This window comes from Parasteatoda tepidariorum, chromosome 6 (genome assembly GCF_043381705.1).
Source record: "Parasteatoda tepidariorum isolate YZ-2023 chromosome 6, CAS_Ptep_4.0, whole genome shotgun sequence".
NCBI classification, from domain to species: Eukaryota; Metazoa; Arthropoda; class Arachnida; order Araneae; family Theridiidae; genus Parasteatoda; species Parasteatoda tepidariorum.
Genome location: NC_092209.1, coordinates 82546667 through 82618755, shown reverse-complemented (window position 1 = coordinate 82618755; position 72089 = coordinate 82546667). Strand labels below are relative to the sequence as shown.

The window sequence follows — 72089 nt, the reverse complement described above, 5'->3', positions numbered from 1 at the left end:
AAATCAGTTTGAATTCTCACATCGAGGTGATGGTTACTTATGTTGGTTACCATCAAATCGAATTATTGACGGTTACCATCAAGACTATGTTGGTCCATCAATGGAAAACTATCAAAAATTTTGACTTGGGCATATTTAGTCGCCTTGCGGCGGCTGTTAGTTTTGCCCTATACAAAGAAAGATTAAAAAACAAAAAATAAATTTACCCTGTTGTAGATGATACTCCTGGCCGAGAGCTGAAGGATCTTGAAGCGACATTGGAGGTTTATTTACATTCGGGCAAATTTTGGCATAATGAATAAGGGGGTACAAAACTGAAAACATAAATTATAATGAAGAATGTATTGACAAAAAATAAAACCAGAACCAATATAAATTCGAAGCCTTACTACATGGAATCAATGAAATATCTCCGCATGGAATGATGTTTACCATTTTACTTTAATATGGTCCCGCAGTGCACTGATCGTAAAGACACGGTTCCCAATAGAATACCGAAGTCAAGCATCACTGGCTACAGTCAGGAAGCGGGTGGGTGGCCACTTTGATCAGTCTACGCAGGGACCGAGGGAAAGCGATATCGGTTTTCGTTAAACTGTTCTACCGTGAAATACTCGACTTTGCGCTCAGGTTACCCGGTTACCAGAGCAAGGGAGCCATCTCCTTAGTAGAGGATCAAAATTGTGATGTTCAACTGTGAAATTGTTCAACTGTGTAGCCAACCCAGAAGACAGGGGAACTCTTAGATCGTGACAAACCAACACCTCCTGCAAGAGAGAAAACCGCACGGGTTAAAACAACGAGAAATCTGATCCTTTAGTAGCCCGAGCGTAGAGACACCTTTCTTATCTGTCCCTCACTGCACAGTTTATGTTCGTTACTTCGGACTGCGGAAGCCTTCTCTCTTCTAGGAGGTATAGTTTGTCTACGGTAAGAACTCCCGCCGCCCCAACGTCTGAGGTAGTCTGCTGTTATGGAAACAAGAATAGCGCTTTTCACGGAGGGCAGCTTCTCTTCACTCTATGGCTAACACAATAGACCGAAGAATATGATTCGACCCGAGACAAAATCTGTCCTAAACAATAACCCCACACCCCTACTTGAAATAGTTATACCTCGTTGCAATAGTCACCACCACGGGTCCAGACGAATGGATAGGGGAGTTCTTACTATAAACAAAAAATATTTGTCCAAGTAGCCTTTATAGAGGACATTTTTATGGAATTAAGCCTCGCTTCCGTTACATGAGAAGAAAAAACATGAAATTCTCCCACGGTTTGCCAGTCAACTAGAAGATTCTGACCCGTTATCTTGACACCACTGAGTAAATTTTACGTCTACATTGCGGAAGAATTTATAACGACACCGGGATTCGAGCCAGGTTACCTAGTTGGGAGGCGACCGCTCTGTTTCCTGAGTAGCCGCAGCACCGGCGTGTAAGTCATATTAGCGTCCTTTTTTTCTGGAGAATTCATATCTGGAAGGAAAAAAAATTGGGATTCTTATTAAAAGCTTTAAAGTTTTCCTCCCCTCAACCCCTTAAAGGAGTGAGTTTGGTATCACTGAATGCATCGATTGAAAATATTTCACCAGTATACTTTGAGATTTTCAGTCCTGCAGTGGACTGATCGTTAAGACACGGTTCCCAGCAGATCACCGTAGTCAAGCATCACTGGCTGCGGTCAGTGTGCGGGTGGGTGACCACTTGGATCAGTCTGCGTAGGGACCAAGGGTGTGCGGTATTGATCCTCGTTAAACTGTTCTACCGTAAAGTGCTCGACTTCGCGTGCAGGTCGTCGGGCTACCGAAGCTGGGTGCCATCCCCTCTGCCGAGGATCAAAATTGTGATGGCATGTCTTCGGATCATCCTCAGGGATGTTTCCAGACCGTCGCCAATAGCCCATTGTGCAGTTCTAGTGTGACTTAAAAGAACAAATCAATCAATCAATTGAGATTTTCAGTGAGATGCATATTTTTCGAGATATTTCACAGTTCCCATACTTTTCAGACATGAGAATTCTTATAACACAAGAATAACTATACGGCTATAATAATTATTTTAATTTAGTATACTTATCGGACCATGCATAATATCACTTGGAATAATTATCGTTCAGCTTAATATTCGCGATATTACCATTATGGTACGTTATGTTATTGACAATGATCAAGATATTATCGCAGTCGGTAATTAAAGTTATCAATAATGATCATAGCACTATCGTTTTCGATATTCATTGTTGTTGTTAATGATCACGATATTATCCTATTAGATACACCTCTGATGTGTATTATCGGTGATTTGTGTATACCAGAAATGTGCCTATAACCGATAAGTACTAACGATCCTGTGCCACATATAATCTGGAATAGTTTTATCTGTGTCACATATTATCTGGAATAATTTTACTATCCGATCACAAGGCAAAAATTTTAGCACTTTTCTCTCCGGGAAGCCTGGTTTTAACGAGAAATTTAACTAACTTCTTTTGTATGATACAGAAATAAAATATAAAATTGGTATGCTCTATACTCCAAAGAAAGTAAAATATGCTTTCATTAGAAAGCCGTTTTTTAAGAGCACTCGGTTGTAACGAGCACCTATTGAGATCCCTTCGCGCTGCTTATAAGCGACTGTGTATCATTTTATACATTACTAAGAAACACTCGGTTGTAACGAGCACCTATTGAGATCCCTTAGCGCTCCTTATAAGCGACTGTATATCATTTTATATATTACTAAGAAACACTCGGTTGTAACGAGCACCCATTGAGGTGCTCGTCCAATCCATTTTTTTAAACAAAAAATCCAATAATGTGGAAGGGAGCAGGTTTATTTTATTGATAAACTGTGTAAAAATCTACAATTTCGAACGATGGTGGGCAACGTTAAAATAAATAATGAAAAATAAAGTAAGAGTGACCTCCTTTTTCCATAGTGTCCAGTAGATCTCCTTCTTCGAACCATTTGTGCCTCTGAAGAGCTTTTATGAGGGATCTCTTATGGTGATGCCGAGTAGATGGGGTGATGAAAGAAAATATGACGTTTCTTCCTCCTTCACTCATAGCTTACTGTTATATGAAAAAATAATAATAAATAAATAAAAAAAATTAGGCAGTGTAATCACTGTGTTGAAATTTCTTTCCACTACCCTACAATAATGGAAGAGACAATTCCAGCTTTGGACATTTTTTTTTAAATTTTACAAGAGGACTATTTCATAACTTAATAAGGGTTAGCGCTTTCGGAGGTTTGAGGGATTGACAGTAAATTACGGAAGAAAACAAGTATTTTAGAAAATCAAGCAATAAACTAGTTTAAGTAGCGTCACTCTTTTCCTTGCGACCTTCTTACCTCTTTCGATATTAATTGGCTGTCGTCGGTCACATGGTTAAAGAGTCGCCATTTTGTTGACTAGTTTGAACACTGACGCAGTAGCACTCGATATGTTATATGAATTGCAGTCACCAAGATGGAGGCGTGTCGCTACTTATTCTATCCAGGGCTTCAGTATCAATTACTTTGGTTAATATTTGCAATAACTGCATAGAATTTCGTAAATCTAGCTTTAATATTTCTGGTGATATAGACATTTTTATAAGAAATTCATTTTTTTGCTAATACAGTAAAACTTGTGTAAGTAGACCAGTTGTGGTGCATTGCTTTAGTGGTCAACTTAGACAAGTGGGCAACTTATAGAGGGGGTGGGTCATTGTTCTCTTTTTCGATTCCTATATCATGTTGCTCTACATTTAAGAAATTTTAAAAAACTGGAAGAGGAACTTTTCAACTAACACACCTGTTTTCAATGAATGAATGAAAGAAATGGTCAAAAGCTGACCCCCTACAGTTTCCCCAGATGGTCAACTCACAAAAGGGTTTAGATTAGCTTTTTACACTGTTTCACCAAACAAGTGAAATTTTAACAAATACTGCAAAAGACAGAACATTTTTTGAATTTTTTTTCCTGGTCAACTTAGAATAGAATTTCATAATACTCCTAGACAAAATTGACTTATTTCAGTGGTCAACATACAAGATAGACAGGTGGTCAAGTTAGCTTCTTTATATAGAAAAAATTCCGTTCTTGATAATTGAGGTCAACTTATGCAGATATCCAATTTACAAGGGTGGTCAACTTAGCAGGTTTCACAGTGCATTAAAACTTTCAATAAAATTTTGCGATATTTTTGGGGGAAATTTAAAATTATTCACAAATTAAAATTTTAAAACAATTCATTAAGAACTGCGCAAGATGTGAATTTTTTAAGAAGCTCTTTTTTACTCCGCATGTGCAAAAAAAAAAAGAAAAAAAAAAAAAAAAAAAAAAAAAAGAAAAAAAAAATAAATAAAACACATAAATAATTTTTTTTCTCCGAAATTTTGTAGTGAATCTTATTTGGCAACTAATAAAAAAAAATGAAATTTGAATATCTTGCAAATTTAAAAAGTTTCAAGCTATTTTCTATGTACTTTTTGAAAAAAGCGAAAAACGATTAGGGTTTTTTCACAAATTATATTTTGTATAATTAAACAAGATTGATTAGATTGACCCTGGTAATGCGGGGGGGGGGGATCTTCCCCCATAAATGTGTGTTTTCGTTCACAGATTTTCTTTCCTTATACAGCACATTTGCGTGTACGGATGATTATTATTTATTAAATTTTATCTCATAATACAATTTGTGTAAAACCCCTTATCAATTAAAGCTTTCTTTTAAAAAGTACAAAAACTACTTAGAAAATTGCTTGAAACTTTTTTAATTTCTTAGGATATTCAAATCAGACATTTTTCTTTAATTGTCATATACGATACACTTTCTTTTTTATCTTTCCTAAATTTTCACGGGTATGCGCAGTGTAAAAAAAAACTAGCTTAAATATTCTTATCGAGCAACAGCTTTAAAAAAGATTTTTTTTTTAAATTTTAAAATAATAATTTTTTCAATAATTTTAAATTACTCCAACAATATTGTTAAATTTTACTGAATATTTTTAAACTTATAGTAATAAAGCATAAGACGAAAAAATTAGTTTTTTTATAAAAATGTCTATATCTACATAAATATTTAAACTATATTTACGAACTTTCATGCACTTATTGAAAATGACAACCAAAGTAATTGATACAAGTTACAAGCTTATTGCTCGATTTTTTGGCATAGGGTGTTTAAAAATACTTGCTTCATATCGTAATTTATTATCGATCCCTCAAATCTCTGAAAGTTTTACATTTTATTGCTCAGTAAGAAAACTTGCATGAACTAAATACCTGAAAAAATACAAAATAATCTAAGTATATCTTGAGAAATTTATGAAAAAGTTTGAAAATTTATGAAAAGTTAAAAATTGAAAGTGCCTCTTCCATTATTTTAGGGTAGTGTGAAGCAGAAGGTAACGTAAATTATCCAACACGGCAGAGGGATCATCATATCATATATATGTCATATGTATCATTTATACGTGTCATAGTATTTATGCCATATACATATGTCAGCATATCATCGACAGATTATTTACCACCTCAAATTTTTTAAAAACAACAATCAACGGAGAAAAAAATTGCCAGCAGAAAAAAAAATCAAGAACAAGTAAAAACCAACAATAAAACGAAAAATTAAAACATTTGCTTTTTTCTCCAAATTTTCCGGGAAAAAAAGACGCTGAATAACATTTTCTATTTTTCTGGTTATTGTTTTATCTACCTGCAAAAATACCTATGATGGTATGGTAATGAATTTCATTTGAAAAAACTTAAAACGTACACCAAACAGATCACCATAAATTAAAGTTCTGTTAATTTATTTCATTTAACCCTTTTGAAGGCCGTGGTAAGTATAATTACCACCACGTTTTACCACTTTTAATTTAGGTCTCCATTTTTCAATAACTTCAGCTTTCTTGAAGTGAGTTTGAATAAAATTGGTAACCATTTGTCACTTTTAAAAAACGTATAAAAGAAAATACATAATTCCTTTTGAAGTTTGTAGCATTTAAGGAATTTATTTTATAAATAAAGAAAAATAAAAGTCAGTAAGTTCCTAATAGGCCATGTTAAATATATTTACCACCAAAAAAATGGCATTTTTATAAACTAAATGAGTTTTTTTTTCTTAATATCAATTACAGTTCGTAAAACAATTTCAATTCCAAAAATACTTTAATTTACCTTTACTAGAAATAAAGGGCCCATTAAAGGGTTAACGAAAACGATTTTATTTTAATGTTATCCATTTGCAAGTTAAATTTTTCTTACTTTATTGGACTTAGTAACAAATTTTTTTTCCCCTTTCGAGCGAAAGTTAAAGCATGATTGTTTAAAATTCAAATTAAATTATAAACAATATAATGCTTCTGAAATAATCTTCGACACACACCAAGGGGGTGGGGCAAAACTGAGTAAGTAGTACCCGAACCCTAACCCGAACCCGAGAAGTACCCGAACCCAGAGATTTTCGAAACGTAACAGAATAGGGCAATTATTAAACTAAATTCTTTCTGCTTTTTAAAGTATCAATTTTCTTAAACGTATAATAAGATGGACAAAAAACAATTTTTGAAACTGTATTGACCAATGAATAAGGCTAGTTAAAAAAACAAACGAACATTAGAGCATTAACTTAGCAAAACAAACTTATCTACACGAAATCCGTGAATAATCAACAACACGCCAAAATGGTCGGTCCTTCTTGACAAGCAAAGAGTATTTCATAGTTTCTGCTAAAAAACAGAAATAATTTCAACACAATTGAGGTATCCAGTTTTTACCGCCCGTTGATTATAAATATCGAATAACTGTAGAAAATTATTATTTTTGTATAGTTATTCGATATTTATAGTCAACGTGCAATTGCTATATTATGTTGTACAAACATACTAAATATGTCCAAATACATTTTGATTCACTTAAATACTTATATGGAACCATATTTTTTAGGTTTTATTTTAAGGTTCAAAAATTCGAATCGTCAAAGGAGGGAAAAAAATTCTGTTTATTCAACGAAAATTTGTTTTCACAACTTAAAATAACGTAAGCACGTAATGGGTGAGGGATAATGCTTACTTACGATATTAAAATCCTCATATTTTCTTAATTTTCCTAATAAAATAATACACATGGAAAAATTTCAAATATGGATTAAAAATTTAATTCGGAGGTAAAAATTTTTAAAATTCAAGAGTTTTTAACAAGAAAAGCAAACACAAAAGATTGCTGAGGAATATTCTTTTGAAAGTTTTATGAAGTTAAATTAAAAGTAAATTTTATTTTTCACAAAGTTACTTCTTTTGTTAGAGTTTATTCGCGAAATGTGATTGCAAAAGTAAAAGCAAAAATCAGGAAAGGTAAGGACTGTAATCATGGGAAATGTTAGTGATTTGCTTAATTTTGCTAATAAAAAAAATGAAAAAACATGCTTAATATTTGAACAGCCACTTACGACAAATGTTTCATATTATAGCTGCTTTGGACCGAAATGAGAAATCTATACATCGCTCAAACGATAGTATTATAACTATTTTTGTTCATCATTGGAAAAAAAATGTCACTGTTTTGACAATATTTTTCTATGGAAACATTTTAATTATACGCCAGTCGTCATGTTTATTGAATGTCAACAAATGATGAAATAGCAAGCATTGTAAATGCGAGCTCTTAATTCCATATCCGACAGTGGAAGCGTGATTTATTGCCGAGATTATCCTTGAATTTTATGCACGCCATAGCATCGTTACTATTTGCTTGTTTGTTTAGGCATGTTATGCTTCTTAGTAACTATGTTCTGAATTTATAATAAAAGCGTCTTGTACAAAAAGAAAGAAAAAAGTCCCTCTTGTTTGCACATCTTACAACGTTTTTATCCCCTTTCGTGTCTAAAAGCACTATAGTGGGATCTAGCAATCGAAATTTCGTCTAGCACTAGAAGCACTAAAACATCGACTGAAACTAATGGCAATGCAGGTTTCATCTATTTCCTAATCACTGCAAGAATTTTTATTGGCAAATAAAATTTATCTTAAATTCAACCATTTTTCAACGGGCTTGAGTGCTCAGTTTTCAACCACTCTGTTTAATTGCAATTTTTTTTAAATGATGTAATCAGAATTTTTGTCAATTTTACTAACCAATCGAATTTGAGAACAGCCGCCGGCATGGATTAACAGACATGAAATTAAAAAATATATATATATATTTATATATTATAATAAATAAATAAAAAACAAAATCGAATAAAAAATCCACTTTCATAAAAAATAAAAATCACCAAAGTTTCTAAGCCAGAATAACACACAGATAAAATTATCTGCATTAACAGGTTTAATTTTGATTACGATTACAAATATCAAAAGAATTGCTTTGTGAATATATTTCTCAACAGGTCATATAAGAAATAATTTCATGATTATATTAGATAAAATCTGCATTAAGAAACAAGTTTACCGAATTAACTAAGAGATATTTTGAATATTCATATTAAACAGCCTTTTATTATGAAAATTAGTATTCATTTCGTGTATGCAACAAGCGATTTTTAGTTTTGATTATCGTTTTATGATTCGTTAATTCATAAAATGTGATTGTGATATTTTTCGAAATAACTAGATTGAAATTATAAACTGTTTAAAAATAATTTGATATTTTTTCTTTAAAATTAGTTTCTTCCACTTCGGTCTTCCGTTCTTAGACAGTTGAGGTGCATTATCAAATTTATCGTTTTATTATTTTAAATATTTTATGTTTGACAAGATTCTCCCACCTTCCTAAACTTGCGACAGAAAATAATATAATGAATGTTTAGAAGAGAACACTTAACCTAAACTGACTAAATAACGATCGCAGCATTAAATGGCGCCCTAGAATATTTGGAAACATTCCAAGTGTTCCGGCATTACAAAATGTTTCTTTCAAAAAAAAAAAAAAATGACTTGCATATTGAATCGATCGTTTAAAGAATTTTGGAATAGTTTCAAAAGAATGCTGGAGATAAATGTTAGTGGAAGAAATAGTATACTATTTCATCCACTAACAATGAACAATTCTCAATATTCAGCTGCATTATTTTTTTATATTTGTAGCACATTGAGAAGCTAAATAATACTTTTATCTCTGTTTTAGAGTAATATTTTACGTTCGGACCTACTAGTTGGAGTCCCCTTGCCGTCAGGCTAACCGTGGAAAGTTTTCGTGGTTTTCTTCTCCATGTAACACAAATACGGGTTAGTTCCATCAAAAAGCCCTCCACGAAGGCAAAATTTCTTCCAATACTTGATCCAGGAGTTCCCTTGTCTTCTGGATTGGGGTCGAAATTACAAGGCTACAGAGTTGAACATTGGTAGTCATAAACTCAAAAAACTGGGTCGGCTGTTCAACGACGTTATAAAATAAAATAAAATATATATAGTTGTTATCAAATATGACCATATCGTGAATATTATACAAAGGTATAATTATTGAATACGATAATGTTATACATCTTATTTAGGTAACAAAAATATTGCTACAAATTTAAAGGTAATACAAATTAGCTTAGCTGGGAGAAAATATCGCCATATAATTTTGACAATGCGACGATATAATTTTGAAAATTTGTACTCATGGATATTAATGTTTGTGTGGGTGCAAAAGTCGCCAACAAACTGCTCTTATAACCGATAGGTAGAAGATGAGCTGATAGATGTGTACGTATGTTGTGGCTTGAACAAGTGTTAAAGATAATAATTAATTCCATGTTTATTTTAATTACTCTTGTGTTGCGGTTTGCCTTGTAGTGCAGTAATTGTTAAGAGACTCTACCAAAAAGTGCAATATTCTGTCGTTCTCTACTGAAAAATACTACTTAACTAAAATAAAATAAATTTTTTAAATTTTTTTTTATTTATTTATTTTTAGATGATGAAAACAGTAAGAAAAAGTTGTTATTGTGACTAAGAAAAAAATATACCATTGCAATTGCTAGTGAAACAAAATCTGCGTCTTTAAGTTGCAATGTATTATTTAAATTCAACCCAACTTAAGTAAATACGAAGTGATCTCAGTCAGATAAGAAGCCAATGCGTACATACATTATATATTTGAATACACATATTTAAGATTTAAATCAGTTAAGTCTCAATTCCTGGGTTTCAATATTAAGGAAAAAAAAGTTTTTAATAGCAAAAAATCTTTCGTCTAGGTTTAAAAAATTTAAAAAAGAAAGAAAAAAAAAAAAGACTGATTTCAAGCGAAAATCCATTTTAATTACCAACTGTAATTTTAACGTAAATACTCATTTACTTGGTTATGCTGTTTTTAGCTCTTGAACAGCGTAAAGTAATTCAGCCATTAAGCAAAGTAATTTTTTTAAGGCTTATTTTTTGCTTTAAAATGTATTGTTTACTGCTTTAGATCAACGTATTCTTCGAACTTTTAAGAATTTTATGACAGTTAAATTTCGTCAACTGCTAAAAAATACAATAAAACGCATAAAATTATAAGAAAATTCACTCTATCTCTTTGGGGCACCATTTCAAGAAAATAACTTTAAATGCTAATAGCATTCTATAGGTTGAAGAAAAACAAAAGATTAAAGCTCGATGCTTTGCATTTTTAGGAATCATTTGAAGCTAATGGCATGTTTCATAAGTTAGATTCGTAAGGCTAATACGTTTTTTTAAAAATTTTATTAATATTATGATTAATTTCATAGTTTCACTTTTTTAGGACATATAGTTTTCGAATTTTAGGACATTTAATATTCAGAAATAGTTGGAAAAAATCATCAATGACATCATTTTGTTTTCAATAAAACTTTAAACACGTCTCATATTAGCCCTAATTGACAATAATACATCCTTTAATATCAAATAAATTCTAACAAATTAATTTAAAATGATATAAAATTGATAGAAATAGTTTATTAAAAAAAAAAATTGAAAAGACGAGTAGTCATCAACAATTGTTCATTTTGAAGATCATGAGTGTGATAAGCGTTATATTTTACAAAAGTTTTATGTTTTAAAATAGTGATAAAATAAACCCTTTAACCACTTGCGCAGAAGATTAATTTTTGTTAGTTTCTTCTTAAGTTAACGAGATTTTACATTCTAATTTCCAAATACATAAATGTAACATTGCAAACGATAAAAAGATTTGCATTAAAGAGTGCAAGTATAAAATGAAAGAAGCATAATGAATAATGCTTAAGAATAAAGTGCACATTAAATTAGCGAGATCATACCGAGAAGCACTGTTCCCTCCTCCAGCTTATTCCAAGATTCACTAAATGTTCTTTTTATTCCAATGAGCCTCCGTCTCTTCTTGGAATAATTAATTCATAGTGGATCATTCCAAGTCTTTCGAGACGTCATCGTTACGTCATTTCTTCGGCAGCCAATGCGAGTCTGCTGCTCCTTCATTTTTACGCAATTGCTGCCACTCAGTTTATGCAAGTGGACGTTCTTAGTTTTTGTTTCGTCGTTTGCTCACGAAGGCATTCTCTTAAAGATCACACACTCCACCCGTCCCGCAGTGGACTGATCGTTAAGACACGGTTCCCAACAGATCACCGAAGTCAAGCATCACTGGCTGCGGTCAGTGTGCGGGTGGGTGACCACTTGGATCAGCCTGCGTAGGGACCGAGGGTGAGCGGTATTGGTCCTCGTTAAACTGTGCTACCGTAAAGTGCTCGACTTCGCGCGCAGGTCGTCGGGCTACCGAAGCGGGGGTGCCATCCCCTCCGCAGAGGATCAAAATTGTGATGGCATGTCTTCGGTTCATCCTCCGGGATGTATCCCAGACCGTCGCCAATAGCCCATTGTGCAGCTCTAGTGCGACGTAAATGAACAAATCAATCAATCAATCACACACTCCACCCACCTACAGTTCAATATCCTTGAAAGATATTTAAATTTTTAAAAGCTTTATCCCTGCAGTTGAAACAAACTAAGAGTGTTGTCAAACTAAGAGTCAATTTTTTTATTCATATTTTTCGAAGATTTTTAACTGCTTGAGTGCAATTAATTTGTATAAAAATCGATTTTACAAACGGGTAGTAAAACGGAGCATTTTAATAACTCTTCAACTAATGAACATATTTTCACGACCTTTAATAAAAACAATAATAGTGCAGATACTACTTTAAAAATACAAAATCGAAATCGGCTAGACAGGAATCTTTTCTTCCCCCATCCGCATTCGAACTTTAATTTTTTAATGAAGGAGAGCTTGCAGAAGTCTGAAAAAAGAATTCATTCCAATAATTTAATTGGCAAAGAGGTCGAAAGTTTGAACCCTTTATTCTTGAATTGCGCATCAATAAATTTATCATATACTTGAAAAGGGACCTAGTCAGAGAATTAATCCAATTTACAAAAACAGAAAAAGTAAATTAACAATTAGAACATTAAATCAAAATGGAAAAGAGCCTAAAGCAGTTAAAACCAAATTTGCTTTATTTTAATTTAGATATTCAAACAAACATTTAAAGCAGGAAAAAGTAATAAAATGAAAGATATGTGTGTTTGTAAGACAGCACTTCTTCAGGGGACACACTACCTAGGAACACACAGGAGCCTTTCTGTTGTCAGTGGAAAAACCAAAACTGTTTTGATTTGGTTAATCTAACTGTAACTATATTTATATTTCTAAGCAGGCGTTTCATTTTTAAGTAGTGTTTGCTGGTTCATTATTTCTCTGTGTTTTTCAATTCTTGTAATGTATTTCGCTTATTTGTCTATCCATAATGGGGCCTTGGGGCACTCTCAGTTTTGGTTTTTCCACTGACAACGGAAAGGTTCCTGCGTGTTTGCAGGCAGTGTGTCACCTGAAGAAGTGCTGTCTTACAAACACACGTCTTTTATTTTATTGCTCTTTATTACTTTTTTCTGCTTTAAATGTTTGTTTGAATACCTTAATTGAAAAGGGACTTATCAACTGTGTTCCTTTAGTCAAAATGCGTCCTTTAGACTAATGAGCAATGGCGGATCCAGCGGGGGGGGCACGACCCCTATGACCCCCACCCCAAATCGAAAAAAAAAAATTTTTTTTAACAGTTTACAAAAGAAATAAAATATTTTAAAAATTATTTAAGGTAGCATATACATCTAGGTAGGTCCGAAAAATCGTCTTTTTTTTCTTTCCAAAGCCAAGATTTGTCAAAGCGCATTACATTTATTATTTAAAGATGTTGAATACTTGAATTATTTATGTAATGTTCATTATGAAAAAAATAAATGAGAAGACTAGCATTAAAAACCCCAATTTTTTTTTCGAAAAAAATAATTAAATATTTGTTTTTTTTTTTTTATAAAAAAACATTTATTGTGGGGGGTGATCAGAGTTTATGACTCCCCCCCAAGGAAAAATTTCTGGATCCGCCCTTGCTTATGAGCGCACTAATAGCTTCAAACGTTGCCATTCTCAGGGCTCGCTAGACGGTAATGAGTCTTAACGTGAATTTTTGAGTGCTCAAAACTAGTCGACTTTCATTTACATTTTCATATTTTTTTTGAACACATAATGTACGTATTTCGTGCATTGAATACGTTTGCACTTATGTACCATGTAGATATGTATTTATGTGCGCACATTCAATACACATGCCTGTGTACAGTGTGCCAAAAATTTTTTTTAAATATACATCTTTTCTAAAATTTAATTTCTCAAAATTTGATTATTCGACCGAATTCGCACAAATTTTGTACTTTCCGATGCAAAATTACATATTTTAAAATTAAGTAAAAAATTGTGTACCTTACAATTCAAAAAATTTTTCTCAACTATTCTTAAAAAAAGTAACTAAAATTGATTTTTTGCATAGGAATTATCGTTGGTTAAACGAATTTAATAATAACGTGTATTTTTTTAAAAATTTGCTGAAAAAGTTCTCGAAATATGGCGAAATACGCAAAAAGCAAAATTAATCTTATGGAGTACAAACTTAATTTTAATGATCAGAAATCCGAATCTGTTGAAAAAAATATGTTTATTCAGGAAACTATGTTTTTGCGTTAACACTAATTAATTAGCATACTTGAGGTCACCTCCTCGAACCATTAAGTTTGAGTCCTAGGACGTGAAGTTTTTTTCTTCTTTTTTTGTGCATTGTACGCAAAAGTTTCCTTTTGTTTTTCAGAGAAAGGAGTCTGTCAAGGAGGTAATTTATTTGAAGATAGCTTCGCTAATTTATTCACGTTATATGTTTTGCAGCATTTACTAACTGTCATTTGGCAGAATGCTACATGTTCTAAGTTATCATCTTGAAATATATCTTCTATCAAAGATAAAATTTGGAATTTCAAGATTAAAAATTAAACCTTTAATAAATATTTAAATTAAAATACCAGGATTATTCGATACACTAATGAAGTATGGAATAATTACTACAAACAAATCATTTTTTGAAACATTTTTTTGCTCTATTGAAAATGAAACTATATTGAAAAATTAGTAAAGTAAACTTATATATTTGATCAAATTCTAGAAAAGTAATTAATTAATTGTTAAATGTATGTTAACTTTGAATAAAAAGTTATGTAAATCATAATACACAGAAACAAAGAGGGCATGAATGTAAAAAAAAAGAAAAGAAAAAAAAGATAAGAAAATAAAAAGGAATGGGATTGTGGTATTTGTATTTTTATTTTTTAAATCACTTCTTACGTATTAGATTACTACCGCTATTTAAAACTTTTAAATAATTATTATAAATGGGGTACCTTTGTGGAGGTAAGGTAAATGTTTGACACACATCATTTCTGAGTTTTCTAATTTGTTACTTTTTCAAACGTTTTTTAAAAACTAAAAGTATTCTTAGGGAAGAATAAAATAATTATTTAGCGAAGAAAAAAAGCATTTTGTCAAATAATCAAACACATGATTTTACAATCAACAGAAATAAAAATTAAAAAGAAAGCTTAAAATTTAAAAATAAATCAATACAATATTTTAATATGAAGCTTCTTGCATGAGGAAATTATTATTTATACAAAAATTACTTCTATCAAAAGTTTCTTTAATTTTTATTTTCAATGCCCACCTATGTTAACATTTCGTCAATTCAGGCATTTACAGGGCAGATTTGTTGGCCACTCTTTCAGGGGCACCATATTAGGTGGGCCAACGTTGCTCCCTCAGTAAGGACAGATAGTACAGAAAATGAAAGAACATCCATGCCTTGACCGGAATTCGAACCCAGAACCTTTCTGATGCAAGGTCAGTTCCCTGATCCCAACACAGTTTGGTCGGCTCTATCGAAAGTTATCAAACTTTGAATGGAACAGATTAAAATAAGTTTTAATTTTACTAGTTTAGAACGAATAAATACTTTTCACAGAATATTTAACTAGAAAATAGTTAACTGCACTTACCGCCACTAAAATGATGTGCAGGTTACTGTTATGGTACATCAACTGCATTGAGATGGCCATCTCATCATATAAAGTATTTTTAATGCTCAAATTTAAAAAGAAATGTTATATTTGCACACTAAAACTGCTCTGTTTTCATCGATGAAATTTTTGTCTGGTCATCCTCTCCATCTCCGTTGTTGCCATGATTATTTACATTTGTATTTACTATTTTCAATTTATTATTTACATCATCACAAAGAAAGAAAGAATCGATCTGATTGGTCCAAGTGTGTGTTGCCCTTAATTATAGGCAATTTTTTCTCAATGGTGAGTAGCAGTTGCTGATATTTCAGGTCACTTTGATTCCTATATCACACGAGAAAATATTCCAAATTCTTTTGAGCAATCGTTTGTGAAAGTTGAGGATACGATTGCGCTTACAATTGACTTGCCAGTTTCATTGTGATAATTTTCATTGTGTGATATCCCTATAATGATTATTATACCCATAATATTGTTGAATTTTATATATTGACAAATCACCTAATTCAATTATGGTATATCTGCTTTATAACATTTACTAAGGGATATTATAAATATGAAATTATTTGTTATATATTAGCAAAATGCATATCTTTCCAGACTAATGATAGAAAGTAATATTTGATTAGCAAGTTCCTCTCTCAAACTTTCAGGATTGCTTCTCATTCATTATTGTTTTGATTCCTTAAAACTTAATATTTGTCACAAAAACAAATTGTTATTGAAATATATAATACAATGCTGTATTCAATTTCTACCCCCTCTCCCAAATGAGTAGTAGCAACAGGGCTCAATTTTATATCTGACAAGTGCAACAATTTTCAATAAGAATTTCAAAATTTACATCACCTATTTTATTTCAATAAAATTAATTTTCAAAATTAAAAACATGAATATTATCCAACAAATTAACAGTTTTATTATTGACTACCATTTTATAAATAAAGCATTGTTCATCTTGCTGACAGAGTGGTATTGGGTGTATAACATTTGCTTCACTTTTTCGGGATTATCCTCTTCTAGCCACTCTTTGTACAGATATGGAATCAGTCTGTTTCTTTCATCCAGAGGAGATATGGAGGAAAGGGAATGATAAAGTTGCTCCATCCTCACAACCAAATCTTTTTTGGTTTCTTCTCCAGTTGCTTGTATTTGTGCTCCTCCATTAATACAACCTAAATTTAATAGTTTATTTCATAACTTATTACAAATATAGTTGAACTAATTTATAACAAGCACAAAAACACTACAGGGTGCGTAGCCAAATCTTTCAACAAAAAATAAGCACCTTTTAAGTACTTTTTAAGAACTTAAAAATATTTTTAAGCACTATATACATTAACAAAGTGCAAAATAATTTTCAAAAATTTTACATGATCATGATAAAATAACTAGTTTTTGACAAAGAACTCTTTTCTTGATTATATTAGCTACCATAAAATGATCAAGAGATTTTTCGGTTCAATATCAGAGGGTGGAAAATAAAGCCTGAAATTGAGAATACATTGCAAAATGCAGCAGAATTGCACACGAGAGTACAAGAATAATTCCCACTGAATCCAGCTCAGTATATGCACATGCGGAATCACAAGCATTTCATCAAACATGTAAAATGATTGGCGCTTTCCCATACTATGGAAAGACGAAATGCATTATGTTTCAATGATTTGTGAAAACGTTGAATAGTACAACGTGAAAACCACGCTTTTGCATAAAACATGACGAAAATCAATATGGTATAGAAAAAATAGTCTCATTTTCAAAAAGGGAAAATTAAGCACTTTTTGAAAACAACCAATAAAAATAGCACATTTAAGAGCTTTTAAAAAACGAAAATTGAAAATAAGCACCTTTAAGCACTTTTTAAAAATGCTAGGCACCCTGTATTATGTATGCTACGTTTAAATTTGTACTCATAAAAAACAGGTTTGTGAAAAATTATAGAAGTTCATAAATACTTATAAAAATAATAAAAATAGTACTTATTTACTTTTTATTTCTGAACAGTAAAAAAAACTAGTTAATTTGCTTTGATATTGACTTATTATCTATGTATTGTGCTGTTATTTTTCAAATAAAACTCATAGCCCAAAAAACATTGCCATTAAATCCAAAAAATTTGAAAAAACTTTCCAAAAAATTTGAAAGTTTACTGCCGTATGCTGAGGTGATCCAGCTTGGAATTCTACACAACCTACTTTATCATCATCGATTTCATTTGTTTTAGCTTGAATTTCAGCTGCAATATCTTTTGGTTTAGGTATCTTGGAAGTGAAAACATTAGTGTCAAAAGAACAATAAAATTTTTTAAAGTTGTTCTATGATTTGTTTTTCTTAGAATAAGTTCAATGGAAGTTAGCACATTGATGCAACATTCATTAACCATTTTATTTAAACTAGCTGGAATTAAATAGAAATTTTATAAATTACAGAAATATTGCTAAATAAATCTGTGTTTTGCTCATTACACGCCGGCTATACTCCAAGTACTAACCAAGTATTGCTAGTTTCTTTGCTAAATCAGGACTAATTATAAGCATGTTCGACTGTACAGTCCAAAAAATAAAAAGGAACCATCTTGGACAAATTTTGATCTAATGATCAGATCTTCACTTTCTAGGACTCTTTCTCAAGGGTTTGAGTGTGTGTGACCTCAGATATACTAAGTAATTGGTGCAGACGATATTCTAAGTTACAAAATCAGACACAAGAACGTACTCTCTCTGAATAAACATACCTTTTTTTTACGGCTTCAGATTTTTGATCCCTAAAATAGAGGGGCCAGCAGCAATCTGGGAAATATGGTCCCAATAATTTGGTCAGGAGAGCAACTCAAAGTTTGGATTTCCTGATATTAATTTCATTATGTGCAAATTTCGCTATATCTCGAGAACTTTTAAATCAAATTGAAAATTTTTTGCACACAATTATAAAATTTGTTTATCCAAAGATAAATCCATGCAAAAATTAAATTTGAGTAAATATTTACTAATTGTTATTATTTTATTTAACAATAGTCGAAAAAATTTTAAATCGTGAGATATAAAATTTTTTACATAATTTTAAAGCATCTAACTTTACATGGCAAAATACAAAATTTGACCGAAATCGGTTAAATAGTTCTTGCGAAATCGAATTTTTATAAAACCGTATATATATATATTAAAAATGTAAGGTAAAGTTTGTAAAAAATTTGCAATAACTTTCAAAGAAATTAATATTTTCTAATAATCTCATGTTTAAGTTCACAAGTAAAAATGTAAATAACTCCTTCAATACCTCAAATTTCAACTATGAAATTGCCTTTCTGTAGCCTGGAGAGACTACAAATTTAAAATTTAATTTTTCTCAAGCAAACAATGAAAGTTCTATTTTTTATTCCATTGTACTCCCTGGACATTTTTCTACAACCCTTCGTAATTTCAAGTTTTTATGTTTTAAAGTTTTTGCACAATACAATTTCAATGTAAAAATGAACACCCGAAACAGATTGTGTAGCATTTTCTCTCTATTTATTAATATAGAGAGAAAATGCTACACAATGAGTTGATACACTATGTCTACAAGTTGTACCATATTTATAGAAAAAAAATCAGAATGAACTAAGAATGGGAACAAATGTTTTGTGTTTTTTGAGTTCAATTTACTGAGACTTGACTGCATTACAAATAAAAACAAAACACATAAATGTAAATTACAGTTTTTTAATTAAATTAAATTTACCTGAGGGACAAGCCATAATTTCTACAAAATGATATGGAGATTTTCCTCGCTTCAGTTTTTGAACAATATTTTGTATGTTGCGGAAACCATTAGCAATGGCAAATCTCAACAGAGTTTTGCCATCTTTCTCGTACACAACTTCTTTTAGATCTTGATTTCTAAAAAGAGAATATCATTAAAATAAGGAACTTTTTTTTTTCTATTTACTCCTATAAAATTATACAACATGGTGCATAAAAAAACAGTGCACATAGAACCATTCTTAACCTTCATTATATAAACGATCTGCTTTGGGCTATATGATCTGTTGCATTTTTCAATAAAAACATAAATCACTATTTTTAAACTCTCTGATATTAGATTGAAAATGAACAGTAATTTCCTGACTGATACGTTGAGGCTTATAAATGATTAAAAGTTTATTTATTTTTTGCATAATTTAGTTTGTGAGAGTTTACTTGTTTTCACACTAATGAGATAAAAAAAATAGAATATTTTTTTTGAGACACATGCAAAAAGTTCTGCCATCTTGGTAAGTGATGCATAACCAAAGGGTAGATAGGTACTTTATTTACGTCGCACTACAGCTGCGCAATGGGCTATTGGTGACAGTCTAGGAAACATCCCCGAGGATGATCCAAAGACATGCACCACAGTTTTAATCCTCTGCAGAGGGGGTGGCTCCTCTGCTTTGGTAGACCAACGACCTGCGAGCGAGGTCGAGCACTTTACGGTAGAACAGTTTGACAAGGACTGATACCACACTCTCTCAGTCCCTACGGAGGCAGATCAAAGTGGTCACACCGCTTACGGATAGCAGCCAGTGATGCTTGACTTTTGTACTTAGTATTTAAAAGTACATGAATACATATAAAGTAAACGAATCCGATTAATATAAATTAATTTACAAAAAAATTTTCATAAAAAATTCCTAAAATTTGCTAAAAAACCAAACAAAAAAATTAAATAACCAAATGAATAAACCTCAATACCATAGCATGTAACAAAGCTATGGATGGATGATTTTTTTAAAATTTATTCATTGTAGTAAAATGTGGGGATCATTATTCACTTACCTCAAAACCTTAAACTCCAAATGTGAAACAGACTCTCCAAAAAGTTCTTTCACTGCATTTATAAATATGTGTTCACAGTAACCACCAGATGTGCTTCCTGGATGTGTATAAAGACCACCTGACTCAAACGGGTTTTCTGAGCTGGAAAAACAATTCTCTAGTTTATCAATTAGGAACACAGTTAAATTAATATTCAAATAACATTTTATAGGTCTTAAAATAACATATAACTGCGATATCTGGAAAAACATAAATAACTATTAAGAAAAAAATAGCAGTAGCAAATAAATATAACGAACAAAAAATAGCAACTAAATATAACAAATGGCGATTCAAAAATTTCCTGATAGTTGTCACCCTAGCTCTACTTTTCCTAGACAAAAATGCACCTATGTCCATTTTTTATTTTTTTAATAAGTACTGAATTATAATATAAATTTTATAGTATTCTGAAAGTAACTATTCTCAATGTATGTTTCTTAAAATTTTTTCGCCCCTTCAGAAATGCATATTGTGATGTTTACCATATTTTGAAGAATGCTTTATATTATTTATCACAACAGAATGAGACATCTGAGAACAACTAAATAATGGAAAAATTTCTTCTCAAAATTTAAGCAATTTTCTTCTCCTCTATAGTTGTGATTTGCAAGATCTGTGTGTGGCATGACGTCATGAGGTGGGGGAATGGTAGCTTCAACTTTGAGTAATTAACGAACCAGCCCTTCTTATTTTCTCTTTAGCCCTGCATTTTTATATGATTTTAAGACATATATTTTTGATTTTATTTACAATGAGGAATATATATATATNTATATATATATAGTTATAAAAATAGAACATCAACAAAGTGAATAAATTACGTCATATTTATTCTTTTTGGTGCCCTTTATGATATAAATTAAGATTTTTTATTCTTGGTATCTATTAATATTTTACAATTCTAAAAAACATTTATCTCTCTTTTAACTCAAAAAGCAAGATTCAGTAATTATATTTCTAAAAACAATTTCAAAAACTGTTTATCTTACTTAATTTGGTCAATGTTGTCAGCTAATAGTTCATTCAAATTTACTTTTGTTGTCTCTAACATAGCTTCAACTTCAACTAAAAAAAGTAATTAAAAAATTGTACTAAAATATCATTAAAGAAAAAAGCAAGATATTGTACAAAAATTGGATGCATACCTGGTGTGATGACACAATCCACATCTCTTGTGTTATAAATCTCATTGAAAAAGTCATTTCTGGAAGCTTCTAATTTTTTGTCAAAACAAGGCATTATAGACATGTGATAGATCTGAAAATTGAATTTGGTAAAAAAGTTATAAACAATTGTAAAAACTGATCTTGATGATAAGGGCAGTGTATTTTACAAATGGTATTGAGTTTTAAAATAAATGGATTGGTAGCACACTACGGAAAATTGAAATATTATATCTTATAGAGCGTACGCCAATGACTGATGGCTCAGGGAATAGAACATTTGCCTTCTAATAAGGTGAACTGGGTTCGAATCCGAGAGATGGTGAGTCCATATGAATTTCACATCCAAATTACAGACCACAGTGTTGACGTAAAATATCCTCAGTGGTACAAGGATAATGTGTATTTCCTCTCCATGTAACACAAATGCGGGATAGATATGCCCTGATAAGTGTAAAACCTCTGTCAACTAAAGATGTCCTCTGCTTTGTTGTTAAAACTCTTTCCTTTGTCTTAGATTGGTGAGAATTTAACAAATTTTACGAGTATTGATTTAAATTAGTAATTGATGGATACAAAAAATTTTTTTGTCTCAGAGAAAAATTTAACAGCCACCGATTTTAAATATATTGCACTCTTGTTACAAACACAATTTTTTTTTAATATAAACAAATTCAAATGCAGTATCAGTATAAAAATATGGAAAAGTGGCTTGTTAAAGTGATTGATATTAAACCAAAATCCTACAAGAATAAGAATTAGTAAAGTAAGATAATAATTATACAGCACTCACATCAGAAAATAAATTTAAAATACACACAGATAACATAATCTACATTTTTCACATGTAAATTAATCTTTTCTGAAACAAACTGCAGATAATTTCTATTAACTTTTGTGGATATTTAGGGAATTAAATGTTTGAATTCAGTTTTTAAGATATCATAATAATAATAAAAAAACAAATAAATTAAAAAATATGAAAATACCTGATTAGGCTTAACGTGAATTTTATTTGCCAAGTAATTTTTAATAAGAGATCCCATTACTTGCTGAGGAGATTTAACTAAGCTAATGTAAGGTAATATATATTCTCCGTGGGCTTTTTCAGCATAACAAACCCAGCCTATATGTTTAAAAAAAAGAAACAAAGAAAGGATTATGAAAAATCTAGCCATTGTAAGACAATCAATTACAGTAGACACTTTATATTATGAGCATAGATAATGGACACCTAGTCATCGTTTCATTTTTTGAATGTAAATATTTGCCTCAACTTTTGCAAAAATATAAACAAAACAGTTGGAACATGCTGTATAGTACAATTTAGGAAAAGTGCAGAATTGTTTTATTATTTAGATTTAAAAAATGAAATACGTGTTAGATCCTATCATTATATGATATAAGATATCAAATATTTGAATATTTGTACTGCAAAAAGCATTAATAACCCTAAAAATTTATAAATACCTTACCAGGACATGCAGATGACAGCATAGGTAAAACTCCACCAGAATCTTTCAGTTTGTAACGATTTAAAAATTCCTTTTGAGTCTCTATCAATGAAAAATCTCTTGCTAATGTAGTGTCAAACACATATTTTGCTCCTGTTTATTAAAAAAAAAAAACAAATGAAAAACTATTCTAAATAGTTTAATTTACTAATTTAGATTTATTTTCTTAAAACATTTAGAGCATAAAAAATAAAAAGCCGACACAGGATACAACAACCCTTTTTGTTTAATAGAAAATGGATTCTAGAAAACAAGTCTGTTACATTAAAAAACTTACATTTAACGAATTAAAAAAGATTTTAAGTATTTTAATTTACTTATTTAGATTTATTTTACTAGAACATTTAGAGCATAAAAAAATAAAAAGCTGACAGAAGATACAACAACCCTTTTTGTTCAAAACAAAATAGATGCTAGAACTTAAGTCTGCTATATCAAAAAACTTACACTTTAACCGAAAATATTTTGTAGCATTTCATTGATAGACAACATCAAATGCCCTGATCTACAAACATTACTAACCTAATTCTTATTTTTGTTTATGTTGCTGTCTTATGTTGTTTAGATCTGTTTAGGTGAACATGTACTCTATCACCTGGAGGCTGAGTTGTTGAATGCAGCATCATACCACATCATTTAACATCAGAACATAGAATTTGCAATTCCATCAAAAAGTCCTCCATAACGGCAAAATATTTCCCAATACTTACATATATACAAATGGTTCCTTTTCTTTTTTATTATGTGCAAAGGTCAAAATAAATATTTAACCTTTTTAAGTTAGATGATTATCATTTTTACATAAAAGTATGGGTGAAATATATATAAGAAAAATACCATATTTAAAAAGATAAAAGAAATATAAAAAAAAGAAAATTTGTATAACTTAGACCCCCATTCTGATGTAATGGTATTTTTAAAAATATGACACCAACAAAAAAAATGCAACAAATAATTAATTATGATTAATCATGATTATGAAATCCAAAATTTTATAGGTTTAGTATAACTAGTAAAAAAAGGTTGTGATAAGAAACACAATTACCAAGATTATGGAAAAAGGTTGTTAGTTTCTCGCCAGCAGTTTTGACATCCAGTTTATATTTAGCAGCTATAGACACCCTTGACTGAGGAGCTATAGATACAACTATAGTTTTTACTTTATCATAGTCTTTAGCCTGAATTAAAAACAAAAATACTTCACTATTACAGGCTAGCTAATCAAAATGAAAAAAAAAAGTGTTAAAATTATAAGCAATTAAATGATAAGCTTCAAAAAATATAATTTTTTTTCAATTAACATTCCAATTATATAGCATCCCTGCCATAAGATTTAGTTGAATATTTTGAGTGGTAGTAAAATTTATGATTTAACATTTCATTGTTAATTTAATAAACTTAATTTAGAATGATTTTATTCACCACTACATACAAACAATTTAAACATATACATAAAACTTATTGATTGTGCAGTTAAGTGCGGGCAAATTTAAAAAATTGATTTTTTGGTTACTGCTGCAAATGCAGACAATGCTGCTGAAAATGCAGCAATGATATAGTTCTATATTATTTTTCAATTGTATGGCTTATTCAGTAATAACTAATGCCACACTTAGAGTTCAGCATATGTATATAAATGTGCAGAATATCAAGTATTTCAAAGAAAATAAAAAAGCAGTGTTTCTTAATACCAGCAGGCATGCATATTAACATTAGATTAGGTTTGACAACATGTCTAAGCCTAAAAGTGTGATACTGCCAATAAATCATCTTTAATTTTCCGGGTGTAATTAGGACCCTAAAATAAACTTTGTATTTATAAAATCAGAATTTTTTTTTTTTTTGAATCTTTTTAAAAACATAACGACCATCAGTGCCTGTTGTTGATTTTTGTATCCTTGTTAATGTTGCAAACTGTTAATAGTTTACTAAATATTGATCTATTTTTAAGTAATAAAGGAAAATTTTGCTGCTTTCGATAATGAAGAAAATGTTCAATTACTTGATTCAGTTTGAATCATGCTTCTAATTAGTTATCCACTTGCTTTAACAAAGCAAAAATATAAAAGACAAAATTAAAGTTAAAACATAGTTTTCACCTTCATAAAACAGAAAAAGTGAAAGAAAATATACAAAAAAAAATATAGTTCATAAAATTAATATTAAGAATTCATTAAATTTTTTATCTTACTTCTTCAAAAAGTTTATTTTGTTCCAAAATCTTAAAAAATTCTTCCTGACTCTGTTCCGTGATTAAGACACTTTCTGCAGAAGTTATACATCCACTGCATGCCAGACAATCATTCAGTGTTATTTTTGCTTTTTCTAATTTTTCTTGAACATCATTCTAGGAAGAAAAAAAGAATCAAACATAACAATATCATTTTTTTTTCTGTTATAACTAAGCAAAACATTACATGATTCTTAATCAATAAAAAGAGAAAAATGATTAATTAAAGGAGAAATTTAAGATAAGTATAGAAAATTAAACAAAACAGTTTAAAATCTATTACTAGATACAGTTATATGAACAGTTATATGTTAATTGAAGTGCATATTTTTTCAAAACCTTTTCCTACTTTATTATGTTAAAATTTATACTTTTCTTTTTTTTCTTCAGTCGGTCTTGTTTACAAATTTAAACAATGTTATATTTTAGATTTCATGCAGCTGCTAAACTTTAAAATTTAGAAATATAAATAAATAAACCTTGCAAATTATAACAACAAAACAAAATATATTCAGTTCAAAAATATGAAAATTAAATTAATAATTACACAATATATTTTTGATCTCATTGCAAAACTATAATTTCTACAAAACACAATCATTGATATTTACACATTTATAAATAGTGAAAATCTGTTATAAAGAGAATTCATAATAGCAAATGAAATGGTAGTTATAATGAGATTGTCATTATAAGTAAATATACGCATTTAATGTTAAAATAGCAATAAAAAGCATTGAAAATGTAATAGATATGTTACTAATGTAATAAACAGATTTTGAACAGCTATCTTGATTTAAAATATATATCTAGAGTAAATTGAATTATACATACGAATTACAATTGAATTACATAATTTACTGTAGTTCAAGTCAGTCCAACTGCAAAGAGCCCACAGGCCAGAATTCCGATCACTGATCACCTGGCGGGCCGCAGTTTGAAAAAGTTGAACAATAACCTCTTACACAATAACAATTAATAGTTGAATTATTAATTATAAAACAATGGAACAGAAGGATTATAAAGCAATTTGCTTACATTTTAATGGGAAAACTGAGACCGATCAGCCTGAATAAAAAGTTGGCGGGCCGCACAATATGTGTTGACGGGCCGCCAGTTGGACAGCCGTGCTGTAGTTTATGAATGGCTATGACAGTATTGTTTGAACAACAAGTTTCCAAATTGTAACAAGTAATTATAGGAAGAAAATGAAGAATGATACCTTTTGATATTATGTGAATGTTGATTTTAATAGTAATGCTGAATGTTGATTTTAATAGTAATGCTGAATGTTGATTTTGATAGTAATGTTAACAGTGAATGTTGATTTTAATAGTAATATTGATTTTAATAGTAAGTTGTCAAGAAAGGAAATAAGGAGATATGGAAAGGAAATAAAGTCAACAAAAGGCATACTCTTTTGTTGTATGCAACAGGATTAAAATAGGCTAATCAGTATTGACATATAACATAAGACAATAACATAATTTCTAAAAATGAGAGAACTTTTCTTTTGTTATAAAGACAACTTTTTCCAGTGGTTGTCCCTACATTGCTTGATAAAAAAATTGCAACATGAAAAACATGTTTGTTTTTCTTAATTTAAATCAGGAATGAATAAAAATGTTTTTCCCTCAATTCTTTCTTGTATTTTTAGTTATAGACTAGTTGACAGAATATACTTAAGTTATATACTAGTACATTTACAGAAGAACATTTAATTACATACTAGCTCAAAGAAAAATAAAATTTTCTAAATTTTTTTTTCTTCATAAAAGATGAAGACTGGTAGGTATTAACTCATTATAAATTTATAATTTTTGTATCTTTTAATTATAAGCATTTCGACGATGACTTGGGAATTTATCGCAATATACTAAACTCATTAGATAAAGATTTTCCTGTATTGGTATTTAACAACATCTTAACATACTTTGTGTGTATTTCAATATTAATTTGACGTTTTAATGCAAAAATAACATAAACATGATAACAAATGCATAATAACTTTAATATAATTATCCTAGGTGTTTAATACAATTATCCTAAGTTACTGGGTTACAGCCTAGATACGTGCCTTGTCAAAAACAGTAACTCTGCTGTTTTGAAAATCCGGCACTTAATGATCTGAAAAATTTCTCAATGACTTTTAGTATGTTTCAAATAAAATAAATTAACGAAAAAAAGAAACTGAAATTCCTTACTTCTTTAGTCTCAAAGAAATCTCCATCATCTGAAATAACCACACTGCTAGCTTTTCCACCTTTTTTAACCATTTGAATAGGTTTTACACATTCCTAAAAGAATAAAATTTAAAATAATATGAAGGGGGAAAAATGCTCATCAACACGAACATTTAGTGCAAAGTTGTTTGAAATTCATTCTAACTACATTGGGGTTGATGATTTCAAACTGAACTTTTTTTAAAATGAATAAAATTTTAATGGAACACAAATATTTTTAATTTTGGGTATAAACTTAGGAATTTAAAATTAGTTTCAATGAAATGGGAGGGCCAGTACCATTTGATCCACGGACTGGTACCGGTCCGTAGACCGGGGAACACTGGCCTAAGGGATATGGGTTGGGAACTGCTGTTATATAGTGTAATAACTAATACTTAAAATTTAATGCATAACACATTTTCTAAACCACAAATTAATTAAATAAAAACAAACAAACCTGAGATGGAGTGATGAAGTCATTTAGATCAGTAAGTTGCAAAGCTCCACTAAACATACTTTCAATAATTTTCAAAATCAACTTTTTGACAGGTAATTTGATTATTCTTATTCAACTCAAAGAATGTTTGAAATTTTTCAGACTGAAACCTGAAAAGAATAAAAAAAAATTTCTTAATCAGCATAGTCAGAGGAGGGGGGGGGGATTGCCCCTCAATACTTTTTCAGAATTCTTTTAAAATTATTACTTCAAAAGAAATCACTGAAAACTATTTTTAATGTAATGAAAAATTAATGCCTTTAGATAGTTCATTAATAAGATAAGAAAGAGAATTCGCTCTTTAGACTCTTCTTCGTCAGCACTACAGCCTAATTCAGGCCAAGGCTTTCTCAATTAGCTGCCTCCAGGCATAGCGACTTTGAGCTAGATTTTTAAGCCTGTTTATTCCCAACAATTTTAAGTCCCTCTCAACACTGTCCAACCATCTTGTAGCTGGTCTCCCTCTTCTTCTAGTTCCTTCAATTTTCGAAAAAGTAAGTTTTTTAACTGGGTCCAACTCTCCACGCCGAAAAACGTGCCCCAGCCATCTGATCCTGTAGGCCTTAATAACCCTCAAAATATTAGGTAATCTATATCTATTGTATATATCATGATTACATAAACTTCTCCAAATATTATTTTTCCTAATCGCTCCAAAAATTGACCGAAGGATCTTTCTCTCAAAAATGAGTAATATATTTTCCTCTGTTTTGCTAACTGCCCAGGTCTCGCTATCATATAGAATAATTGGTCTGATTAAGGTATTGTATAGATTTACTTTAGTAACAATGGAGAGGAATTTTGATTTTAATTGGTTCCTCAGACCAAAGTAGCACTTATTAGTCATCAAAAGTTTGTTCCTAACTTCAACCCTTATCTCATTTTTGTTGGTAACAAGCGCACCCAGATACTTAAACTGGGTAACTCCAATCCTAGTCCCCAATTCGGAGTAATCGTACATGATGGACTCTAGAGCTTACTACCATAAATTTTGTTTTTTCTTTGTTTACTGTTAGATCCATATCCGTGGCAGCCGCTCTTTAAGCTCATACAATGCAAATTTATATTTTAAAAAAATTATTGGAGTTTATTTTAGATTTCATATTTTTTTACTCATTAAATGTTTGAAAATAAAACGACTAGAATCATGCGAATAACATAACAGATTCTTAATAAAAATTTTAATAAATATATAACAAAATAGTTTTTAAATTTTTTTAATTCTAAATAATGAAAGTAAATTCTTAAATTATAAAATTCAATAAAATAGTAACATGAAAATTAAGGAAAATTCATACAATTGATTTACAAAACTTATTATAATTTATTAAATTTATCAAAGTTCTGAATTTTTTAAACTGTCAGAAATCTGTCTGAAAACAGTGGAGAATAAGAGGAAATCTCTTTAATCAGTTTAAGATTTTATAAAATAATTCTGAAATAAATTAGTACAGTAGGGAACCGATTATCCGGAACGATCGGGACCATCGCTATTCCGGATAACTGATTTTTCCGGTTTTCGGAATCGCTACAAAAAGCCGTTTTTTTATTGTTAAACCCAACTAAAAAAAAAATATTTGGAAATAATCTTAAAAAGAAGAAAAAACGATGAAGTAATACACTAATGATTATTTCCAAAATGATGGTAAGGTAAACATCTTTCAAAAAAGAAAGAAAAATCCTAAAATCTTACGAAGAAAAAAACATTTTTTTAAAAAAATGGCGGGAAAACGCATCGAATTTTGTTCCGGCTTTTTGGTTTTCCGGTTTTCTGATTTCCGGATAACGGGTTCTGTACTGTATTGCATTGTTACGTGACTTGAAAATGACTAATGTTTTTAAATAACTTTTACTGTTTTGATTCAATTAAACATTTGCTGATACTATTTCAATTCAAGAGACATGAAAAAAACTACAACCACGGTACTTATATTATTTTAATAGATACATATTACAACAACTATGATTTGTGGTTAATAATGTACTTGAAATCATAAGTGTTAATAATAGTCTGGCAATTTTTCATGACCTCCCTAAACAGAATGGCACATTTTTTTTCTTCTTAGTTTTATTGATAATATTAAAACGTTAAGAATCTTTATTCAAATTCTTACATAGATATTGCGCAATCGGAAAAAATTAGCATAATTTTGATTCAATGATTTGATTTAAAATAAAAAAAAGACTTCAAGTTTCTAAGGGGTCTAGTGAAATCGAATGAAAAGCAATCTTTCTTGAAGTAAAATAAAAGAAACAGAAAAATACCTTTAAAATAAAACCTCTAATTTAGCATGGAATTCATATTCCTTACTAATTCGTTATAAATAGAGTAATAGTACAAAAATTGACCAGATAAAATTTTATTCATAAAAATAATGAAGAGATTCCCACTTCTTCAGAGCAAGATATTATAAATGAGTAAATTAAAATGAAGTTTTTTGATAAACATCTACAAGTATGAGCAGAGTTCAAGAGCGCTGAATGTGAATCTCGTCATTTGTTGATGGTTTGACTGATAGGCGTTTTTGGAGCTCTCTACTTTTTTCCGCTTATAGCTTGCTTATCAATTTTATTGTGTTTAAAGGAGTGGTTTTGATTTAATCCTTTAAACAAGCTTAAAGCTAAATAAAGATATTTAGAAATTTCACTATCAGAGATTTTCTCTGTTCCGGAAATTGACAGTTTTAAGCCGATGAGTTTTAAATTCTTGACGGACTTTTCTTTTTGTATTTAAGTTCCTATTTTGAAGAAAGTTCATAAAAATTAAATAAGAAAGTATTGGAACAAAGTACGCAATTAACTCAAGAGCTGTAATTAATTTTACTTCATTTAATATTCGCTACAGTTTAAATTTAAAACTCTCTGGTATTCGGTTATATTTCTCAACAAACCGGTTATAAAACCTAGGTGAATATGAACTCTTTGTTGATGTATACTCAGGATTTTTTTTTAGAATATTGTGTTTCTGTTCATCGGGGAGCAAGTGTTTTTACCAGTTTAAAATTTGTGTTTACTTTGTATAAACTTATGAATAAAAGTTATTTATAATGATGTCTTCAAAATGTATTAATTTGACATTCCTTGTTTTAGTGTCATTTCTTCATTAAAACCTGGTTATTGTTTCTTTTTGTACATCATTAATTAGAAATTTTATTTATTAGTATTGACTGATTTGTTCCTTTCGATTGGATTAAATAATTTTAAAAATAATTATTAATAAAGTTTTAATTTTTTATTAGTGTAACTTTCTTAATATTTATTTTTTGAGGGGAGATTACCGTATTGTGATCTGCGGCAGAATAGTCGCTAAGTATTGGCAACTTCTGCAATGCACACATCACAATAAAAAGGGATATTTTAGTATGAAGTTTGGTTATTGTTACTACAGTTTTACAGAATACGAAGCATGACAAAACTAGTATTTATCACTATAAGGTGTGATATTACTTGTCAAAACAAATAACTTTCATCTTGGAACAAAGGGTCTAAATGTAAAGTGCAAGTCACTAATTTTATTAAATCTACTTAGATATTCCCTTTCTCAACTGATGGCTAGGCTTGTCTCTTGGTCTATCATGTCTTACCTAGATATTTTTCTCTGGGATACCTGAAAAATGTCATTTATGATCTATATCCTCATCAGAATATTGTTACCCAATTAAGCTTCTCAGATCTAGACCTTAATGAAATACCAGGAATCTTCCAATCCATATGTGATTTATTTCGTCTGTATGAAGTCAATGTTGCAAAATGGTGGCTGCACATTTGGTCGGCTTTGTTGTAAAGTTTTCAATGACGAAGAATCTGTGTCTTTTATTATTCATTTTTATGTTACTCTATATTTTTCCCTGTGGCAGAATTGCGACAATATTGTCGCAAAACATTACAGATTTTTTTCAGAAAGATTTTTCATTTGGAAAGGGGAAAATTTTGATTTTTCTTTCTGCATGATTTCTTGAAAAAAAATTTTTTTTTTCAAAGTTGTCTTTCTTGCGCATCAGAGAGGAAGGAAATAATCATGATTTTTCTATTCTCATTTGAGATTTAAAATTTAAAAGAATCTGTAATGACTGGCTTCAGCTAGAATTTCAAAATAATAATCTAAAATAAAAAATTCAGAAATCGCAAACGTTAAAAACATAGTTCACTCTAGAAATAATGTTCTTTTTTCATTTTCTTCCTTTAAAGAACTCCATATTTTTCACACACTTATTTGAGAATATCTTTTTTAAAGAGTCCCATTTGTTTGATAAGTGATCTTTATTTTGACAGTAACGATTTTTCTTTTAGGTACTACGAATTTTAATTTTCTGTCGTTTTATTATTTTTTTTAACGAATTTTAATTTGCCTAATGATTTATAAAATTCAAAAAAGGAAATAATTCAAGCATTTAGCCTACAAAATGTGAGAAAATCGCATAATTAAAAAAATATTACATTTACAATTAAAAAATTTTATTATATACTTTCTTCTGTAAACAGGTTTCTTTTACTTTAAATTGGTAATTGTTATAATTAAAAATATCTTAAAGCAAAATATATTAGTGCTAGGGAAGTTTGTCGCAGAAATTCTGCCACAGATATATTTTTTAGGCATGCGGCCCTTTGCTTTTTGACCTAACAGTCTGTGATAAAAGTTGTTTGAGTAAATTCTATCAACTTTTACAGTTGTGACTGTCAGTTTCGCTGTACTCTGTTTATTAAATAGTTAACTTAACAAATATATAATTTATTGGTTATTATTGATGTTTTTTCTTCTCTAAAAATGACATTTTATCTTTATAAAGCTGAAAAATGGTGAACCAAATTTGCTGCATAGGAGCTGGATACGTTGGTGGTCCAACTTGTAGTGTTATAGCTAATGAATGTCCTGATATAAAAGTGGTTGTGACTGATAAAAATGATGCTAGAATACGAGCTTGGAACTCTGAGGAATTGCCTGTTTATGAGGTTTGTGGATTTCTAAAAATCTTTTTTTTTAAAAAAAATAGGGTGCTACAGCTAGGGATGAAATTAAGAAAATTTTTCACTGATCCACATGATCAGTAACTTATATCTAGATATTTTCACTCCCGTTTGCATGCAGGGATTAAATTTTTTAAAATAAGGGTTTACATCTTACGACCCGGATGCTCTCCAAATATGGCCCACAACAACACCTGAATGCCAAAAAAAAGAAGAAAAAACATAGTTTATTTGGGAAAAATGTATCAACTAAACGGAAATTTTGAATTGTGCATTAAAGAGGATGCCATACCATGGGGGAAACCTTTCATTGCAAATTCTTTTTTGCCTCCATAACTAATTTAAAACTTAAAGTATACAAAAAGTGAGTTTAAACAAACCTAGAGTAAGCTGTGAAGTTTCAAATGATAGAAACAAATTTTTGAGATATCAAAATCAAAATAAATTATGAGGGGATAACTTAGGATTATGCAATGAAAAAGTTTTCTTCCAATAATTTGTTTGCATTTTTACAATTTGAATTTTTTTTTTTCAGCAGCAGAAACTTATTGATTTACTTTAGGTTTGCCTGAACTCTTTTTTTTTTTTTAATTGGAGGTGAAAGAGAATTAGCAACAAAAAGTTTGTACCGTGGTATGGCTTCTTCTTTAAGTTTTTGATGAGCACATTCAAAATTAATGATTTTTTACCACTTTTCGGGGGGTAATCGCTACGAACTTCCTAAATTTTAAAGATCCCAATGTTATTAAAATGACATGATTACGATACTTGAATTTAGAATTTTAGTAATCACTTTTGAAATTCTTTATTAGTGTTCATAAACTAATAAAGAATAGTTATCATTAATCTTAAGTGACTTTTCAATTGTGTTTTCATTGGTTATTGTCAGATTTCCCTTCTTTTTTTTTTAAATCAAAATGTTTTTAATACACTATTTTAATAACTCACAAGTTTCGAATTGTGAATTCTCATTGTCATTTTACTTCAATAATAAGTATAATGAATAAGTTTTTTTTTAAAGGAAAATCATTTTTATATTCATTTGATTTTTTGTTCTTTTACAGCCTGGCTTGTTTGAAATTGTTAAGAAGTGTAGAGGTCAAAACTTATTTTTCACCACTGATGTTGATTCTGCTATAAGAGAGTCAGATTTAATTTTTATATCTGTAAATACACCAACTAAAACATTTGGCTTTGGAAAGGTTAGTTATTTTTTTTTTTCTTTAGTTGATTTCTTTTTGTAACTTTTTCTTTCTTTAAATAAATATTATAATAATAGGTAGGTAGGTATTTCATTTACATCCCACAAGAACTGCACAGTGGGCTGTTAGGGACACATTCTGGGAAACATCCATGCGGATGATCCGAAGGCATGCCATCACAATTTTGATCCTCTGCAGTGTGGATGACTCCCCCGCTTTAGTAACTCGACAACCTCTACCTGTAGTATATAATAGTAATATTTGTTTTATGTTTTTAAATGAAATATTAAACCATTAATTGTTGTCACTAAATATTAAACCATTTTAATCAATAGTAATGACATAGAGTTTTTGTTTTAATTGAATTTTTATAAAAATAGTATTTTATTGTAATTTATCAAATTATGTGAAAGAAATTAATTTTGTATTTAATATCACATCTAAGTTACTACATCTAAGATTTTACGGAAAAGTATTAAGATGTTAATCAATTGAGTTTCACAATTAATTTTTTCAAAATGCATTTCCAGTTATGATTTAATTTTTGATGCAATGTTGACTGTGTCTCAATTTTTTAAAAATGTTTGGAAGTCAAATTTCAAAAAATCAGAAATTGAAAGTCAGAAAATAAATGCTTTGGAACAGAACATGTTAATTTTAATTGATTTAAACAAGAAAGAAAAAAAAATTAATTTACATTAAATGTTCTTTTTTTTTTTGAAGAAATTGTAAAACATTTAAAAACTAATTTTGTTAAAGGTTGTTGCATTTTTATAAAAAATTTTATTGGTGTTTAAAGTTATTATTTTTATAATAGGTTTATTGCTGTGTTTCAATTAATTAGTTTCAATCAGCAAAATTACTTTTGCACCTAATGTAATTACAAATTCATAGTGTGCAATTAATTGTAGCTCTGTATTTTTTATAATTTATTTTTTTTAATGTTTCAATTATGTTCAATGTTTATTAAACTTACTTATACATAAACTTAATTTCTACTAGTTTTTTATTTTTAAGAATTTAAATTGAAAAAAATCTAACTAATAGAATTTATTTATTCTTTTACAAAAAATCACAAAATACTGCTTTTGAATACCAATTATATTTAGTTGAATATGTTTTGTTAAATGAATTATTAGGGCAGAGCAGCTGATTTGAGGTACATTGAAGCTGCAGCTCGGAGAATAGCAGAAATTTCTAAAAGTTCTAAAATTGTTGTGGAGAAGAGTACTGTTCCTGTCCGTGCTGCAGAAAGTATCAATAGTATTTTGAGGGCAAATAGGAAACCTGGTGTTGCATTTCAAGTACGTTCTTATTATTTGCCTCTTCAACTATTTATACACATTTATTATTGTAGCTCGAGATTTCCAAAATATTTTAAAATCCTAAGAGAAAATTGAGTCAAAAAAATGTTTAAAAATTTTTTTAGAACAGCTTTGTTTCCACTTTCCCGTGTATTTTTTAGCAATTTCTTTTTCTTTACTTCTTTTTTTTTTGCACCACTTTTGTCATATGCCAAAAAACAAATATTGCAACCATATTAAATTCTAACTAACTGAAAGTACTTTTGTTACCATTATCGTATTTTTTTACTATTGCTAAAACTTCTAACCTCTTCTATTTTTTTACATTTCATAAATAAAAAACCTATATCAAATGTTTTCTTCCTTGATAATGATTTTGTTACTTCCTTTGTTTCAAGGTGTATTGGGACTCATTGAATTTTTTAAAAATTGTACTCCAAGTATTGTAAATTTTTGAACAATAATTTGTATGAACTTTTCAGTTATTGCAATAATACGTTGGGATTTAAGAAGATTGTGAGATTGTCTCAGTAAATTCTGCTTTTATTATTCTTATTCACGATTGCAACGCTCGAATACGCCATCTGGAGAGAAGACCAGTACCGTGTTTTCACCTTCACCCCTTCCCTCTTTTCTTTTCAGATGTATAGGAACGTAATAGGATATTTTCCCCTTTTTTTAATATTTTTCATATTTAAGTGTCAAAAATATTTTTTTAAACTTCCACGACCCTTTCTTTTAGATTTATGTTCAATGTAGTTTCTTAACTTAAAAGTTTTTAAACTACTTGAAAATCGAGACAAAAACTAACGTACTTCCCTCTCCTATGACTCTCCACACCCTAATAGTGAAAGCATGTGAAGTGTTGCCAAAGTTAGAGAGTTCTGCCCTACGCCACCCGTAGTCAGCCCATTTGGATTGCCAATTGAAAGTTACTGTAAAATGATACTAGTAGCTGGCATCTTTTGAAGTTGGCTGGAACAGCCTGGCCGTTAGGGCGCACTGGGAAACAAGAACAATTGCACCCCTCTGCTTTAACAGGCATACAAAAGCAAGCAAGCATCTTTTGAAGTTGTTATTCATAATCATATTTAATGGTTCTTTTTTTTTTTTTAAGGTACTCTCAAATCCAGAGTTCTTAGCTGAGGGTTCAGCTATTCACGATTTAATGTATCCTGATCGTATTTTGATTGGAGGAGATCAAACAAAAGAAGGATTGGAAGCTATTCAAAAGTTATGTTCCATCTATGAAAGATGGATACCTAAACAAAATATCTTAACTATGAATACATGGTCTTCTGAGCTCACTAAACTTGTAAGTTAGTATTCATCTTTATTTTTTCTATATTCCATAGAATAACACGGTGCATAGCATTTTAAAAAGTGCTTAAAGATTTTCGTTATTTTGAAGCCCTTAAAGGTGCTTTTTTCATTGGGTGTTTTTAAAAAGTGCTTAATTTTCCCTTTTAAAAAATGAGTTTTTTTCGTTATCATGTCGATTTTTGCCACGTATTATGCAAAAACGTGCTTTTCATATTGTTCTATTCAACGTTTACACAATTAATTTCGGCTTACCGTCCGTCCATGGCATATGAAAGTGCCAATCCTTTTATACTTGCGAGTCCATATGTGCGTCTACTGAGCTGGGTTCGGTGAGATTATTGCCTTCTCATGTGCAACTCTGCTGCATTTTGCTAGATATTCTCAATTTCAGACTTCGTTTTCCATCCTCTGATATTGAACCAAAAAATCTCTGGTTCATTTTATAACGGCTAATATAATCAGGAAAAGAGTTATTTATCAGAAACTAGTTATTTTCTCATGATCATCTAAAGTCTTTGAAAATTATTTTGCATTTTGTTAATGTATATAGTGCTTAAAAAGTATTTATTTTTTGTTGAAAGATTTGGCTATGCACCCTGAAAGGGTATCCAACAAGCATAAAAAATTATTTTGTTATTATTATTATTTTGTATTAGTGCTTAAAAATATTTTTTGGGTGCTTAAAAAGTACTTAAAAGGTGCTTATTTTTTATTGAAAGATTTGGCTATGCACAAAAAATGAAAAAATGATTTGGCTATGAAAAAAAAAATTTTTTTCAAAAATAATAATCTAACTCATTTAAATTTAAGCTTGATCTTTTTTTTTTGAAAAGCTCATTACAGCTATTATTGCATCTCCTCTCACCGTTTTGTACTTTGCAACATAAAATATTTTTTGATAGGTGTAATAAATGCTGTGAAATATACAATTTTCGTTGCTACTTTAAAGAAAAATGATGTGTGAACTTTGAATTTTTTTTATAAAAATATAAAACTCCCTTTAATTAGAATAATAGCTTCACCTTTTCCTGAAAAACACGTTACAACTATTATTGTAACTAGTTTATTTTGCACTTCAAAATATTTTTTGATAAGTGTAACTGAAAATTTAGATTCTAAATGCGAAATTCTCCATTTTGTTGAATAATTGGCTTCATTTTCTATATGTTTTATTTCAGGCTGCTAATGCTTTTCTGGCACAGCGCATATCAGCTATTAATTCGATTTCTGCCATTTGTGAAGCTACGGGTGCTGATGTGAGTGAAGTGGCGCATGGCATAGGAACTGACAGTCGTATTGGGTCCAAATTCCTAACTGCAAGTGTTGGTGAGTGCAGTGTTTGCATTTCTTTTAAAAAAGGGGCAGGGGTATATTTTTGAAAAAAGGCACTTTTTGTCAAATGAAATAAAACACTTCCCCTGTATTATTTGTCATAACCATTCAAATAATACAGGGGAAGTGTTTTATNCAAATATATATATATATATATATATTAGAGTTAAACAAGTACATGGTTTAAAATATTTTATTTGAACTTGAAAGGAAGTTTTATTTATCTATTTTAAAAGAAAGATGTTTTGATTTTTTATAATAAATTTTTATTTTTGATAGAATAATTAATAACACTGTGTTAAAGACATCACTTAACTTGTTTTGATTTCAAATCAAAATCATAAAGTTGACATCATTTAAGACAAAACTCCACATAAGTTTTACAAGTGCATAGTTTAGATTATTTTATTTGAACTTGTAATATAGAAGAAAAATTTAATTTATACAAAATTGTCTTCAAATTTTTTTAAAAAAAAATTTAAAAAAATTTTTTTTTAAAGATTTTTTTTTTTGATACTCTTTCAGTTAACTTCTAGTAACAAATTTTTAATATAACAATTTAATAACAATTAACCATGGTTTTTTTCTTGCATCTTTTTTTAAAAAAATTTCCGCTAACTACTTAATGGTTTGATTAAGGCATATTAACACGTCGACTGCTACGTCAGTTATCAATAACTGATACGGTTCTTTCCGTTCAGGCCATATTAGTCACCGGTGACTGACAGCTTAAAATATGATGAAAACTAAAAATTTACTTAGTTTTTACTTATTACAAATCAAATTTTTATTGTAATTATTTTAATTGTTAACAGTGTGCTTAGCATTGCTATACCACAATACTAGCGCTTCCAAGCAGCATGCCTGGCCTGACAGGAATTTGCTTAAAAATCGGTGACGCACAAGTAAGTGAATAAGATGACCAATATTGAAACTGAATATTTTCAGCACTGCAGAATAAGCTGTGGAATCTAGAATAAACAAAGAGATGTGAAAGCACCTTTTCTAGGAATTAGTGGGGTGACGCACAAGTAAGTGAATAAGATGACCAATATTGAAACTGAATATTTTCAGCACTGCAGAATAAGTTGTGGAATCTAGAAAGAGATGTGAAACAAAGAGATGTGAAAGCACCTTTTCTAGGAATTAGTGGGGTGAATACAATATTAACATTGAGACATTTTAGAGGAGGGAAAACCTGTCCAGGAAAGAAGATTACAGGTGTTTTTATAGAAAAGAGAAAAAGATTTAAGAGCTTAAAGTTGATTTTTTAGGAAAAAAAGGTTTATGTGCAATATGAAAGAAATGGCGCAATGGCACCAACTATAAAAAGGGCAGAGCACAGGGCCCTTCGAAAAACGCAAAACTTGATCACTGAATGTGTGTGTTTCATTCTCTTATTTCCACTGTTTTCTTTATATGAGTATGGTTCCCAGTCCTTAACAAAGCTTTATTAAGCAGACTTCTTTTTGTTTCAGCTGCTTAAAAAAATCATGATCAGTCAATAAAACTAATATGTTTGTTGTATAATAATGCTTTGCAAATTTGTTTGATAGGTTTTGGTGGTAGTTGTTTTCAAAAAGATGTTTTGAACATAGTGTATTTATCTGAATGTTTGAATTTACCTGCTGTTGCAGCTTTTTGGTACCAGGTAAATTATTTTTTTTATCACTTTTCACTCAATGTTCTTCAATTACATAATAATCATTTCTTGTGAATAGTTTTTGTAAAAACATGACAGCTGATCAAAGATTTAAGGTTTTTTAGTTTATGGTTTTCCTTTCTCTTGACTGTTATATCAACAGGGCTATTCCAACACTGAATATAATCAATGATTCTCTTTGTGGAGTATCAATAGCTAAAATTTTTGAAAAGTAATGCTTTTTCTTTGTGCAGTTTTCTTTTTAAACAATTAGAATTAAAAAAAATACAGCATTCATCTTTCCCCTTTAATTGATACTATTTTTTAAATCCTTCTTAAAAATGAAGCAATAAATGCAGAATCTTATATATAATAACAACAATATGATATATTTGTTTCCATTTATTATAGAGAATAGAATCAAATTTTTTAATATGATTTTACGGTATAGAAATTGCAACTCCTTCATTACTTTTCAATGCACCCAATTCCATCTCAAATCTATGTAGTGTTTCAATAATTTTTTTGGTGATTAACGCAATTGATTTTCTATGAGTAGAAATTGCAACTCCCGCATTACTTTTTAATGCACACAATTCCATCTCGGATCTATGTAGTGTTTCAATAATTTTTTTGGTGATTGTTGCAATTGATTTTTAGCTTTTAAAACTACTATATTATTGCAACAAGCACATTTAAATAATAAACATTTCTTGACGAGCTCGATTTGTGAATATACCATCATAAATCCATGTGTTGTTTTATTGGCAGTTGTTCATAGGCATTTCCCAAGATGTTTTAAAACGTTTTTGTGATGTCACAATAGGCATTACATATTTCCTAGCTTTTAAAATTTCTTAAAATTATTTTTTTGATCATTCTTAACTGAATTTTAATTAAATTAAACCAATTATTTAATTTTTATTACAATTTATAAAAAATGAATATAAAATTTCTTATTCTTTTCTTAACGATTAATGTGACTTCTAACTTTTTATTTCAATATTATTGTAAAACTAATTAATTCACTGTTGCAACTAAATCGAGAACAAAAATCTATTTATAACTCTTTATTCTTTATTTCTTACCACGAAAATGTTTTAGTTACATGGTTATACTAATTCTCACAATCTTTTTGGTGATTCGCTTTTGCTAAATTATTTCCATATTCCAATTTATAATTACTAAATAAATTTCTCTTACACGATTTTATTCATTTTTCTGAGATAAATATACCTTATCGATATCCAAATTTTATAACCGTCGTTTAACAGGCGACCCAACTTTTTGGTGTTTACTACTACTAATATTCAACTCCGTAGCCTTGTAATTTTGAACCCAATCCAGAAGACAAGGGAACTCCTGGATCAAATATTGGGAGAAATTTTGCCTTCCTTGAGGACTTTTTGATGGAACTAATCCGCATTCGCTTCATATGAAGAGGAAGACCACGAGAACCTAGCCTGACGGCAAAGGGATTCTAACCAATGATCAGTTTACCACTGAGAATATTTCACATTAGCACTGTGGTCATTGTGAGCTGGATGCGGAATTCGTATCGCCCAGCCATCGCTGGATTCGAATCCGGTTCACCTGATTGGAAGGTGAACGCTCTATCTCCTGAACCATCGCGGCTCCGATATCCAAATTCAAGTGTATCTCAAATATCCAAATGTATGCTTAATACTTCAATGATGCTACTAATAATTGAACTGATGATCACCGCCTTCATAGTCTTTATTTTGAATACATAATTATTTGTGAATTTTATATCACATTGCAGAATTGTGCATTGAAATAAAGGCAGAATGATTTGTACTAACATTTATTTAACTTTTAACTTAAACTGAAAAAATGGTATTGGAGGTGTAATTCCATTGACAAACTCCAAACTAACTTCATAAGCGCAACTCTCCACACACACTTCCAAATGTTGTAGCTTCAAATTTTCAAAAATATAGATTCGTTGGTACTAAACTTTTCTTGTCCATATTTAAAATCGTGTTTTTCCTATTTTTATTAAAATAGCAATTTGAGCTTCCAGTATAGGTTTCTTAAATTAACATTCATAAAAAGCTATATTCTAATCATGTGCATTGAAATAAAGAAAGAACAATTTGTACTACATTTATTTAACTTTTAATTGAAACTAAAATCTTTATTATAAGTTCTAACATATTTTCAACTTGTGAATTACACAACACATTTTAGAGGTAGGTTTATAGGAAGTTTTTGAGTCATTATTAATATTAACAGTTTTATTAATCAATTAAACTATCCAATTTTTGAAAAAAAGGCCACTGTTAAAGAAAACAATCAAGCCATGATAAGAGAAGTCCACTCACCATACTCAAAAAATGAGAAAAAATTCCTTGTTAGTTTACTACTTCTTAGTTTAATTTTAACTACTAGTTAGTTTAATTTTAGATTATCTGGTCTTGTGTCGAAAAATACAGATCTTACAAAAATGCTAATAAATGTTGACTTCGATCCCTTTCTAAGTAATGAGAACTCTGTTACCATTAGTCTTTGTAATAGAATTTTTAATCATTTCTCATTATCCTACTTTATGTTTCAGGTTATTGAGATGAACAATTTCCAGCGCACCCGATTTGCTCGCCGAATCACAGAAAACATGTTTAACACTGTTACTGGTAAAAACATTGCCATTTTTGGATTTTCCTTTAAGAAAAATACTGGTGATACCAGGTTAGCATTTTATGTTCTTTTTTTTTTTGTTGTTGAACGAGAATGTGATTTGATATTTCTAACTAATTATGAATCTTAGAGAATCTCCTGCCATTTATGTCTGCAAGCATCTCTTAGAAGAAGGGGCTTATCTTCACATCTATGATCCAAAAGTCCAAAAACAACAAATACTACTGTAAGTACCTTATGCATTTAATAAAACATATTTACTTTTAGGTATTTCTGCATTTAATAAAACATATTTACATTCATTCAGTTACAATTTTAAAGCTGTCTCCCATGTTTTAAAATTGACCAAACATTAATTAATTTGAATTTCTCTGTTCAGCCAAAGGATAGTGGTTTAAAAGTGTCTTTCATTCTTGTCAGTACATTCCTATCAGCCAAAAGATCCACTGATGTGGTTCCTTTTAATAAAGTTCCTTTTTTTTTACAGAGATCTTTCAAATAATGATGGAATTGAAGATTGTTACAAAGGTAATTCAACTTTTTTTTACAAACTTACTTACTTAGTATAATTCAGTAGTGTTTCAGGTTCATTGAACTCCCATTTATATGACTCTCAAGAATTCCATTTTTAAGTGTTTTCTGGAATTGTCAGGACATTTTATTTTAACTCTTAAAAAACAGGGAATAGTCAGGAAAAGTTAAAATTTTTTATTAAAAAAAAAATTCCTATATTAATTATTCCTGGAAAATAACCAGTCTTAGAATTGTCAGTAGCAGTAATCACTTATTGAGATTCAAGTTTAATTATTCTGACATCTCTTACAATTATTTTATAAATTTCCACTTTTTAGAGAAACTTTTCATACTTTTATTCTCATCCATTGTATGTTTTTGCTCATAAAATCTAATATTGGAAAATTCCAAAATTTTGATGAAAAATTGTATGCTATCGATAAAATATGGTATGGATTTCCATGGAAATTTACCTGATATGCCTGGATAAGTTAGGGAATTTTTTTCTTCCTGAAATTGAGAGGAAACCCTGTTTTTGCTTTTTTATTTGTTAGTCAGAAAAATATTTTGCTACTCCTCAACTTTATGAAATTAAACTGCATTAATTTATTATTATTGATTAAATCTGGTAAAATTACTGTAGTAAAAAAAAAACTTATACTGTGTTAGTATATTTCCAGTCAGTATTTTAGAATAAAAAAAGATGCACACTTCTTTATGTTTTACAGAGAGGTTAGGAGAAATAATTAAGTTTCTCTTGGAAATAAATTTTACCCTGTCTCCCATGTCAACCTATAAAAAATTAAATGAATACTTCTTACCTGTTTGTCACAAATTAATAAGAGAATGAATGGTATTTTCAATATAAATAAAAATACCATTCAATGAAATGAGCTCTTGACTTGCTCTACTTCCTGTTAGAAAGTATACAGCTGCTTACTACACCTTATTCTGCATGGTGATGTTTTCAAACAGATAATTTTGTTTTGAATAAAAGAATTAAGTTATATAATTTCTGAGCTCAAAGCTGCTGTGTTTCATAAGATATTAATGATATTAAGTAATTCTGTTGAGTTAGAAGTGAAAATTTGTTTTAGTTATTTAGAGATGTATTGTTAAAAAAGGTGACATGGTGGCTTGATTTAGACAGAACTTGCTTTTATGGCAGTTCTGATTTGGTCTCTTTTTACTTGTTTATTACTCTTTGTTCTTGGTGCGATCCATGCACCATCCTACGTTAGTGTTAGCATAATGTTCAAACAGTGAGATTAAGTTCATTTATAAATTATTATTTAGGTTTAAATTTTAAAGTTGGTATATTGTTAACAAAGTTAGAAGTGTTTTATAACATTTCTTTTTTCAAATAGCAATACTTACGCCTTGAAATGACAGATCTTCAAATGACGATTCTTCTTTGAAGCACAACTAATAAATCAGGTAACAATTACACGTATACAAGAAATACTACTCGAGAGAGTCTCAAAACACAGCAAAAACAGTTTTTTGGAAACAGAAACAAAAGAGTTATTAGAAAGAAGTGGTATTCATATAATTCTCTAAATGTGATGTAGGAGTAGTGAAATCTGAAACCAGGACAATGATCTAGTACAAATTTGTTAGTTAGGAATTATGTCATTAAAAAAAAACTATTTTGAATTTCAGAATAATATTTTACTTATTTAAATTTATTATTCTTGAAAATGTGTTTTATGTATTTGTTTCAGTGGAAGATCAAGTGACGACGTTTACTGATCCATATGTTGCTGCAAAAAACACCCATGCTATCGTTATTTGTACTGAATGGGATGAATTTCTTGTAAGTTTTTGCCGGAATTTAAAAATATATTATAGGCCAGCTGCTTCTGCACTAATAATAATCGCACTTTTAAAATTGTTATAAAGACATTTGCATTTTAAAAAAAAATAATAAACTTTGAATATTAATGAGGCTGTGTATTAATAGTGTTTAGAAAAATTATCTTCCAATTCCCTTCGTTTTAGACTTAATCTGAATCTATCAAAGACTTTTGTTTTAATTATGATTTGGTTACATATAAATTTATCATATCAACAAAAAAAATTTGAGAAACTTTCCGTTAAATTGAAATTGTAACTAAACTATGGAGGCGAATTTTTTTAGTATGTGTGTTATTTTATTTACAATTGAGCTTTTTTTAAAAAAAGGTATTATTAATAATTATTAATCTTAATTTCAGCTATATTGTTTAGAATTTCAGTTGCATTCAACATCTATACATATTACCCATTGCATTATTGAAATTTAAAACCAGAAAAAAAAAGTGTTTGTGTTAAATATAAAAAATTAAATTATCAGTGTTAAGTCAAAATTTATAGTGAGGCTTTGCGAAGAACTCCTCCAGACTATAAGTTTGGGGCTGTCTGCTGCTATAATAACAAGAGAGAGCACATTTCTAATGGGGAAAGCAATGGAAAAATGAAAGTGTCGATTGGTTTACTCTCACTGATCTATGCCAAGATTAAAATAGAACTATTCACCACACTCCTCTATTTGAATTTAATTGTCCTCGTAACCATAGTTACCTACACCACACGAGACTGATGTCTGGAGTAGTTCTTCTGAAAGCCGCGCTATACTTATATCTCCCCATAGAATAAATTTTTTATTTAAAAGATTTATTTGATACATTTAATGTATTATTTATTTCAGAATTTAGACTATAAACAAATCTATGACAACATGTATAAACCAGCTTTTGTTTTTGATGGACGTAAAATGCTCCCCACTGAGACACTCCAGAAAATTGGTTTTCATGTTGAGACTATTGGAGTCAAAACAAATCGCCTTCAGAACAGAAGTGTTGCTGAATGCATCATTTAAGCTTTGGGTAAGATTCTTTATAACACAACTTAATTTTACTGTTTTATACATTTCACACTTTGTCACTTGAATTGTAGAGGAATTTGATTTTAGGGAGAATGAGGGATTTCTCAAGGATAGAGCTAATCAATATGCATCTACATACAGGGCTGTCTTAATAGCAAGCAGCCACCCCCACCCCACCATAGAAGTGTTTTAACCCACTATAACATGTTATACTTTTTAAAATCGAACTAATAAACTTCACATAGATAAAATGAAGCATTTTTAAGATTTGAAATAATTTTAACAATTTTAAACACATTTTTATTACCTTCAAAAACTCAACGCTCATAAAATAAAGTATTTTTAAACGTGTGGTCTTAATTTAAAATGGGAACTTGCAATTTAGAACCCCTATATGCATAGTTTTAACCAGTGGTCGTCAGGCTAACCGTGGGAGGTTTTTGTGGATTTCCTCTCCATGTAATGCAAATGCGGGTTAGTTCCATCAAAAGTCCTCCACAAAGGCAAATTTTTTCCAATACGTGATCCAAGAGTTCCCTTGTTTTCTGGATCGGATTCAAAATTACAAGGCTATAGTAGTTGTATAACATTAGTACTCGTAAACCCAAAATTGATTTGGCTATTCAATGGTTGTAAAATAAGATAAAATTAATGCATTTTACCAAAATTAGTTATGTAATGTTGATGTCAATAATAGTTAGTGGAATTTTTACCCCCTTTTCACCATTAGTACCATTTTCCCATTAATTTTCCTTTTTAGAGCAATGCTTTTTTATACCTCAACTAATAACTGTTACCAAAATTAATTATCATTAGCGTCAGTAGTAACATTGGCATTTTTTTGCTCTTCTCCTTAATGAAGTAGTACTATTTCTCCATTAATTTTGCTATTCAGTACAAAACTTTTTATTTTCATTACTGTTGATTTTGAAGTGTTTAGTTTTATAGTAACACGCTTCAATAAACTATAAACAAAACTAACACATGGTTTCAGATAACCTCGGAAATATTAATTTGGTGGCGTGGTTCTCCTATGCTACCACTATCATATTGATCATTTAGATAATCTGTCATAACGAATAAAAAATGAGTAAGTATTATAGACTGTGCAATAAAATTTGTTTTATTAGAGCTGTAAGTTAGCAAACATCACTGATGTTATCTTTGAAATAATTGACAAATCTAAATAGTCTATAGTTAAAACTATGGTTCTCACTTAACAAATAAGAAAATTCTCTTTTTTTTAAAATATCTCTGAATTTAAAATATAATTAAAAAATCCAAAATTGAACTTCGTAATTCGTTTACAATTTTACCACTTAGCTTCATGTTGGATGTGGTATGTTTAGTGCCCGCAATCGGGTATGCACACATGTACACACAAATTCTTTATTTTATTATATATGTAGTAAAAAAAAATTTGTGAAAGAAATATTTTTTCCAGTAGATACTCTAATTTTAAACTCCAAGAATTTTAGATTTAAACAGTTAATGCAGTTACTTTGTAAAAGTTAAAATAAAATAAAATAAAAAGTTTCTTTTCCCTTGTTTTGTTTCCTTTTTGCCATTTCAACTTTTTTTTAATCTTATAAATTTAATAATTGATAAACTAGTACAGTTTTCCCCCTTCTTGTTATTATTTTTTACAATTTTATAAAACTTTTGCTTTTATCACCAAAGAGCGGTATTTTTTTCACACAAAATCAAAATAATAAAAAGATTTTGATTACTTAATACATATGAGTTTTCTCTTATCTGTGATTTGTCTCTTTCTGTACATTCTGGATAATCAAGCTTTTATTGTAATTAAAAACTGTTTTTTTATTTAAATTGTTTTAGTTATTTTTACTCCTGTACTTGATTTTTAATATTTTATGTTTTTATCAAAGTAATCCAGTTTTTCCAGGAATTGTATTTCCTCTCTTTTTTCTAGGTATTCTTGATGCATCATGAAAGTGCCTTAGCCAAGTTATGTGTCTGTTATTTGTTACCAGTCTATTTATTTAAGGGGAACATTTGTTAAATGGCTTATTTTTGGAGCACATTTTTTTGACTAAATCCATTTTTTAAAAAGTATCCATTTTGAACTAAACTGTAGCGACTCTCCCAACTTGAACTCATGATCGTATAAACATATCATTTAGTTTGTTTTTTTTTGCTCATAATCTGTATTATATAATAAGGTTATTATTTATACTACATTGTAAATTTTACTAAAAATGCAGATATAAGGCTTTTTCTCAAATCTAGGATTGTCAGCTTTTTTTTTAAAATCATTAATAATCATTTTCCTCTTTTTATTTATTTTTCTCTTCTAATTTTTTTTTATATTTCTGAGAAGTTTGAAAAATAGCTGTACTGCTGAAAATTTTCTTACAATGGTGTACAGATATGTATGGGCAAATTCGCTGACTAGATATCCTTAAAATGAGGCGTGCAATCATTGGATTACCTTGTTTCCCCCCCCCCCCCAAAAAAAAAGACAAACGAGTAATTTCTAAAAATCTAAACCCATGTTTTAGTTGAGTATAAGTAAAAATTAATTCTCCAAAAAATCTGTGTAACACAATTTCATAAACCACCTTACTTACAAACATGGTGCATAGCGTTTTTTAAAAAGGCTTAAAGGTGCTTATTTCGATTTTTGTTTCTTAAAAGCCCTTGAAGGTGCTTTTTTCATTGGATGTTTTTAAAAAGTGCTTAATTTTCCATTTTCGAAAAGGAGAATTTTTTTCTTTACCATGTCTATTTTCGCCATGTATTATGCAAAAGCGTGCTTTTCACATTTTTCTATTCAATGTTTTCACCACATTCAACCAAAATCCATTTTGGCATACCATCGATCGGTAGCGTATGAAAATGATAATCGTTTTACATGTTTCATTAAATACTTGCTGGTCCGCATGTGAGTCTACTGAGCTGGGTTCGGTGAGATTCTTGCTCTCTCATGTGCAACTCTGCTGTATTTTGCAAGATATTCTCAATTTCAGGCTTCATTTTTCACCGTCTGATATCGAACCGGAAAATTCTCTTGATCATTTTATAATACTTAATAAAAACTAGTGTTCTTTTCCAGAAACTAGTTATTTTACCATGACCATGTCTTTGAAAGTTATTTTACATTTTGTTAATGTATATAGTGCTTAAAAATTATTTTTGAGTACTTAAAAAAAACTTAAAAGGTGCTTATTTTTTGTTGAAAGATTTGGCTACACACTCTGTAGAAAGCAAAAATTGACGAATTTGTTTGATTTTATTTCTAATGTTCCTGATAATTTTTTTTTTCTATAAATAAAAATTACTTAGTGCATATTGTATTTTAAAGTATTTTTACTGGAGAATTACTTTAAACCATTTATATTAATATATTTTCTACATATATTGCCATATTTTGTTGATAAATTTTATGATATTTAAAATGGTCTATGTAACACAAAATTTTGTATAATGTAAAGTCTTGTTTTTCAAGGTTTACGTCATGGAGATTTAATGTATATGTTAGAAATAAACTAATTTTCTTATTGTATTTCTTAAACTTAAGGAATATTTAAGATTTATTAGTTTTATTTCTCTTTATTGAACCATCCTAAAAACTTTATAATTAAATTTGTTTTAAAGAGCATCTATTATTGCCAGAGTTGCCATTTATTAGGATTTTTCTATATTTATTACAATTGCATAGTTAAAATTGTCTTACTATAGAGTAATAAAAATCACAGTTTTCGATTTCCAAAATAATCTGCTTAAAATAAGTTTATTTCTTCTTTACTTTCATGAATTGTGAAATTTTGTTGTTTTCAACTAATAAACACTAATTTTTTCTCCTCCTTAAACAATTCTAAAAGCATTAAATAAAAAAAAAAAAAAAAAAAAAGATTTTATAGAAACAAAAAAGCAAAGCAAATAACGAAACAAAAAATATTAAAACAAAAAAGCAAAGAAATATAATTTTTTCCGCTTCCAACAGGCTATTCTGAAACTTAACCTTCTCATTGTATAGAAATAAAAAATTAAATCTGCAACGTTATGAGCAATAGTTTTTAGTGGTTCAAATACACAATGATTATTAAGGCAATAAGGACTATAGTTTGCCTACAGTAGGAACTCTCCCCGCCACAAAGTCTGAGACCGTCTGCTGCTATGGAAACAAGACTAGTGCATTTCAGGGATTGTAGCTTCTCTTCACTCGCAGGCTAACACAATAGACCAAAGAAAAAGATTACCTTTCCTACCCCACACCCCTACTTGAAATAGTTATACAACATTACCATAGTCACCGTCACGGATTTAGACAAATGGCTAGGGGAGTTCTTACTGTAGACAAACTATAGTTCTAATTTAACCTAACACTAGAACATTAATTCCAAGTAATCAATTGAATTTTTATAATGAAATAAAAAATTTTAGTGTTGTATAATTTTTATTTAGAACCTTTATCTAAGATTTACTTATTTTTACTTAATATTAAATTCATACATAATTTTATTAATATTATGTACCTAGTAGCATATGCACTTAAAAATTGTGCTAATTTGAATTTCATTAATGATAACTGTGCATTTCTGTCTTATTGTACTTCTGATTACTGATAGCTGATAAAATATTTATCTTGGAACAAATGTTTACCCAATCAAAAAATGAAATTTCGCAACCTAATAATAGATTTAAACTTTTAATGTCAACAATTAATGACCTTTAAGTGGATGCCTGGCTCGGCCCTTTGCTCTACCTGTCTGTACATCGCTGTTTTATAATTAAACACTTTTCACTATGTAGTGTTGCCACAGGCGACTTTATGCAACTATTTTCGACCTGAGTCGACTATGGCATCTTTTTTGCCTGAAAAGGCTAAAAAAGCAACTATTTTCAGAAAAAGGAGACTATTGGGAAACTTTTCTGTGCTCCTAGCAATGTTTTTTTTAGCATAAATTGGGTTCACAAACTGTGGCCCGTGGTAGTTTCTGAACATGATATTTTTTTCCTTAAAAAATAAAGTGTTGAATTGCAAATTTGAGTCATTACTTTTTAATGCACTCAATTTGCACAGATTTTGTGAATCTATTTTGTTTCTCAATCGCCTTTTCAACGGTTATTGCTACAAAATTCTGCATCATTTTAAAAAACTCATTTCTTAATATGATATTACAATGCGTGAATTTCAAAAATCATTTTGCGCAATATATATCTGTCTTTGCTAAATCAATTATTGGTTAAACTAAACATTTTTTAGAGAAAGTATATATACTTTTTTTAATGAAAAAAAATTTTTTTTTTTTTATGATTTCTATTAGTTTGTATTTAATTTTCTGATAATATACAAATTTTTTTACTATAAAAATTTAGCGCTAGAACACTCATGTTTTTGTAAAAAATATCATATTTACCATCAACTTGACTAAATGGATCATGGTTTGTGACAATTAACTCATTTAATAAAATTTTAGTCGTACTTTTGTTCTTATTTAGGTAACTATTTTCATAGTTTTAGGCTACTATTTTCACGCTTTAGGCTACTAAAAGCAACTGTATCGTTCATTTTTCTGTGGCAAACCTGTATGCATAAAAATTAATCAAATATAACTTCAATTGATAAAAAGCTGAGGTGCTGGAAATTTTGTATTTTCAACGTGGCTTATTATAAATCATCCTTTAATTTACATTTATAAAGTTTTATCAATTAAACTGAGGCTCTTATGATCCATTTTGCTATCTAAGTCTTTCATATTTATATTAATAGTTTTATTTTTATGCAGTTGTGTAAGCTTACTTATCAAAACATCTTAGTTATTAACATTCCATTAATCGTAAGATAATTTTCAAATGCTGTATTTTTCCAACTTGTTGGTATGTGAGTGTTATCAATCGTCTTGTCAAAATTTAAAAAATTTTGCTGTAAATTATTATTTTGTAGTATTAAATTTTAATATAGATTTATTAAAGGGAAAACAAAATAGCCTATTGTTTTTCAAATGCATTTTTTTTCACTATTTTTTTATTTAACGTTTTTATTTACTTAGTTTTTTGTGAATAAAATTTTTACAAAAAAGTTACCAGATCTGTAATTAAATATATAGAATCTCTTTTTTAATGATCTTTTTTATCTTTTAAATGTAAATAAAATAAAATGTACATAAATGCAGATTTTTTTTTTTGATTTTTTTCATAAGATATACTTTTTATTCAATCTTCTAATAACGACACTGAGGAAATATTTTCTCTGTTTTATCATTGAAAGGGATGAGAGAGTAATTTTTTTTCTTAGTTTATGCTAAATCGTAGGTACTTATTTTATGTGTAATATTTAATGTTTGAAAGTCTACCTTTCTTTTCATTAGGGGATCTTTTGTGTTCAAGACATATGTTTTCTTAATTCATGCAACAGGCATTTTGTCAACCATTTAATTGTTTGCATTTTCCTATTCAATTGATACTTTCATGCTTAAATGACAAAGTGTTATAAATGGTAAAAAGGATTTGTTCTTTACAAATCTTAATGCATTATTATCAGGGCTAGAATGTTGAAGACATAAAAATTTTTAAAAAATTCAGAAAAATTAAAAAATGCTTCTGCAAACCATCAAATATGATCTGAAAATGAAAAAAAAAAATGCCAAAAATTTTAGAAGCATGTTTTGTACTTAATTTTTTTGAGAAGGGGTGCGAATAATGCTTACGTTAGATTTCTATTCTCAAAAAAAAATTTAAATACAAAAATGAATTAAAAGTGGAAATATTTGAAATTAAATTGGGGGAAAAAAAACTTTCAAAGAGTTTGAGGTCAACAATTTTGACCCCAGAGAGAAAACATGAAAAAGAAGATTCCCTAAAGAATATTCTACTCAAAAATTTTTTAAAAAATGATTGAAAAAGTAAATCTTGCTTTATGCAAAGTTGTATCTTTAATTTTAATTCATCCTAAATTTAGATTACTACAAAATTTAGTGTCAAAAGTGAAGAACAAGGGAGATATTGTGACTTTCTTATGACTGACTAGGGGTAACAGAAGGCAAAAACTTGCCAAAAATATATGGTCGTATAATATTTGATCGGCCCCTATTTTACTGCTCTAATCGCTAAGAAAAATTTCATTTTCTGATTTCTCTATTCGTTTAAATCTAGATTAATCACAAACTTTAGATCATAAAATATCAGTTATTTTAATATCCTGCATTATTTAAATTTTTTTTTGTGAAAAAAGAGTCCTGTTTTCAAAAAAAATTTTCCTCTTTTTAAGAACATCAAAAAGTTCCAAATCGTAACTCTCAGTGTATTCCTTTTCAAGTATTTTGAAATAAAATAACTATGTTTTTACTATTTCCTTTATTATCAACAGTTTTCTTTCTCTCTTTTGTGGTAATCTGAAATTAGAAAACATAGTTGTCTGTTAAAAAATAGTAAATTTTTTGATAATAAATAGTAGATTTTTGCCTCCTTTTATTTGCATTTATACTACACATATACTTAAGTACTTTATACTTTGCATTTATTCTGTAGCTGTGCAATCAGCATTTTTATTTATTTATTTTTTTTTACTGTTTAAGAAATTACTTATACACCTAGCTTTTGCTGATGAACTTTTTTTTTATGAGAATCGTCTATTTCTTCTAATATGGTAAATAAATAAAAGTATATAAAATAAATATGTTTTGCTTTCACTTTCTCTTAAATTTTATTTGGTAAGATATATTTTAGATATTTCCTTTTCATTGTAAATTAAATTTAGTCATGGATTTTTGTGACTTATAATTGTTTTTTTCTCTCAATTATTTAGCCATATTTTTGAAGCTTTTTGAATGTATAATTTTGAGACTGAACATTGTTACTTACTTTTTATTACAAAAAACTTCTGTTTAAAAGGAACATGTATTGTACTTAAATCTGTTTCGCAGATTTCTATTCATTATAATTCTAAAATATCGCCCAATAGCTTTTGGATTACAACTGCATCCTCTATTCTTTTTCTTTAAATGTATGGTATGTGACATTTCTTTACTTTACTCTAGTGTTAAATGACTTTATTGAAATGTAATGGGAAAAAAAAACTCTTTCAATGTGTTTGACAATAAATATGTAACTTTTTTCTGAAAATTTGTATGCTTGGTATTTACATTATCTTTACTTTATCTGTCTTAAAAATTGTATCTTTATATGCATTGCTTATTTCTGTTTTTAACTAACAACCTGTTTGAAAATTATCTACATGTTTTTTCCTCAGTCAATAAAAATATTTGTAAACATCAAAGTTGTATTATTTATATATATATTGCCAGGGTCTGCGAAAGGGGCGGTAATATAGATTTAAAATAGCATATTTATTGTTTTCTTTCATATATATTTAAAATAATTATGAAAAGATTTTTCTGGATAATTAAGTAAGACTTTTTCTCTAAAAATATTTGCTAATAGCTGGGTTTGATAACTTCTTTGTTCATCTGAAATGCTTATAATTGTTGTATTTAGCTTTGCACATAGGATTTTATTTATTTCTATATAGTTTTATATACCAATATTAATGTGGTGAATATCTAATATTTACCAAAAGTTATTTGATTGGAATAATCATTTAATTACTCTGACAGCTGTCCGTTCTTTTAATTATGTGTTTTATACGAGGTAATTTTTAGTTTATTTTAACGGTTAATTTTAAGGTATTTTTCATAAACAATTTATTACGAGTAGGCTTGTCGCTTCGTCATGAACACTGTCATCATGAACGTTTTTAGATACAGCGGGTAAATAAAGTAAGAATGAGACATGAAAGAATACCAGTCAATGGATTAGTGAATTTGTTTATGCGCGAATCATTGAAGGTTTTAGTGAATGGTCTGATGAGTTTATAAATGCATAAAAATATTTATAAATTGTTTTACATTAGTCGACGGCAAAAATTTTCGTTTTTAAACTAATTTGAAACAAAACTTCGACGCATTGAATGCAAATCGCAACAATAATGTACATCGAAAATAAATCCTAAAAAACATATGGTTTTGAAGAGCCTATGAAAATGTTTGCATCTGCTAAAGCACGAAAGAAATGGATTTTAATGTTTATACTTATATATTTCAATGTCAAAAGATTATGCTCATTATAAATATTACCTACAATAAATATCAATTCTAGAATACTTGAGGTGATAATATCATTTATTAAACTAGCAGTTTTCTTTTTTTAACCTTTAATGCGTTAAGTGTAATTTATCTTTTTTACATGTTTCCTGAATCAACATTTAGATAGGATATAGATTTTATAATTTTCTGATAAAAATATTGTAATTTAAAATAAAATATTTTTCTACCAGCAAAACAATTTAAGGATTTTTTTAAAAAAAATTTCTTTTTCAATATTGAGTTGAGGTAGCCGTTTTCAGTATCACCCGGGCCCGGAGAGCGATGTTCATTGCATTGACGTACATTGCTCACACATACACATCCAATCTATGGCCAAACCCCTTTTTCTGAACTAGCAAAAAAGCCACGTAATTTCGACTTTTTAAAATAATGTGAACATCGATTTGAGTTGGCACCACTCTTTCCAAACTTTGACATCATATTCAATGAGAGGACCTAAAGTGATTGTACAGGAAAAAAATTTCACTTCAAGAAAAAACAAATTTCATCTGACATCTCACTGGGTGCTTGAAGATGAATTTCTTCTTATTCAAAGATTTAATTATCTAAAGCATCTATATAGATGAAATTCCATATGACGAAGCTATATAGAAGAATTTTACATTAAACTTTCTAAACCAATCTGAAATTGATAAATGTGTTGTTTTTTTTCTGTTTTTTTTTTCTATCCAGCTCAAGAATTTTTTTACACATATTTATAAAAAATAATTAACCAAAACCATTTATTGCTTCGACTAGGTTACCTCGTGTCATTTAGCCTGAAAATGCTACCAGTTTATCTGACATAACGAATAAAAGATAATTAAATATCAAAGAACTGCAACAAATTCCTTTTTTTTTAATTAAAAAAGCTATAGGCTAGCAAACATCACCGATGTTATCTTTAAAATATTTGGAATCGTCTGCAATTTAATTTTAATCAATGGCTAGTTCTGAACCAATTAGAAAATTCTATTTTTCATACGTCTCTGCCGATCGATCTAGTTAAAACTTATGAACGATTTTTAAGGTCAGGAGCTAAAAATTGTCTCTTTCATTCACTGTCCGAATTTCAGGATGTTAGAACAAACAGTTCTGGAATTATACAAGAGATACACATAGAGATTAACTCATTTTATTATTATAGATATAAGACCTATTGAAACTGGGGCAGTTTCAGTATAGTTATTGAAAAAGAGGTTTTGATTGTGATAAATTTTAATGAAATTATATTAAATTCGTAATAACAATGAATATTTTGTTGTCATGTTGAATATTTAACATCTATAAATAACGACTGATTATTTCAAAGTACTTCCTTTTATTAAACATGTTATCGTCAGTTATGTTTCGTACATAAAATGAAAGTTATTTCCTATACTTAGAAGAATGTCAACGCCATCCTTGCGTCTGGAACTTCCTGTTGTCCCTCTTGGGACTGTGAGTGTCCGGTGGGGTGCGGTCATTTTCAGGAAGGATGATGTTCTTTTTGGAGAGTCTGCTTAGGAATGTCAAATAGTTATTCACGTGGCTCGGTCTGTCGTAGGAAAGGAGGCTCTCTTCGTCTATGAGGGCCCTCTTGTTTGGCTGCAGCAGTCTAGTTGTGACGGGACCGAAATAGTGCAGAGCCATCGCCAGCAATATCCAACTCGTTTTTGACATCATTGTGTCACTCCTCTATAACAAATAAAATTAATTATCAGTGTGAGATAATTAAAAAAAAATAGTGCAAACATAGTTTTGAGATCATTTAAAAAATAGGATAAAAATAATGCAAAGATAAGTTTAAAAAAAAGTGGTGCAAAGATAAATTTTAAAAAAGTGGTGCAAAGATAATTTAAAAAAAGGTGGCGCAAAGATAATTTTAAGAAAAAGTGGAACAAAGATAATTTAAGAAAAAGTAGTGCAAAGATAATTTTAAAAAAATAGGACTAAAATTGTACAGAGCCAGAAAGGACCAATCACTGTGTCACTTCGCTAATTTTAAATTCGGTATAATGTCTAAAACATAACAAAACTGTACTATAAAAGTAAAGAAGTTAAATATCCAAATAACAATATAAATTATTTAGATGTTTCAATGTTAAAAGTTTTGTAATTTATAAAAATTTGAAATTTTTAAAAATGTATTAAAGTAGTAAGTTTATTCATTAAAGTAAAAAAATTTAAATAATTTCTTGCTGAAAAGTTCTTAAAATTTGACGAACCTGTCAAAAGCCCAATTCATTCAGAATTATAAGTACATTCTTCAGTGCTTCAAAAGCTTACTTACACAATGGCAAAAATTTATTTCTGTATACTTTTGCTTTTATCATTATCTAATATTATTTCTTTAAAGGACAATTTACGTATTAATTCCTAAATAATAAAATATTTTCAAGCATGTTATGCAAAACCTTTCACCTGTATATGAAATACATTCTTAAAATATAATTCTTTCTTCCTTTATTACATTATACAAAATATTTACTTTTTATTTTAATGCAATAATTATAAGAATCATTGTAGGGCAATTGTAGCAATTATAATAATCCTTAGGAAAATATTTTACTTTTCAAGAAAAATTAATGAACGACCAATATTAGAAAAAAGGAAGACGTTGAAGTTTCATAATTAATACGCATATGTACCACATTAAATAATATTTCAAAGTATATAACACTCATTATATATATATATATATNATATCTATATATATATATATATATATATAAATGTGAATTAAAATGTGAGCGAAAAAGCTCATTCATAAATTCACAGTATCTCTTAAGCAGATACTTATTTCACGATGTGTACTCTTCACAATAATATTTGTAAACATCACCATATTCACTTATTCAATTCAATAATATGCGCTTTAATTATCTCAATATACTTCAATAAATTAACTACATATTATATTATCAATAAATAACTATAATAAATCCATAAAATAAGAATAATAGCGTTAAACTATTTTTCATATTTTACCATTTAAAAATATTAATTAAATAGGAAATTAATAAAAACTAATAGACGTATAAAATACAGTATAATCAATTATAACTATTTACAACAAAGAAAAATTCAAAAAAAAATTTTTTTCTTCACAAATACGATAAAAAGTTGTTTTTTTTATAGTTAAGTTCATAGTATTCATCATAAAATGACCAATGCCCGATTCTCTACAAGCGATGTTATTGTATATTTCTACGCAATGCTCATAAACAAAATGAGAGAAGATTTTTCCCAATTAAAAAAAAATCAATAAATAAACATAATAGTTTAGATTTTAAATTTATTAAACGTAGTTACTTGAAATATATGAAATGCAATTATCATGAAAACATTTTGCTAAAATACCATTATGAACATTTCAATTAATATTGTGAATATCATTTTTCAAACTCGAATTTTAAATAATTACACATCTTAACTTCCATTTTTTTTTCAATAAGTCCTCTATTAAAACAATATACTAATCCTTTTAACAATATAAGTGCTTACGCCAAAAAAAAAAAAAAATTTAAGTTGAATTTAAAAACCAAACGTAGTTCAGTTTAAAGTTTATAAAAACTCTCGATATCCAAAGTTCCACGAAAATAAAAATTTTTACTCTTATAATAGGTTACACATTTTGTCTACGGGGGGGGGGGTATGTCACAAAAAGCTTTAACAAATATTTTTATGTTAATTCTTTACCTCAACTCTCTTAATTTATTCTTGAAAACGAAACGCATGATTCTTATCCGGTATTTTAGTTCTAAATTTAGAATAAAGGATGCTAGAATTAACATTTTAGTTTTTCCCTAAAAAATATTTTATTTCATGTATGTGGAATTTTTTATTTCGATTTTAAACAGTATGAATTGATATAGAGACATTTCTGTGCCCTGGGGCCCTGCAAGCTGTTAAACTGCCCTGTTTTTCATCATTTATACTTTTGACGATTGTCTTTATCATTTTTTTTTTAAAGTAAAGGAAATTTAAAAGATATTTTATTTTTAATTTATAGGATGCTCTTGCTATCTTTATTTCTTTAATTATAAAAAATTATTTTTCTCTACTTTCTGAAACATTAGAAGCTCCGAATAAAAAAATATATAAAAAATAAATAAATGAATGAATTAAATTGTTTTGGAACATTTCGGCAATTTTATTATTTTTTCTTCACACATGCAAGAGAATATTTTTTAGTGATTGCTTTTCAGTGCAAAAGTTAAAATAAAAAAATTCTAAATGTTTAAAAAATTGGTAAAACTTATCTAATGATTAATTTCAAGACAAATTTAAATGCATTCTTTCATATACATAAATAAATAAATTTTCTTCGAACATTTCGGGAATTTTATGTATTTTATTGACACGCTTAAGAGTAATTTTTTTTAAAGCGTTGCTTTTCTGTGTAAAAGTTCAAATAAAAAAAATTTCGAATTTGTTTTTTTAAGTTAAAACTTATCTCATGATTTATTTCAAGAAAAATGTATAAATGTTCTTTTACATATGTTATCTTTTCCATTTTTAAGGGAAATGGAATTCTCTAAACTTTTTTTTAAAAAAAATACTTCATTTTTTTCAATTGGTTATATTATTTTTATAATTTTGAAAACACATGAACAAAATATACAAGTGAAGGGAAAAATAAAAACTTAGGATAATTTTAATCGTGCTGCCATCTGTGTTGTACAGAAAAAAACATAGAAAATGAATTTATATAATTTATGCATTAAAATGTAAACATTTATATTTGAAAAGATCTAAGATATAAAAATTGGTAATATGTATAAGAGATTTTTTTTTGTCTGTTTTGTAATAAAACTTAGGCAGTTGAAATAAAATTTAAAAAGGACAAAGAATAGATGAATCGAAGTTTATCTGATCTGATCTAGTGAGTTGTCCTTTTTTTTTCTCTTTTTCGTTAATTGAAAATATAAAAAGGCTAAGTACGTTATAATAAGACTTAAATAGAGGAAAATTAGTACACACATATGCATAAAAGTATTAACTTGCAGATAAAGCAAAGCTTCCGTTTGGCAAAAAACTCTGATTGGCTCACTTAAGGGTTGCCAAAAAAGCGATAAAACAGTCTTCGATCCTATTAGTTCTCTCTAAAAGATTGCACAACGTTGCGTGTAAAATCGTATAGCAACCATGGACTCAAAACATTGTGCAAGGGTTGATTTTTTTGTTTATAACGCGATAGCGGTTCTCTTCGTCAATCAAAATCTGCATTGGTTTACCGACTGTAATATTTGAAAGAGCAGAATATCTTTATTTCTATCATGGGTAAGCATTTCTTTCTTTTGTATTTATCAAGAAAAAAAATGCTTTGAATAATTTATTCAGTTTTAGCTTGATTGTGCTTTTGTTTCATTTATAATTTTTTACGGTTTATGAGAATGTATGTAATATTGTGATAACAAGTTGTAGGTGTAGTAAAATAACAATTAATTCAAAGTTGTCAAATGACTGCTTTGAATTTATTATTATCTTACTATTATCTATCTATGCATTAGTAGAATAAACCAGTAGAACTTGATTTAAACGCACTGCGTATATATATTCGATGTCTGAATTTTGAACCTTTATATTTCTATCAATGTGAAAGTAAAGCTTATGATTGTGAATGTTATCTGTTTTGAAGTTATTTTTAGGGCTAGTGATTAATGAATTTTCTTTCATTTTTAGAGCTTTTTTTCTTATATAGGTCATTATTTTTTATTTTTTTATTTTATAATAACAAAATTTTAATATTTTATTAAAATTTTATAATTTTTGTTCGCATTGAAATTTGTTATTCTAAATATTCTCCAAAACGTGTAATTCTTGAAAACAGAGTTTTTCAAGATATAAGAATTTGCTATTGGATAACAGGCGATCTTTAAGAATATCAAAAAACATTTGGTAATTCCATGATTGGAACTAAGAATTAATAAATTATTATAATTTATCTGTGTCGAGTAATTATTTACTTCTTATTTTATTCATAAGTTGCGTATTTAATTATTATTTTATTTTTTCTTTAATTTATAAATACAAGTTACGGTTTATACTTAATTTTTTTTCTGCGTTCATATTGAAAATGTTCTCGAAAATTTTTAATGGCGCTATTTTTCATTTTAAAGTCACTTTTGAAGGTTTTTAGAGTTTTCGCACTTTTTAAGAATTATTATGTCATTAACAACCTATCCCAGTTGTTGATAATCTGGGTTTATGTCATGATGGTTACTAAATCTTCACAATTGAAAAAATCAGTGAAACATGGATAAATGACATTTTGTTGATTTTTTTCAGAATAATATTAAGTTATGGGTTTAAAAAAACCAATTCAAATAAAAATCAGATGGGAATTTTTTTGTGAAAGAAAAAAGAAAGGCTTTGTTAGGATTTTTATTTTAAGTCTTTAATTTACTTTCTTAGTTTAAAAAACACTCGAAAGTGTTAAAAACGTGTTTTTTAGGAATATGGGTTTTCTTTTAATCTTAACATTTTAAAACTTATCCCACCATATATTATAGTATATTATAATTCTCAGTAACGCTACATCTATTCCAATTAATCACAAATTTTTTGGTGTATATAGCTCTATACTATCTAATAGACTCTATATCTAATATAAAAATGGATGGGTCACATTGCATGTAGATTAACTTTAACCCATATGCTGGTTTTAAAGAATGGATTAGACAAATTAATAGATACTTGAATCTATAATAATAAAATGAAGAGTTTGTATGTGTCTCTTTTTAATATGTCTACCATTTGTTTCATCTTTCGAAAATTTGGACATTAAGGACAAAGAGCAAATTTAGCCCTCGATCCTTTAGTTCGTTCGAAATTTTCAATTAGTTCGTTCGGTAGAGCCGTATCAAAAATAGAATTTTTTTTAAATTGGCTTAGAACTCGCCATTGATAAAAATGAGAGACTGTATTCTTTCTTTCTTTCAAACATTTTTAAGAACACGTAGTGATATTTGCTAGCTCCTCATTAAAAACGGAAGTTTTTTGCTCTTGCACTTAAATGCTATGTCAGAGAAACTCACTGATCAGCATGAAAATAATAGCACTGGCGAACCAAATTAATATTTTCGAAATTATTTGAAACCACTTGTTTATTTTGTTTATATGTATGCTTTTAAAACGTAATTTTATAAAACTTAATAATTAAAAACTAATTGTAATTGAAATAAAATAGTCATAAGTTTTCTATTGAAAAGCAAAATTAATGGAGAAATAGTACTAATTCGTATAGAGGAAACGTAAAATACCGCCATACTCTTTTTGACGCCATTGATGATTGATTAAATTATTTCTTATTAGGTAGTAATTTAATTTTTAAAAAAACAGCTAGTTTATTCTAGAAAGCAAAATTAATAGAGGAAATGTGCTTATTCTTTTAGGATAATCGTGAAAATTCGTGAATTTTAATTAATTTTGGTAATAAGTACCAATTGAAATAAAATATAAGCTGTGTATTAAAAAGAGAAATTAACGGAGAAATGGTACGAAATCGTTTGAGAGACACGTAAAAAATCAAACTATTATAAACGCAAATGATGCTTAATTAATTTTGGTAAGAAGTATTAATTAGAAATGAAACAAATATATTGAAGCAAAATTAATAGAGAAATAGTACTAAATCGTTTATTAAAACTTAAAAAATAGCTGTATTACTGACGCTATTAATTCTTAATTAATTTTGGTAATAATTATTAACTAGAATTAAAATTTTTACTTTTCGACTAATCGAGCGCAAAACTATATTTATATACTTATTTATTACTTTTTTTTAAAATTTATTTAATTTTTTGGAAACCTCCGTTTTGTTCAGTGTTTAAAAAATAATTAAAATTAAAACAATTTGAAAAAAAAAAAAGATACAGAAGAAAAGATAGGTGGATGTTTACAATTTTCGGCGACTTTTCTCTTGCTCCTAGCTAACCGATAAGTACGGTAAAAATGATTTGGATACAGATTCGCCCAATAGTTCATCCGCCTATCTCATTAAAACTACAGATTAACTTATCAATCTTTATATTCTATCTATAATACTAGGCGGCGAAAATATGCTATTCACGCAAATGTCAAACTACTTTAGAAATTAACAGTGGGTGGCCAAACTTTAAGAGTTAACTTTCAACTGAACAGTGGAAAAAATTTCTATGATATCTTTGTAGTTAATATTTTCATTCTTTCAATGAGGACCTTTAAGATTGTAGTGCATTTACCACTACAAAAATATAATTCCAATTCCCTAGTATATAAGACATATTAACTTGATTCTACGTTGGGGTACCTTTTCATAGATGAAAGTTGACATCGTCTATATCTACTCTCCCCACATTGGTGACCCGGACGTGATGAGAACACGCCTACCTTAACAGAAACTCCCACTTCGATTTGAACACGTCGAAAACGATGGATTGTTCTCATTGAACAGTTGACTTGCTACTTGTGACTGCGACATTATCTACCTCCTCGCACTGTTGCTATTCTGTCTCGATCACACACAACGTCGGCCTACATGCACTCGACTGTGAATGGCAACACAGGAGCAACCCCGACCGTGAACTTAGTACGGCTCTCACGATCAGCAATAGTACGGTGATCTTAATACAGCTCTCCCGGCTTCTCACAAAAGAGGAATAAATCAACTAGTGGTATCCGTTCATCGAATTCTATCACAGATGTAATTCTCGTGGGGGAGAATTGTAGTGTGTCTACCACTACAAAAATACAATTCCAATTCCTCAGTATATAAGATATGTTAACTTGATTCTATGTTGGGGTAACTTTTCATAGATGAAAGTTGACATCGTCTATATCTACTCTCCCCACATTGGTGACCCGGACGTGATGAGAACACGCCTACCTTAACAGAAACTCCCACTTCGATTTGAACACGTCGAAAACGATGGATTGTTCTCATTGAACAGTTGACTTGCTACTTGTGACTGCGACATTATCTACCTCCTCGCACTGTTGCTATTCTGTCTCGATCACACACAACGTCGGCCTACATGCACTCGACTGTGAATGGCAACACAGGAGCAACCCCGACCGTGAACTTAGTACGGCTCTCACGATCAGCAATAGTACGGTGATCTTAATACAGCTCTCCCGGCTTCTCACAAAAGAGCAATGAATCAACTAGTGGTATCCGTTCATCGAATTCTATCACAGATATAATTCTCGTGGGGGAGTACTGTAGTGTGTCTACCACTACAAAAATACAATTCCAATTCCTCAGTATATAAGACATGTTAACTTGATTCTATGTTGGGGTAACTTTTCATAGATGAAAGTTGACAATGTCGATATTTACTCTCCCCCACAAAGATGATCTTTAAAATACTCATTACAACAAGATTAGAATAAGCAGTGATCACCTTTCTTTTTATTTTTTTAATAATTTTATAATGTGATGCATAGCTTGTAAATTTGTTTAATGCAATACGTTGCTTAAAGCGTGGGTTTTCGCAGTGAAAATACAAAAACAAAAAAATGCTGTATTATGGTATTTTTTTAAAAAAAAAATTTTTTGTGACCGTAACCAATTATATTTCCTAATTTCGATTGTAAATTTTTCTAAATTTCTGGTTTGGTAAGACTAATATGGCTATAAATTTAAATATATTATAAAAGTTAACTTTTAAAAATCAAAAGAAATATTTAAAGAAAATAGTGACTATCTTGAAACGTTTGAATAAGCACGTTGTTGATAGCCTAAGAAAAAGAAAGAAGAAAAAAAAGTTTTTTTATTCTTTTATTCTTTTATTTTCGTTTTGTTATATATATTTCTTTTTGTTCTTCCCATAATAACGTATTTGTCAATAAAAGTAATCGTTTGAAAAAATTTTAAAATTGATATTAAAAATTATAAATTAGTTATTTTTCGTTGATAATTAAATTGTGGAACCTGTTCATTCCTTGCCTAGAACTGGCTGTTGCAAGAATGTTTCGTTCTTTTTTTTATTCTACAAGTAAAGCATCTATTTATTAAAATTAAAGTATGCAATATTTTGATGCAATGTAAAAAATGGGATTTTTTAAAATTATGCAAATTATTTTATTACCTCAATTAATATTTTTTACGCCGGTTATAAAATGAAATGTACGCAAGAATGAGCCGCAATGGCTCAGGGGATCAAGTGTTCTCCCCCAAATGAGATGACCCAGTTTCGAATCCCAAAGGTGGCTGGCTGGTACGCATTCTATTGCCGGCTCGCACCGACCACAGTGCTGACATAAAATATCCACAGTGGTAGACAGTTCATAGGTTAGAATCCCTTTGCCATCGGACTAACCGAGGATGGTTTTCGTGGTTTTCCTCCCCATGTAACGCAAACGCGGATTATTTCCTTCAAATAGTCTTCCACGAAGGCAAATTTCTCCCGATGCTTGATCCATGAGTTTTCTTGTCTTCTGGGTTTGGTTCAAAATTACAAGGGTGCGAAATATTTAAAATAAGTAATACTTTTTTTTGGTGTAAAAATAATATTAATATTATTTTTACACCAACCATATTTAATTTTGTTTTAAGTCGAAATAACATTTGCTGTGAGATAATTTAGTTTGATGTTATTAACTATATAAATATATATTATGAATAAGATTAATATTATTGAATCATAGTCTTTATATATTTTAGAAGATATGGTATTTAATATAGGCAAATAGCTTCCTATTTTTTAATTTATGTAATAAAATGCTATTTTTCTCGGTATGAATATAAGTAGAAAATATTAAATGCAGTATTAAAATTGTAGATTATTCAACAGGTAATTTCATTGCCAGAGTTATATATGCAGCTAAAACTATCTTTAAGTCGTGCATTTTGGTGCACTACTTTAACCTCGTGCAAAATGTCAGAGTGAACATAATTTTTTGTTTAACTTTGCATTTTATAGTCAACTAATAAATTATACTGTTTATAAAATTCGTCGGCAAAGTGTTTTTTTTTTTAAATTTTTTTAGCCTTTTTCCGATACTTTGTCCTCATAAATGATTTTAAAGAAATAATTAATACATTATTCGAAATGGTCCTTTATCAAGTTAAGGTTGGAATTCGGAATACAATAAATATTTAGGTTTTAAAAAGAAATGAAGACATACAGATAAAATATTCAGATATTTATTTTGCTTTTCTCTCTCGTTGGTTAAAAGTATAAAAATGAAATATTTATAACAATTCTGATTTTAAAGAAATAATTAATACAGTATTCGAAATGTTCATTTATCGAATTAAGGATGGAATCCGGAATACAATAAAAATTTAGTTAAGAAAAATAATTAAAATAAGCTTTGCGTGAATGCCCAGACAGTCCCAGACCATATTTTTCCAAACCTGTAGGAATAGCATCGGGACTTGGTAAAGATAGAATATTTAAAATTGACTTCGATTAGTTCTCAATACATTGTTGCTCAAAATTCTAAAATCGTGATACATCGTCTCACTTTTTTTTGTTTTCTTTTTCAGCTCGGAAAGGAATGCTGAAGGAGGAATTTGTGTCAAAGAAAGGAGACGAGGATGTTCCTGTCGAGCCCTGCAGGGGATGGACAGACGACTGCGAATTCTGCGACAAGAGATTCGGTCACTGGGTGGAATCAAGCGACGAGACCTTGGAGAAAATCCCCAGCAAGCCCGGACTCTTCATGGTGGCACTGAGAAGCAAGAGCTCCACCGAAGTGCGCAACATTGTTCTGGACATAACTGACATCCAGAAAAAGGCCTACAGCTGCATGGATGGTATTAAGGAACACGTAGCCGACAAACGATCCAAAGCCACCAAATCAGTTATCCTCTGCCGTTGGATGAATTTCAAATCGAAAAGCGACAAAGATCTGGTCAATTTGTGCGCGCACTGGTATAACAACGGGATAAAGCCCAAAGACATGGACAATTGGCCGGGCACAGACCTCATCGGCCAAAGTGGGAGCCTCACATTTTCAGAAAAAATCCAGAAATGGTGCTATCCCAGGAAGGAAGCAACATGGCGTAAGCCCAAATCGACACCCACCAAAAAAGTGGAAGTGGTCGTGGAATGCGATTTCGAAGAGTCGTGCGAAGTGTGCGATTCCAATTTCGGATTCAGTAACTGGAAGCCGCTGGTGGATGTCGTGCAAGACGACCTGGCGCCGAAGACCCCCGGTATTTACCAGCTGGGCGTGAAGTATGGTAAGAAGCGCGAAGTGGTGTTAATTTCCGCTGACCAGAAAGATATTAAGTTTAACAACATCGCCCTGGCGATCAAAAGTGGCGAAAAGTGGAATCAGTCTGTCCTCAAGAATGAAAAATTTAAGAACAAAAACGCGACTTTGGAAGTGAGGTGGATGGAAGTTCAGAATATTGAAAGCGAGAACAGTTGTTTCCTGTGGGCACACTGGCTGAATGCTGACAGGTTTCCGATGTTGAACCACAAGATGCCTGGTGAGAAGCAACTGGAGAAGCACAAGAGTTTCGTTCTGAGGGTGAATGACAAGCGCTGGTGTTATGAAATAGATGTCTTCAAGCAAAACAGGCTCTCCAAGTTCAAATCTAAGAAGCAAGTCATGAACGAACTGGAGGAAGACATCAGATTCATGCATTGTTCAGAGGATTTATCTTAAATCGTGACGACGGAGTAGGACATTAAATAAGTTCACTTACTGATTCGAATCAGTTGCAGGATGATTCTAATCGCCGATCAATTCAATGATTGGAATCACAGAATCAATACCGAACTCTATTTCGTTTACTATTTGAGAGTAATTTAGCCATTGAATAAAATGCTGTATTATATTTATTCATTTATATTTTTGGAGAGAAAAAAAGTATGAATGTAATAATTACACTTGTAAAAAAATAAAATCTTTTTTTCCCTCCTGATATGCTCTTTTAAAAGACTCCCATTCAGTCATTTCGCCAAGAAATTATAATAATTTGTGTAGTAAATTATTGCATGCAGTTATGACACTAATCTCTAACAACCTTAACATTAAAACAAACCTTCAATTTCAAATATATGTTATCGACAAAGTATGAAACGTCGGCGTTCTGCTGAATGCCTAGGCATTGTACATAATGCTGGATGTTTTATAATATACAAGGTATAAAATATGAGAAGTATTACATACTTTCCCTAGGAATTTTATATAATACCTAGGCATTTTATGGAATGACAAATGCTATTTTGGCTAAGTATGAAAGAAACGTCCTCTGATGAGGTTATTCTGTAAATGTCGCGCATTTCTCAAAAATAAAAATGTTATTCTGAAAAAATAATGAGAGTGAAATAATGATGAAAATAATAAAAAAATTCATTTTTTCCGAAATCATTCCGAAATTTTTTTTTTTGACTCGTATTTCGAGATTGGCTTTATAAGTTTTTTTTTTTTTTTTTTTTTTTTTTTTTTTTTTTTTTTTTTTNTTTTTTTTTTTTTTTTTTTTACTTTCGGTAGCATTTTCAGTTTTGAAACAAATATTGCACAAGATATCATCACTTTTACTATCCTGGCCGTGGGAGATTTTATACTTGCCGGCTTCTCACTTGGCATTCTATAGAATGCCTAGGAAGTGTTAGAAATATAAATCGTTTCACACACTGACGGCTAGTTTTAGGCATTATATACAATGCCTAGGCATTCTATAGAGCGCCGAATTTCATACTTTGCCGGTAACATGTATATATATATATATATGGTATTAACCGAATTATTATTTAGTATTAGTCCGAACTTTCTGAACCTCATAAAAAAGCAATTAAAAAATTCGAAATGGCAATCGAAAAATTCATACTTTCATTGTTCGAATTTGTTTTAAAATAAAAATAAAGTGAATAAAAGAAATTGTTTCCTTGTAAATCTCTCTTTTAACGGTATTTTTTTTTAATACTATTTCACTTTTTTTTTACAATGTTCACTGGGACATTTGAAACCAAGATTTTGCCCATCGGTCAGCAGTAGTGACCTGTATTTCCTGAGGATGAGTAAGGTACGATTTAGTAATAATTTTCACCCAGGAAATGTGAAAGCTCGCTTAAAATGGAGACGTTTTCTTTAGAAAGTCATAATTTAGTTTTTTTTTTCTTTGGAATTTCTTTCGGCAGCAAAAAATTATCTATTTTTGTATTGCAAATTTAATTACACAAATGCTGAGTGAAAATTTTTAATTTTAAAGGGGCTGTATCACGGTTTCAGGAGGATATTCACCGTTATCTAAATCTCACAGTGGGCCAGCATCCAAGGCTTCGTGGTTAAAGTTAGTATTTCGATAAAATTTGTTTCAAAATTTGCATTTTGGGATTTTTAGGTGCCGGTGAATTGAATTCATAGTTGAAATTTTGAAATACTCTAAAAATACCCCAAAAAAAAACAAAATGGTTGCTGAAATATGGCGAGCAAAAATAAAAAAAAATAATATAGCACGTTTAAATAATTAAATATAGCAATGAAAATAGAATAATTTTCGTAATTTTATATTAAAAATGAAAAGCAAATTATATTTCCGAAGTAATATTATAAAATAACGAGAATTAATTACAAAATAACGCGAAAACATGAAGAAAAAAGAAAACATAATTTTTGTTTTTCGGTATATTTAGTCCACCTTTGCAATACGAGCAAAATGGGGCTGGTTTTTCCGAAAGAAGAGACATCAAGGAAGACAACAAAAAATAATTTAGCTAATTACCTCGTGGAACTTTTTGAAACTAATTTTCGAAAGTGATTCATACATTGTAAAATGTCAAATGATAAGATATAAACTATAAATTTGTCAAGAATATTAACTAATCCAACAAATTGAAAAATTCCACTATAAATTAACACTAGTTACTCTGATGAAAATGTAACAGTAAGGTGAAATTCCTATACATATTTCGAAAATAAAAATTTAAAAGTTACATTTAAAGCAATTTTTTAAACATATTTTTCATGAAATTGTACTCTCGTCGGTCCCAAAAGTAAATTATAATGTTTGGAATGATTATGAATACTTAATTTGGAATATACTAAAACTGCCTACACATATTTTATTTAAAAAATTAATGTTTTACTTTTGACCAAAGATCATAGTCTTCTGGCCCACAGTGCAACTCACGAGATAATGAAGTTTTGATAATAATAAGATAATGATAATAAGGTAATGAGGATGGATTGATTGGCCAGCAATATTCAACCCTATGAGACAGCATTAGATATTTTTTTTTCCTTTTCGAAAGCTGTAATTCAATTTACAGTAGAGTCCCGATTATCCGAGCCCCGGTTATCCGAGTTTCCGCTTTAACCGAGCTATCAAATATTTCAAGGATTTTTTTTGTTCTAGTTTATTTTTAAAAAAACCGCTGAAAAATAAATCTGAATTTTATCTTCCAAACACTCATAAAAACAAAATCCAACACCTTGGTCTGATGAAATTATCGTTAATATCGTCAATAATGATAATGATTCTAGCGAAGATGATGAAGACAGTGATTATTAAAATCAACATATAAAAATCTCTCATACAGATGGACTAAAAGCTATCGAATGTACTATTGATTATATAGAACAACAAAAAGAGTCGACACCAGCCTTCCTGTTATCCCTAAAAAAGGCGAAACATTACTACAGAAAAGCGCCAAAGTTATGTAGAACAAAAAACGATTAAGGACTTTTTTTAAGTATAAACTATTTAATTCTCGTAAAGTATGCTTTTTAAATGTTTTTAAGTAAGCTTTTTAATTATAATATGAATTGTATGTGGTATACTCGTATACATTTTGTATTTCTTAAATATATTACATTTATACCTTCTCTTTTTCTATCCGTTTTTATACTCTTCGCTTTAACCGAGTTTTTCAGTTATCCGAGTTTGTTGCAGTCCCCATTAACTCGGATAATCGGGTCTCTCCTGTATATTCAAATAATAATCCACTATTTATTTAATATTTCCGTTATTCTCATGAAATTATTCGATTGAAATGCTTGCGAAGAAAGAAATTTTAAAAGAATGTTTTTTTAAGAACAATATAATGAAGGAATTATGAAAAAGATATTAATTTAGGAAAAATTTCATTAATATTTCAAACCGAATACCCAAATTCGACAAAAAAATAAGCATGTTTTTCTGATTACGATTCTCAACCCTTAATTTTTTCCTTTTTGGTTTCTATGGTATTGTAAACCACATTTCAGCTTATTCATTTTCAATTTATGCATGCATTAAAATCAAATTTAAGAACGCGACTTGAAGCCGCTCTAGATCTGTTAATTCTGACAATAACGAATTTTAAGGTATAATGAAAAGGATAAATCGGTATAATAAAATAATTTCCTTCTTCACTCTCATTTACTGAATATTTTCAAAATAATTAATGAAATTTAGATTAGTACATCTTTTTAAAATAATTAGTAGTCTTTCGTTAATTAATATATTCACAATCGCCGATGAAATTTATTCTTTAAACTGTTTTAGGACCAGCAAAGAAACTGTATAAAATGAGGTATTATTTTAATTGATATACGCATAAATTACTTTCATAAAGACGCAAAAAAAAGTTTATTTGAGAAATAAAATTGTGCTTATATTGCACAATTTGCCAAATCAAATGACAAATCATTTAGTTCAGCACTAGATTTTTAAATGAAATTTGTTTTATTTTATTTGCAGAGCTTGCAACTTTAATCAGTCATAAAAACTTGTGATTAATCTCAAATAATGTAATTATACATTTTTAAAAAGACGAATTTGTCGATAACTTTTTAAAAGTTAAGAAACTAGTTTAAAATTTCCCCAAAAATAAGGTTTATTCCATTTGAATTACTAATATTTTACAATCTTCAGAACTCCTGACAATTGTTTATTAAATAAAATTAGTGAAAAATATGCGTCACAATGTTAATAAAAATACAGTCGGACTTCCATTTAACGAACTTCCATTTTGCGAATTTCTCTATTTTGCGAATTTTTTCGAGGAACCAATAACATTTTGGAAATTTCTTCGTAAAGTAACTTCCAAATAGCGAAGTGAATTTTCTATTTAACGAAATTTTCTTTGAGATCCTCTTTTCCTATTTATCAAAATATTTCAGAGCGTTTTAGACTTGTTAACGCATTTTATGGGGGAAAAGCTTTTGAATTGATTTTTGATGCCACTTAACTTTTACAGAAAGCAGTAAAATGCTATGCCTTTTTGCTTGCATTTTAAACGAAAAACTCAGACAAAATTAGCGGATTTCATCAGTAGCAATTAAACTTAAGAACGCATGTGGTAATGTAAGTTTAAAATTAATTTAGTGATAAATGCAACTACAATTTTATGCATAAATTTAGCTTTTTTTAGTTGAAAACATATGTAGCATTATAGTGTAACAGTGGATAATGTTTTGCTCTATTCTT

General features: G+C 29.2%; 4 protein-coding genes across 7 annotated transcripts in view; 2 read left to right on the top strand and 2 right to left on the bottom strand.

Moving 5' to 3' along the window:
* Positions 1-11367, bottom strand: part of LOC107449994 (uncharacterized) — a 19881-nt gene extending 8514 nt beyond the window's left edge. The window contains exons 1-3 of one of the 2 annotated variants that reach the window (XM_016065694.4): positions 11218-11367; positions 2925-3072; positions 207-314 (exon numbers count right to left, since the gene is read on the bottom strand). In XM_016065694.4, the coding sequence (XP_015921180.1) occupies positions 207-314; positions 2925-3066 (250 nt within the window). In that variant the 5' untranslated portion in view covers positions 3067-3072; positions 11218-11367. Of the gene's footprint in view, positions 1-206; positions 315-2924; positions 3073-7440; positions 7733-11217 lie in introns of those variants that run through there. The other variant, XM_071182798.1, reaches the window with a different exon arrangement.
* A 4842-nt stretch (positions 11368-16209) lies between these two features.
* On the bottom strand, positions 16210-30350 carry LOC107450018 (cytosolic Fe-S cluster assembly factor narfl). 2 transcript variants are annotated; one of them, XM_016065724.3, is made up of 12 exons: positions 30105-30350; positions 27801-27949; positions 27323-27415; positions 25080-25235; positions 23934-24066; positions 22850-22981; positions 22364-22500; positions 21357-21468; positions 21201-21276; positions 20170-20310; positions 19094-19251; positions 16210-16545 (listed from the first exon to the last, which is right to left on the bottom strand). In XM_016065724.3, the coding sequence occupies exons 2-12, from the start codon at positions 27855-27857 to the stop codon at positions 16298-16300; spliced, it is 1443 nt and encodes a 480-aa protein (XP_015921210.1). In that variant the 5' UTR covers positions 27858-27949; positions 30105-30350; the 3' UTR covers positions 16210-16297. The 2 variants fall into 2 exon arrangements, with proteins under 2 accessions (XP_015921210.1, XP_071038897.1); XM_071182796.1 differs by having other exon boundaries at positions 30231-30336.
* Positions 30351-30484: 134 nt separating this feature from the next.
* On the top strand, positions 30485-48878 carry LOC107450015 (UDP-glucose 6-dehydrogenase sgl). 2 transcript variants are annotated; one of them, XM_016065720.3, is made up of 13 exons: positions 30485-30746; positions 32627-32789; positions 33869-34006; positions 35146-35310; positions 36428-36625; positions 37812-37959; positions 39522-39616; positions 42186-42316; positions 42396-42491; positions 42753-42793; positions 44503-44594; positions 45468-45645; positions 47578-48878. In XM_016065720.3, exons 2-12 carry the CDS (start codon positions 32634-32636, stop codon positions 45636-45638), a joined length of 1431 nt encoding a protein of 476 aa, XP_015921206.1. In that variant the 5' UTR covers positions 30485-30746; positions 32627-32633; the 3' UTR covers positions 45639-45645; positions 47578-48878. The 2 variants fall into 2 exon arrangements, with proteins under 2 accessions (XP_015921206.1, XP_071038898.1); XM_071182797.1 differs by having other exon boundaries at positions 30724-30952.
* Positions 48879-59689: 10811 nt separating this feature from the next.
* Positions 59690-67598, top strand: LOC107450000 (uncharacterized). Its single transcript, XM_016065702.3, has 2 exons — positions 59690-60016; positions 66210-67598. Exons 1-2 carry the CDS (start codon positions 60013-60015, stop codon positions 67337-67339), a joined length of 1134 nt encoding a protein of 377 aa, XP_015921188.1. The 5' UTR covers positions 59690-60012; the 3' UTR covers positions 67340-67598.
* The last annotated feature ends 4491 nt before the right edge of the window (positions 67599-72089 follow it).

Excerpts from the sequence above, each read along its gene's own strand:
- LOC107450018 (XM_016065724.3), bottom strand. The coding sequence starts at position 27,857 with ATGTTTAGTGGAGCTTTGCAACTTACTGATCTAAATGACTTCATCACT. Across the intron at positions 21,277-21,356 it reads GGATTGTGTCATCACACCAG|TTGAAGTTGAAGCTATGTTA; the intron begins GTATGCATCCAA and ends TACTTTTTTTAG. Across the intron at positions 20,311-21,200 it reads GACAACATTGACCAAATTAA|CTCAGAAAACCCGTTTGAGT; the intron begins GTAAGATAAACA and ends TTGTTTTTCCAG.
- LOC107450015 (XM_016065720.3), top strand. The coding sequence starts at position 32,634 with ATGGTGAACCAAATTTGCTGCATAGGAGCTGGATACGTTGGTGGTCCA. Across the intron at positions 35,311-36,427 it reads AACCTGGTGTTGCATTTCAA|GTACTCTCAAATCCAGAGTT; the intron begins GTACGTTCTTAT and ends TTTTTTTTTAAG. Across the intron at positions 36,626-37,811 it reads CTTCTGAGCTCACTAAACTT|GCTGCTAATGCTTTTCTGGC; the intron begins GTAAGTTAGTAT and ends GTTTTATTTCAG.